Consider the following 72,089-nt stretch of genomic DNA (forward strand, 5'->3'; position numbering starts at 1 on the left):
TTTTTACACCCAGGTACTTAGTTGAATTGACAGCCTTGAGAATTGTACTATTTATCGAGTAATCGAATTCCAACGGATTTATTTTGGAACTCATGTGGATCACCTCACACTTTTCGTTATTTAGCGTCAACTGCCACCTGCCACACCATACAGCAATCTTTTCTAAATCGCTTTGCAATTGATACTGGTCTTCGGATGACCTTACTAGACGGTAAATTACAGCATCATCTGCGAACAACCTAAGAGAACTGCTCAGATTGTCACCCAGGTCATTTATATAGATCAGGAACAGCAGAGGTCCTAGGACGCTTCCCTGGGGAACACCTGATATCACTTCAGTTTTACTCGATGATTTGCCATCTATTACTACGAGCTGCGACCTTCCTGACAGGAAATCACGAATCCAGTCGCACAACTGAGACGATAACCCATAGGCCCGCAGCTTGATTGGAAGTTGCTTGTGAGGAACGGTGTCAAAAGCTTTCCGGAAATCTAGAAATACGGAATCAACTTGAGATCCCCTGCCGATAGTGGCCATTACTTCGTGCGAGTAAAGAGCTAGCTACGTTGCACAAGAACGATGTTTTCTGAAACCATGCTGATTACGTATCAATAGATCGTTCCCTTCGAGGTGATTCATAATATTTGAATACAGTATATGCTCCAAAACCCTACTGCAAACCGACGTCAATGATATAGGTCTGTAGTTAGATGGATTACTCCTACTACCCTTCTTAAACACTGGTGCAACCTGCGCGATTTTCCAGTCTGTAGGTACAGATCTATCGTTGAGCGAGCGGTTGTATATGAGTGCTAAGTAGGGAGCTATTGTATCAGCGTAATCTGAAAGGAACCTAATCGGTATACAATCTGGACCTGAAGACTTGCCCATATCGAGCGATTTGAGTTGCTTCGCAACCCCTAAGGTATCTACTTCTAAGAAACTCATGGTAGCAGCTGTTCGTGTTTCAAATTCTGGAATATTCCATTCATCTTCCCTGGTGAAGGAATTTCGGAAAACTGCGTTCAATAACTCCGCTTTAGCGGCACAGTCGTCGGTAACAGTACCATCGGCACTGCGCAGCTAAGGTATTGACTGCGTCTTGCCGCTTGTGTACTTTACATACGACCAGAATTTCTTCGGATTTTCTACCAAATTTCGAGACAATGTTTCGTTGTGGAACCTATTAAAGGCATCTTGCATTGAAGTCCGTGCCAAATTTCGCGCGTCTGTAAATTTTAGCCAATCTTCGGGATTTCGCGTTCTTTTGAACTTGCCTCTGCAACAGAGTTCGGACCTGTTTTGTGTACCACGGGGGATCAGTTCCATCTCTTGCCAATTTATGAGGTATGAATCTCTCAATTGCTGTTGCTACTATATCTTTGAATTTGAGCCACATCTCGTCTACATTTGCATAGTCAGTTCGGAAGGAATGGAGATTGTCTCTTAGGAAGGCTTCTAGTGACACTTTATCCGCTTTTTTAAATAAAATAATTTTGCGTTTGTTTCTGGTGGATTTGGAAGAAACGGTTGTCGGGGAATGAAGACTCCTACGCCATCTGTTGGTGTTCTGTAAAGTCTGTACATTGTGCTGCCCTCTGCAGCGGATATATTTCTACGATAACTGTAAAATGGACGTGTGAGAATAAAGGTGCGTGTGAGCAGAAGTTTTACTGTGTCCTTGATTTCACTAGTGTGTAGCAACATTTTGGTGCCGAAACCCGGGAGAACATGAAGAGAGAGAGTGCTACTACACATTAAAGAGGACTCGACGCCGGCGGAGCAGGTTTTGAGCGACTTCAATCTCAAAATCCGGTCACGTCACGCCACGTTCAGCTCACACAGATAAGTTGCGGCATTGCTCTGAAACTGTAGCAAAGGACACTGCGGGGCGATTGATTTGTATGTGATGTTACTTGGTGCATGTTTGTTGGTGGCAGTGCAATAGAGGGCAGTTGGCGTATTATTTGCAAAGCACAAAGGGGACTTGCTGAAGTATTGGTGGACTGCAGCGCCATCTGTTAGCAACAGCGACCACTACTAAAGGTCGCGGAGGTTGAAAACTGCATGGCCGCGCCATCTCTTGAGAACTACAAACATCACTAGGGGCTGCTAACGGTTCACACTCCAGGACAGCGCCATCCCTTAGCGATAGCATCCAACTGACGGGGTGTCTTGACCTTGAACGCACTCTCGCGACAGAAAGCAAAACCACCAACTCACCATGGCAGAAGCAGTAGCTACGAACTTGGGGAGGCTGCGCCGGAAGCGGACGACCTTGCGATCGAATGCGACGCGTTTCCTCAGCCAAATAAACGCCTTCGATGGTTCTACAGCTGCAGAAGAAGTAGAACACTTCCAGGAACGCCTACAAGAAACATTAGAAGAGTTGACCAGACTCAACGATACAATACAGGACTTGCTGGATGACTCTGAATACGAAGCCGACACGGAAGCTTGTGAGGAATATACTGATAAATGCAAACGCGCCCTCCGAAAGGCGAAAGGCCTTCTAGGAGGAGCGCTCTCAGGAGACAGAAACGTGACGTCAGCGGCTCAACAACACGCCTGTATGGACATAAAATTGCCTACTATCAAACTGCATGCATTCTCAGGGGATATAGAACCTTGGCCTCGATTTTGGGAGCAATTCACAGCTTCCATAGACGAGAATCCGATAGTGTCAACAATGAACAAGCATGTATTCCTCCGTGGTTACCTTGATGGGGCACCTAAGGACTTGGTCGATGGCATTGCTGTTACAGCTGATACATATGAGCAGACTAAGCAAATTTTGAAATCCAAATATGGGGATAAGAACAGAATTATCCAAAGTCACCTGGATTTCTTGGAGAATCTTAACACTTCGACTTCAGGCAGTCCAGAGGCTCTCAATTCCACCTACATTGAGTGCCATAAGCGCATCCAAGCACTACGAGCACTAGGAGAAAATGTCGATTCTTATGGGAGAGTGCTTGCACCCAAACTTCTTCGAGCCTTTCCTGAAGAAATTTGCAAAAATTGGCTTGTTCATGCCCGAAGGCAAAAGATTGAGGAAGGGAACCTCACCCACCTTATGGAGTTCTTAAATGAAGAGGTGGAAGGAGCTATCAACACACGCAAAATTCGTGGAGATACTGTACCACACGAAAATTACGTACCAACAGCATCTGCCTTCCATGTAAAGGTTAAAACGAAGAGGGACAAGAAGAAACAACAGAATTCAGAGCCCTTCTGTGTTTATTGCGGCGAAAGAGGGCACTGGGGCCAAGACTGCCAAAAGATTGCAAGCTTGCGGGCAAGAATCGACGCCCTCAAGACAATGAACCGTTGCTTTCTATGCCTGAGACGTGGCCACAACAGAAATCAGTGTTTCAAACGGGGAAAGGCGTCCTGTGCGAAATGTAAGGGGGAGCATCACATTTCTATCTGCAGTAGCCATACCACAACAGTAAATAAAATTGAAACTATGACTTCTAACTTCACATACCTGCAGACTGCTCGTGTGAGTATCACAGGACCCACTGGTAAGAGCAAACAGACACGTGCCATCCTGGACACAGGGAGTCAATCGAGTTTCATTCACCATTCACTGATCGAATCTCTCCAACTAAGTGTCATTGGAACCACTACTGGACATTGCAAGGTTTAGTTCATATTGGCGAGTACTGCATATAACTGCCTTTGTATTTCGATTTATCAGCACAACAAGAAACAAAAATAGAATCTCTGGCAGTTTTAGTGCTTTGGAATTACAAAATGCCCGGACCTACTGGATCAGAAGAGTTCAAGAGGAACTATTCACTAGTGAACTGTCTGCATTGCGTAAGGGAGAACAATTGCCCATGGAATCAAAGATTGCTCGATACAATCCCTTTATATCGGATGGCATCCTTCGTCTTGGTGGTAGGCTGCAATGTGCTGCACTGTCACACTCAGAGAAGCATCCAGTTATATTGGATGGACGTCACCATTTCACTGAGCTTCTCATCAGACACACACATGTAAGACTGCATCATCTCGGTGTGCGGATTGTGTTAGGGGAACTGCGAGAAGAATTTTGGATTCTGCGAGGACGACAAGCTGTTCGGAGAGTTCTTCACTCTTGCCTGCCATGCAAGATAATACACAGTCGCCGGTATGAAGAGATGGAGGCCCCACTACCACTGGACAGGGTTCAGCCTTCAAGACCATTTGCAGTAACAGGTATTGATTTTGCCGGACCATTATATGTCAAATCTGGACATCAAACAAAAAGGTCCTACATGGTCCTATTCACATGTGCAACAACACGGGCCATTCATATTGAACTTGCAACTGACATGTCCACTGACAGATTTTTGATGGCCATGCAACGCTTTGCAGGACGTAGGAGCCTACCAGTCACTGTCTACTCAGACAATGCTACAACATTCCATGCAGCCAACTCAGAACTGGCAGAGCTTTTCAAAACCATGCAGCATACTGACGTACAGCTCTACTGTGCCCACCATGGAATCACTTGGAAATTCATACCACCACGTGCGGCTTGGTGGGGAGGCTGGTGGGAACGCATGATAGGCTCAGTCAAGCGCTGCCTGAGGAAAGTCCTTGGTCGCTCCCAGGTGGATGAAGAGAGCTTAAACACCACCTTGATCAGCATAGAAGCCGCAATTAACTCACGACCCACCAGTCAAGGAGAGAGCGACACTGCATTGACGCCAGCTCACTTTCTGAATGGTGGGAAATTAGTAACAATTCCATGTGGGCCAGAGCCAGCAACTAGAAAGGATCTTGCCAAGGAGTTCCGACTCAGACAAAAGGTCAATGACGACATCTGGCGCAGGTGGAAGACAGAATACCTCCTGCTGCTAAGACAATATCATGAGGTGAAGGGATACCCTTCGCAAAGGAAACCGAGAATTGGAGAGGTTGTTCTGCTCCAAGAAGACAGCAAACCACGGCACTTGTGGAAGAGGGCTGTGGTAGAAGAAGTGCGGCATGGCAGAGACAGTAAAATACGATGCATCATCCTCCGCCAGCCAGATGGTATGAAGATCTGTCGACCAGTTCAGCTGGTCATCCCCCTCGAGATGGACCAGGGTGGGGAGGATGTCGGGGAATGAAGACTCCTACGCCATCTGTTGGTGTTCTGTAAAGTCTGTACATTGTGCTGCCCTCTGCAGCGGATATATTTCTACGATAACTGTAAAATGGACATGTGAGAATAAAGGTGCGTGTGAGCAGAAGTTTTACTGTGTCCTTGATTTCACTAGTGTGTAGCAACAACGGTATTGAGCCTAGCTACAACGACCTTGTGATCACTAATCCCTGTATCAGTCATGATGCTCTCTATCAGCTCTGGATTGTTTGTGGCTAAGAGGTCAAGTGTGTTTTCGCAACCATTTACAATTCGCGTGGGTTCGTGGACTAACTGCTCGAAATATTTTTCGGAGAAAGCATTTAGGACAATCTCGGAAGATGTTTTCTGCCTACCACCGGTTTTGAACAAGTATTTTTGCCAACATATCGAGGGAAGGTTGAAGTCCCCACCAACTATAACCGTATTAGTGGGGTATTTATTTGTTACGAGACTCAAATTTTCTCTGAACTGTTCAGCAACTATATTATCGGAGTCTGGGGGTCGGTAGAAGGAGCCAATTATTAACTTAGTTCGGCTGTTAAGTATAACCTCCACCCATACCAATTCGCACGGAGTATCTACTTCGACTTCACTACAAGATAAACCACTACTGACAGACACAAACACTCCACCACCAATTCTGCCTAATCTATCTTTCCTGAACACCGTCTGAGACTTCGTAAAAATTTCTTCAGAACTTATTTCAGGCTTCAGCCAGCTTTCTGTACCTATAACGATTTCAGCTTCTGTGCTTTCTATTAGCGCTTGAAGCTCAGGGACTTTCCCAGCACAACTACAACAATTTACAACTACAATTCCGACTGTTCCTTGATCCAAGCACGTCCTGTATTTGCCATGCACCCTTTGAGATTGCAGCCCACCCCGTACTTTCCTGATGCCTTCTAACCTAAAAAACCGCACAGTCCACGCCACGCAGCCTCCGCTAGCCGTGTAGCCGCCAGCTGAGTGTAGTGAACTCCTGACCTATTCAGCGGAACCCGAAACACCACCACCCTATGGCGCAAGTCAAGGAATCTGCAGCCAACACGGTCGCAAAACCGTCTGAGCCTCTGATTCAGACCCTCCACCCGGCTCTGCACCAAAGGTCCGCAGTCGGTTCTGTCAACGATGCTGCAGATGGTGAGCTCTGCCTTCATCTCGTAAGCAAGACCGGCAGCCTTCACCAAATCAGATAGCCGCTGGAATCCAGAGAGAATTTCCTCAGATCCAAAGCGACACACGTCAGTAGTGCCGACATGTGCCACCACCTGCAGCTGGCTGCACCCTGTGCTCTTCATGGCATCCGGAAGGACCCTTTCCACATCAGGAATGACTCCAGCCGGAATGCACATGGAGTGCACACTGGATTTCTTCCCCTCCTTAGCCGCCATGCCCCTAAGGGGCCCCATTACGCGCCTAACATTGGAGCTACCAATAAGCCCACCCTCTGTGATTGCCCGGACCTTGAAGGTTGAGAATCATCCTCTGAAACAGGGCAGGCAGCTGCATCTGGCTCAGCCAGAGACAGTGCCTGAAACCCGTTTGTCAGACGCACCGGCGAGGCTTTCTGATCAGCCTCCGGGGACGTCTTTCGCTGCCGGCCACGCCTTGGAACGACCTCCCAATCAACCACAGGCGAGGGCTCAGCCCCACTGCGGGCAGCAACCGGGGCAACCACAGCGGCAGACCGATCTGGGGACAGACGGGACGAGGTTGACATCCTCGTGATACCCAAGTCCGGCTCCCCACAGTGGTGGCCATTGGCAACAGCCTCAAGCTGCGCGACCGAAGTCAGCGCCGCTTGCAGCTGTGAGCGAAGGGATGCCAACTCAGCCCTCATCCGAACACAGCAATCACAGTCCCTGTCCATTCTAATCGATGTTGAACAACAGTTACTGAAACACGAGTCCGTGCCTAGATAACGCAATGGAAACACGCAAAGAATTTATTAACTAACCTGTACAAATGCCTAACGACTGCGCTACAATCTCCCTGAATTTACGATTACAGTAACTAAAACACGAAATTACACCTCCTATACGAAACTCACACGCAATTTAAGTAAGAATCTACGAAGTAAACACTAAAGTGCGATGCTACAACTCTCAAATACTATAATACGCCCGAAATTTATGAATTAAACAATACAAGTACCCAAAACCACGCAAAGAAATTAAGAATTAAACTATGTAACAAATAAGTAAGCTAGGGGTATACGACTTGCTGCTGCAGCTGCTTATCCAACGGCGGCAGGGAGCACACTGTAGATGAGCAGATGATTTAATAATTCCAAGTGCAAGGTTCATACTTTTGAAGAAGGTAAGTCCGCCGGATGTACCTGTACAACTGAGCCTTAACACCTTTGCATTTTTGTTTCAGGAACTACCCATGAAGTGAATGGAGGAGAGAGAGACCGCTGCAACAATGTTGGAGTAACGTCAGTTCCTGAAGCAGATGTGAATTGCCTGCAGAACTTTGGGTAGAATGATAACATCAACAACCAGTTTAGCGTATGCCTACCACTTAAAATGCTTTGTGGATTCTTCGAGTAGAACAAGTGGGCCCTCCTGATTATGAAGCAAGAGCTCATATTAACATGTAGTGCAACAGACAATAATTCGTACATTCTGGCCCATGCAGCAGATGACCACAAAAAAGTATTGGGTAAGCTGGTGTGGAAAATGCCATACATTATTTTTAGCAGAATCTATATATTTCAGGTGATGGGATCTATTCGAATACCAAATGCTGCCTGCGACCAACACTGAAAGATGGTCCGTTAAAAACATTTATTCTGCATGAGGCACCTCGATTTATTATTCTGGCCATCCATACGGATCATAGAGGGAATTGTCCTGAAAATTTAATTTCTTGTCTACTGAACTTTGACTTCTGGAGGCTGGCTATCACTCTCGCCTGTGAAAATTTATATAATGTTCTATCCATTAAATCAAGACGTTTCTCCCATGTAGCAGTAGAAATTAAGATGTCAGATACAAACAGTATCGGTGCTAGAACTATATCTAGAGCAGTGATGAACACTCCAGAACTTACATTGAGTCCAATGGGTAATATGAGAAAATTGAAGCTTCTACCAGCATGAAGAAAAAAAGAAAATATAATTTCCAGATTCTTTGGGCATTAAGACCAGCCAGGAGCAATATCTAACACCTGTGATAATTAAAAATTGCACACCGTGGTATTTTTGCAACAACTCGTCTAAACTTTCAGGCTGTGTGTGAACTGGCACAATTATTTTGTTAATGGCATTTACGTCCATGACTAAACGAATTTGGCCATTAGGTGTATTTACTGCTAATAGTGGACTGCAGCCTGGGGATATTACAACAAAGCATTCGTTTTATTTCTTAGACAGAAGCCTCTTATTTCGCCGAGGAGATGTAGTACGATTTTTGACGAAATGTGTCATTGGGCATCATGTCCAAGTGCTACATACGCATATTTATTAAATCTGGATTCTCGTTCAAAATCAAATGGCTCTGAGCATTATGGGACTTAACATCTATGGTCATCAGTCTGGATTCTTGTCAAATACATGTAAGTACCTCATATTTCTCAATTTTTGTTGTTGTTCTGTATTGAGATAGGTACATTCTGTTACTTTGTCATTGATGTAAGCTCTATTATCCTCAGTCTTTCCATAGAGACTTGAAAAATTATTCACAGATACAGTATGTTTTCAGAAATTTTATTTTACTATACTGATGGTATATCCTGGGGAAGTGCAGTCAGTCTACAAAGGAGACTGCTTACAAAACACTTGTACAACCTGTTCTAGAATACTGCTCAAGTGCGTGGGACCCATACCAAATACTACTATTGAACGTATACGGAGAAGGGCAGCATGAATAGTCACAGTTCATTTTTATTCGTGGGAGAGTGCCACTGAGACACATAAGGAACTGAACTGGCAGACTCTTGAAGGTAGACATAAACTACTCCGAGAAAGTCTTAACAAAGTTTCAAGAACCGGCTTTAAATGATGGCCCTAGGAATATACTACAAGCCCCTATGTATCGTTCACATAGGAATTGTGAGGATAAGATCAAAATAATTACTGCTTGTGCAAAGGCATTCAAACAATCATTCTTTTCACACGCCTTATGTGAATGGAATGGGAAGAAACCCAATAGGATATACACTCTGTCATGCACCTCATGGTGATTTGCAGAGTAGAGATAATGATGGCAGCAGCAGTGGTAGCCGATCAACAGCATCAAGAATAATTTGAATTAACGGCATTATTACTTTCATCCATAAAGCCTAATATTATGAATATCTGCAAAAATAAGAATCAGTACCATTCAGCCCACTAAAATTTAAATTTGTAAGTCCTGTTCAATGATGTTATTTTAAATTTAAGTTACCTTAAAAACTTTTGGGTTAATTTTGAAATAACATTCTTTAGAAAAAAATATTATTTGAAATAATTGTCAGCACTGTTGCAAATATTCCACTAGAGAATTTGGGACTAAGCAAGCTGGGCTAATTTTAATTCCCCTCTTGTTTTGCCATCTGCCTACTTAATCTTTTTTTAACTTAAACTATGTATGTGAGTATAATCGGTATTTACAGGGTGTATACAAACCGGGACAACCGGTAAATCCGGAAGTAAACCGGGAAAAACCCGGAATTTTTTTAGCATTCCGGGAATTTTTCATTGTTTTTGTTTTCAGTTAAATTTTTGTAACTTTGACTGGTAGAAACCAATACTCTAACAAAGAATATTACTGTATTTCGTTACTGCAGAATAATACTGCAGCAATAAAAAACGAACGTGAGAAAAAAACGAAAATAAAACTTAAGTTGCAAAGGAAATGCACAAATACAACAACAAAACACGCCGATAGCAAAATGTGTCAAAGGCTTTAGGAAGCTATGCAATGTAGAATAACAACAAATTGCCTCCGATGAGCATGACGTCACAACTGTTTACATTAGATTAGTTTGAGCGGTTGCGAGTGAGCTTATGCGCATGTGCATGCGCAGTTGAGTCGCGTATGAGTAGTACCTTCTCCCGCTTCTGGCTACGGAAGTGTGGCAGTTGGCTGTATAAGCAATAGCAGCAAGCACCCACATGATATCCAGAAAAAATTTACTGGTGCACCTAAGCTGCCAGATTCACATATGCGCAAAAGGCCCGGAACTAAGGGGCGGGAGCAAACCGTGGTATCTGCCCCGGGCGGCAGTTTCAGAGGAGGGGGGCAAATTCATGTTATCGAGGAAAAAGACCTTTCTTCACAAAGCTCCTGACATCCAACGCAATTTGGTCTATCAATTACTCATATTATTTTGAACGCATCCCTGTTGGTTTTTGAACATTTTTAACAAATTCTAAGTTAATTTCTGAATGAATCATGAGGTGATTTTTTGAACGCGTGCATAGTGTACGTGATGTTTCTGGCAGGGGAATCCCCGTCGCATCTAGAACTAAACTTTCCTGCAGACAAAAGGGCACTGGTCTATAGGAGCTGAGCGGAATAAAGTCGAACGGGTGAATGCCAATCGCTTTTTATGCAGTTGACAGGGTTTGTCAATTATCAGCGTTGTTATAATTACTAGCGAATTCCATAGAGTCAGACTACCAGAGTCGAAATAAACGACTAACAGGAATAACAGGCAACAAAGATTACGTACTGTCTTCTCCGTGTATTCAAGAAAGTGAAATTTTGACAGAAAATTTTTGGTCAGACCTCTACACTACTAAGGGCCAGTTATACAGGTCCTGAATAGCAGCTGCTAAAGTTCTATTCTGGGAGTAGCACGGAAAACACGTTGTACGAACACGTAATAACGCCTAACCGGAGAATAAGTGCGGTGATTGTGGCAGGGTTAGTGAAGTTAACCAGAGAATAAGTTTTGACACTGGCAGGAATAGTTACAGAATTAGTGATGACAAGATTGTTTGTTAGAACGAGGAAGGAGGAGAAACGGGGACATCACACAAATTACGGAAGAATATGACGATTCCAAATTTATATAAAAATTTCATACTCCTACTTTTCGATCTCATGCTTCAGAAGCTAGAGAATATGAATGAAATGTGCAACTATTTCCTAACATAAAACTTTTTGATTTTAGTAGGCCTAATAGGCATTCGATATTGGTACTTGAATTATATTCCGTCATGTTATAAAACGACCGTTTGTGTCAAAACAGTCTCGTTTATTTGGTGTGTGACAATTGCTGCAATATTAGGTGGGTCTATTTCGTTTTATCAAGCAGACAGTGACAAAATACACGTAATCAGATCGAGGAACCACACCAGTCTTGGGTACAATTTGTATTAACAGCTTTTCTAGCATTAGACAACGAGATTACATTTTTTCATGTAGCAAAACGTTGACGAACTTCGATGAGCTAGTAGAGTCTTTCCCAGAAAAGACATAACGTGGTGGGAAGATTACATAGAAGAAAAAGCTAGGACTTGCTTCTCTCTTGTCTTTACTCGTTTTATGTATCCTATATTTAATTTAATGTCACACAGAACAGCAAGTTACTAGCTAATAGGCAGTAACGACTGCAAATTTTCTGAAGAGTTCTTGTTCTGCCGGTTACAAATAACCCCATCCAGTATTAATTGCTAGATTCTTTCTAAGAGGGGCAGGGTCAAACCACCGAACTGCGAGCAGGAGAGGCACCACAGGACATTTTAATTTCCACTGGCCGGAATATGGTTTGATGGCACCCATTACAAAATATTACACGTTTGAATTCCACAGAGCGAAATAAAGAGACGTATGATGGGAGAACGCTGCGTGAAGAGGCGTGACACTGCACTTTGGCACACATAAGACCAAATAACATGTGTTACGTTCACTCTAACATATATGTTTTATGTATCAGACTCTTCAGCAAGATGTGAGCTACAAAATGAAGGTATTTTTTAAAATGTTTGACGTCCTACCACAAACGCTCGATAGAGGGGGAGTGCCACTATCTAATATTGGCCCGGTTCGGAAATATCGTAGATCCGGACCTGCAGTCCGAGTTGTTGTTGGGAGGTGGTAGTCTCCACGTGACCTGTGTTTACGGTAAATGATATTGCTGTTTCCTCTTCGTTTATTGCTCTCACGTCAAATGAAAACAAAAAGGATTACTGTGGCCGGGAGCCATCAAGTGAATTAAAATACATTCACATAATTACGGAAGGCTGAAATATGTTATTAGTTTCATATTTTATTTTGTTGCCATCTTCCTGACAGTCAAGTGTTAATCGCCTTGCAGAACAATGAAGTTATTGTTGTCGGCATGTTAAATAAATTTGACTTATATTAAGCTTTTCTGCAGAGGAAGTCAATTTATTTGAAACGATGTGTTTAATTCCATACTACTGGCTACTTTCAACTGTTCGCTGCATTTCAAGTTCACGTTTTCATCTTCTAGCACGTATGGCATTATGCCATAGTTAAGAACCAAACATGAAATAATACAGTACTGGTACTCCAAGAAATTTTACATCCGAATGTGCACTTTAAGCCGAATTATCCATTTTAGTATGGTTCACAAAATGCCATGCTCTTGGAGCATCCTCTAATGTCTTGTTTTATTTATGACATAATGTAAGATATTTTAATGTTTTTCACGTACGAACGTACGGGCTTCCTGCGTCATCGTAGCTGCGCAAGCGCGGCGACGCCTGTTACCTGGAACTCTCTGGCAACTGCTGAAACGAATCTATTTCTAACAGGTCGTGGGAAAATATTCCGAATGGTTGTTTGGAAAGTGCTACTCTCAAAGAAAATTTCCTATTACGCAAGATGAACTCTGTGCGCGAATGTCCGATGAATTTCTTAAATCGCAGAGCGTTTGACTCTCATTCGAAAATCAAATCATTGAGGACAAAGTGTAACACGCGCAAAAAAGATCAACATTATGTGTGAAAGCTTAGCTTCTCTTGCAGCTTATTAATCTTAGAGACCAATATTATACGTGTAAGCTTTTCTTTTCTTGTAGCAACACTAAGTATAGCAATTTAAACAATTCCTTTTCCTATTTGCGTATTCGCGCTACTAAACAGTGATGTTAACATCCGGTGTCTGGTGGAATTAGAATTTATACTTTCGCGTAATAGGAAAATATGCAGTGTACATGTTGCTGCACACCAGACACCTTTCCAAAACGTGTTTTTTCCTCTGAGTTTTTGTTTTCTAAAGTTTCTGCGCCGGTGTATAAAACCACATACATTGAAAGGATTGATAAGTTTTACAGTTACGAGGAAAAGTATACTGTTACTTACCACGGAACAAGTGTATTTTCATCCGGGAGAAAATGTATTTTTAAGCGGGAAATTTTTTTTCCTCGTCCACGTATACACCCTGTATTTTCATAATAGAGAAAGATTGACTCTTAGTTTTAAAGAATGTAACACCATATCTAATTTTGTGCTTAGTTTTATGTATGTAATTGATTTTCTAATTCATTGTAACTATTCCTAGTTACTATCTTTCATTATAGGGTGAAATCGGTGATTGTTTCGTAACTTAAATTCTACTGTTGACTTATAAAGCAAATTCAAATTCTGTAATAATTGTAAACATTTGGAAGAAGAAATGTTAGAAATCTTAAAGTATCTATTTGGTTCTAGTCAGAAACATGTTAGCAAAACCAGCCCTTAATCAATTCCAAAGTAATTAACAGTTTAATCAAAAGTATTGTTTGCGTAACTATATATGTTAATTTCATCATTTAAACAAATAATTCGGCCTAAACCTTGCAGTAGAAGAAACTGTTAAAAAGACAGAATTTTTCTATGTAGTCAGTTAATTTAATGAGTTAAGTTTTAATTATAATTTTTGTAAATTTAACTTCGAACAATATGTAGTTCCAGTACCTATTATTGTGAGTATATATAAGGGCCCCAATTTTTGGCATGAGGTCAGTCAGTCTACGGCCGAGTTTCAGACGAGAAACCTGTGTTAGTTAGAACAACAATGCTTCAACGTAACAATGGAGTAAGTGTTAAATAATTAGGCCATGTGTAAAAACAATGCCTGTCTGCTCCATACGTACCTGATAATTCTTCACGAACTGTGAACTTTGTGGTTAGGTTTTACTGCTTGTAGATGTTCAACAGTAAACTATTGTAGCAGTATGTGGAGGTTCATCTGCTAACTATTAATGAGGTTTATGGAAAGTTAAACAATAGTGCACTGGCCATATTAAATGCGTATATGGGAGGTTGTGAAAAGTGAAAGTAAAAGACAGTGAAACGCAACCGAGCATCTGTCTGCTAAATCATTTAAAGTAGTCCGTGTTTGACTTCTACACCCCATTTTTCAGCCAGTACGTTGACACTGAGGACAACAAATGAAGAAAATAAAAACAGGTGGAACTGCTACAAATTGTGCTTTAAAAACATACTACAGAAATGAACTAGTGGTTAGACGATTAAGAGGAATATTAAACGGGTTCAGTTTACTGAAAATATTGGAACACTACCCTACCTGCTTATCCTGTCAAGTCTCCACAGACTTGTAGTTCGAAGTCTTGGTGAATCAGCTGAAAACTGTTTTCAAGGATTGTGCAAATGACGTACACTACTTAGTGTTTTCAGTTAAGTGGCTCTTTACACATTTATTAGCACTGTGAATGACCCAATGACCAGGTCCATTTTCACATTAATACATCTTATACAGGTGGAGACGTCCATAATACTATTTCCAGACATGACTTAAGTAAAATCACACTGTGGCATGCTAATCAGTGAACACGATAATGACATAATATACTGGTAGAATAATAAAAAGAACATTGCTCACAATAATGTGGCATCAATGAAAGAATCAACTGGTACACTTATAGCTGTACAAATCCAAATGTTAAGTAGTAACTATAAATACACACATTCACATGGCAAGTTTGCACTTAGTTGTTCATGAGTGATTACTAAGAGCATACTCAAAAAGATGTTGCTCGTTTACTCACTTAACCAGGAATGGGGACTGAGTTTCTCACTGATGTTAAATGGTTACATGCTGGCCACAGACTGACTAATTTATGTGGTGTCTGACTATTTAAAGACTGGTGATGAACAAGTTTTATTATTTTAGAAACTGCTAGGTAAGATTCTGTTTCACAGGGTGGACTACATGTACGAGGGTTGGAACTTAAATAGTGGCAACTATTTATTCACAACCGATACAAAAGAGTTACATGTTTGCACCTGTTACTGTCCTTCAAAGTAGTCACCAGCGTTGTGTAGAACCCATTGCCAGCAGTGTGGAAGGCGTAGTATACCGTTAGCAGAGCCTGTTCTGTTGATGGTGCGAATGGAGCGGTCTACTGCCTGTCGAATCTCTGGAACAGTTCTGAAGCAAATGCCACAAAGTGGTTCCTTCAACTATGAAATCAAATCAAAGTCACAAGAACTTAAGTCCAGGGAGTATGGTGGATGGTACAAAACTTCCCAGTCCCATTGACTGAACAGAGCAGCCACAGTTTGCGCTGTATGCGCCAGCACATTGTCGTGCAAAATGATGGGTGGGTTGCGCAGAAAGTGTCGGCGCTTCTTTCGCAAAGCTGGTTGAAAATGATTCTACAAAAATGAACAGTAATACTGTGCATTGACGGTCTGCCATGGAGGGACGTAATGTGTTAGGATAACACCATCACAGTCGTACACGAGAATCATCATAACTTCCACCATACTTTGGCTCTGTTACATTTTCAACTTTCATGGCAACCCATATTGACGCTATTTGTTGGATTGGCGTTTCAGTTTTGGCTCGCACGATGTGGCCCATGTCTTATCCAGTGTTATGATACGGTGTAAGAAACCTTCTCCTTCGCGGTCACAGTGCTCTAAGTGCATCTGAGCAGCATTGTAAAATGGTTCAAACGGCTCTGAGCACTATGGGTCTTAACATCTGAGGTCATCAGTCCCCTAGAACTACTTAAACCTAATTAACCTAAGGACATCAGACACATCCATCCCAAGGCAGGATTCGAACCTGCAACCGTAGCAGTCACGCGGTTCCAGGCTGAAGCGCCTAGAACCACTCAATCACAGCAGCCAGCGCGCAGCGTTGTAACGCATCTATTTCTGCATTTCCGTCAAGACACGCGCAACCCATCATGATGCAATTTTTCGCATGGCCAGACCTTCGTTCAGGATGTGAAGCACAGTCATATGCGCTAATCCAGTTTCGTGGGTGAGCTCACAAATCGTACAGTGTTGATCGCTGTGGAGACACTATGCAATTGAATCTACTATTGTCGCCCGTTCCACGTTACCGGCGTGCGCACAATCGAGGGAAAAACAGTCACTTGTGAGCGACCAGTCTAACATAGTGGTGTCACTATGTTTTCAAAACAGGAACAATGGAGTTGGATCAAGATTGAATGTGTGCATTGGGTAAAAGCCTTCAACGAAGGTCGGCAAACTGTGGCAGACACGCATTGGCAGGTCATCCTAGCATCTCTGAAGAAGTAGTGCTTGCTGTTGCCGCGTTAGTGGACAGTGATCAACACTGTACAATTTGTGAGCTCACCCAATGCACACATTCAATCTTGATCCAACTCCATTGTTCCTGTTTTGAAAACATAGTGACACCACTATGTTAGACTGCTCGCTCACAAGTGACTGTTTTTCCCTCGATTGTGTGCTCGCCGGTAACGTGGAACGGGCGACAATAGTAGATTCAATTGCATAGTGTCTCCACAGCATTGTTGCCACTATTTAAGTTCAAACCTACATATTAACCATATATTTGCTTATGAAGTAAGTGATGACCTAGGAATTCAGAAAAGTTTGTAAAATTATTTTACATATCTGTATTGGAAATTATTTTTGGAAATTTGTGGTAAGGTCTTATGGGACCAAACTGCTGAGGTCATCGGTCCCTGAGCTTACGCACTACTTAATCTAACTAAAACTAATTTACGTTAAGGACAACACACACCCCTGGCCCGCGGGAGGACTCGAACATCCGATGGAGGGAGCCGCGCGGACCGTGACAAGATGGTTCCGACCGCGCACCTCTGTGTTCAGAATACACTGTCTATGAGGACAAATGTCATATTGAAAATTACAGTAAATTATGCAAAATTCGTAATTAATGGTTCAATCAACCAGTGAAGTATGTCAAGTTGTGCATAAAAATCAGGTGATCAAAAGTGTAATGGAAAAGGTCATATTCTGACAAGCACAGAGATAATACCAGCGATGGAAAACTACTTCTGAATGCAACTGTTAATAAGGTCAAAAGTCAATTAGTTTCACCCAGAATCTGAGTTGCTTACTGAAAAGTCAGAATGACAGACTATCTGATGAGAGGTGGCACTAAGCCCATAAATACGCATTAGCTCACACGATATTTGCTAAGTTGTACCCACAGTAAAAAGATCAGTTACCCATACCTTTTTGTTAGCAATACTTTCATGAAACTAAAACATTAGAAAAATCATCACATCAACAATCTGAACAATAAGTACAACTTAAACTCGGCCAAGATAATGCTTTGAAATATCTTACACGTAAATTATATAAGTAACTGTATCCAGGTAGGATAAAAAAAAAAAAAAAAAAAAAAAGAAGAATTAGTTACACAACGTGTCCAAGCCCGTTAGCACTCCAAACAGTAATGCCATCTCATGGCGAGTTGCGGCGTTATGTTACTTGAGGTTTCAGCAACAGCCATGTAGAGAGTCAAAGCAATATGTAACGTTAAGCATATGTGAGCAAGATAATTGGTCACCTACACTTGGTACAAGCTAAGGTGGAATCGATTGCGAAGCTGTGCGGCCCATGGATCAGGAGGGCATCATGGCCAGGCAGGTCGCTGCGGCTGTTCCACGGGAGCCAGGTGCTTCAGCAGAGGACTGGATAAGGGTAAATCCCAAAGCTGAAAATTTGGACAGATGTCGCTTGCATGGCCTTTTTGCAGGAGGAAAGACAATGTTCCAAGAAATGGCAGTGTCAGACAATCTTAAAGGTGGCTAAGTTACAGATCTTTGAACTCTGACAATAAATCAGTTACATACTAAAGCGAATGTGAATACATTTGGGATTTCACAAAAACGAGGCACTTCCACTGGCACAACAATAATTTAATGTCTTTAAAACTAGAAAAGTTAATACGAGGGTGAGTCAAATGAAAACCTTAAATGTTTTTTTAAATATTATTTATTGTGCAGAAGTGGTACAAAGCTTTTCAACATAATCTTCCCCACACTCAGTGCAAGTCCTCCAGCGTTTACAAAGTGCATAAATTCCTTTAGAAAAACATTCTTTTGGTAGTCGGCCTTCATCAGAACGGAACTTCTTTCCTCCCATTGCGTCTTTGAGTGGTCCAAGCATATGGAAATCACTTGGGGCAAGGTCTGGTGAGTATGGTGGATGAGGAAGACACTCAAAATGCAAGTCTGTGATTGTTGCAACAGTACAGGCAGTGTGAGGCCTTGCATTGTCATGTTGCAAAAGGACACCTGCTGACAGCAATCTACGTCGCTTTGGTTTGACTGCAGGCTGCAGATGATTTTTTTAGGAGTTCTGTGTATGATGTACTGGTGACAGTGGTCCCTCTAGGCATGTAATGCTCCAAAATAATGCCTTTTCATCCCAAAAGAGAGACAGCATAACCTTCGGGACCGATGACCTTTGCAGTTTGGTCCCTCTAATCTTTAAACCAACCAACAGCATAACCTTCCCTGCTGATGGTTCTGTTCGAAACTTCTTTGGTTTTGGGGATGAGGAATGGCGCCATTCCTTGCTCACTCTCTTCATTTCCAGTTGGTGGAAGTGAACCCAGGTTTCGTCCCCAGTAATGATTCTTGCAAGGAAGCCATCACTTTCTCGTTCAAAGTGTCGAAGAAGTTCTTCACAAGCATCAACCCGTCATTCTCTCATTTCAGGAGTCAGCTGCCGTGGCACCCATCTTGCAGACACTTCGTGAAACTGGAGCACATCATGCACAATGTGGTGTGTTGACCCATGACTAATCTGTAAACATGCTGCAATATCATTCAGTGTCACTCGTAGGTTTTCCTTCACTATGACTTCAACTGCTGCAATGTTCTGTGGAGTCACAACTCGTTGTGCCTGACCTGGGCGAGAAGCATCTTCCACTGAAGTCACACTATTTGCCAACTTCTTACTCCATTCGTAGACTTGCTGCTGTGACAAACATGCGTCACCATACTGGACCTTCATTCGTCGATGAATTTCAATAGGTTTCAGACCTTCACTACGTAAAAACTGAATAACAGAATGCTGTTCTTCCCTGGTGCAAGTCGCAAGTGGGGCGGCTGTCTTCATACCGATACTGCAACGGTATGTGTGCATCTGCACTATGCTGCCACCTACAGCCCATTCTGCACGCTGTTTGTAGCACACTTACCAACTTATAGGATAATGGCGTGAAATTTCGATTTGTTATTACAAATTTAAGGTTTTCATTTGATCCACCCTCGTATTTCACAATGAATAAACATGTACACAATAAACCTCTGAATTAACAACATTTCATCACTTCATGTGATTTCAACAAACAATATCTCAGATGATAGCATTGCTCTATAGCCATTATCTCTGAAAACTATGTACCTGTATCTATTTTATTTCTTGAGTAATTATGTCATTTATATCCTTTCCATTACACAAATGTTTGCCGGAACATCATATTCTCCACATGTGCAAAGCATCAATACTTCATATTTTGTCATACTTGTGTATTTATTTAATGAATTACATTGCATTATATATTTTGACTGTAACTTTATTCAAATGTTGACTGCAAGTGCTACCAAAAAACTGTGCAAATTTAAAAGTGGTCAACAGCATATGTTAGCAGACCCCATGATTGAGAAGAGAACCAAAAGACACTTCTGTCAAGACGGTATAAATAACTGTTTAAACAAATTTAAAGACAAAATTTTGTCACTTAATGAGAGCATACTTGTGTAAGAATACTAATTTATTTATTTATGAACAAACCTTTATTTGCAGTTATTGTGAATGATCTGAGTGTGACTGAATATTTATAACATTTCTTTATTTAAATACTGTTGTGATATATCATGGAAGTTTAGTTTGGGAAGTAGTCATAATAGGTCAAATCACATTTGTAAAAATAAGAATAATGTATTTATGGTGTGGATGGTCTTCAGCCAATGAAGAAGTAGTCAGTAGCAGAACACTATGGGAGTCAAGTGGAGACAGACTTTTTGAGTGAAGAGCTCAAGGGAGTGATTTTGGGACACACTGTGTCGAGTGCTGGAAGAATGCAGACCTACCCATGGTAATGTGCGATTCAGTCATATGGATGACTGATTCTGGGCTGTGAATGGCTGCTACAATACTCCTAACTTTCGAAGGAGAGATCTGACTGTGCTCCAGAGTATGACTCTAATTTCTTCTTGCTTGTATTATGAAACAGAGGACAGTGCATGAGTTACTGTTCTTTGTATTGTGTGTGATAATTTCATCACGTTGAACTCTGAACTATTTTGAACTGGTGAATATTTTGTGTATTGTGATTACGAAATGGACTTAGTTTTGCTACCTTAAATGACTATTTAATATGGGGATGTTGCTAACACACTTTTAATGCTCTCAACATAACTTTACTGCATTTGAGAAGGGTATTTTCTGTCTGTATTTTAATGGATATATTGTAGGACTACTTCTCATTTATCTGAGATGTCCTTTCCATAATAAAAATTATTCAAAACACCTATCTATTGTCGACATCAATTACAGATATTAGAACAGAACGCTTGTTGCTAAATTATTCTTTTAACATTTATTTTGTGCTTCTGTATGTTTTATTAAGTTGTAATTCTTGGCAATATATATACTATTTGACTGCAGTATCACAGCTACATGATATTTATTGTAGTGAACTGGCTGCGGGGTATGAAAGCAGACATGTGCGGGTCAATGTTATGTCTACATCAAGCTATTCTTTTTAAACAGAGCTGTGCATAGCCCAAAATACACATAACCACATGTTAAGACGCAACTTGTTTGCCCATATGAGATGCTATTTAGAAGCTCAACTACTCCAGCAATAACCGTAAGGTACAGTTGCAACTAGCATCGCTGCAGCAGGTGTCCTGGCAACAGATGTAACAACACATGCCTGACACTCACCGGAAAAAGGCGATTGAACAACAAGGCAACATCAAGTTTTGTGTTTGTGAATGATAATTCCACCCCAACCTACAGAGCAAAGACTGTGTGTGAGTGTTTTCGCTGATATCACAGTTCTGGATCACCCACCAGATTTGGACCCAGCTGATTTCTGGTTGTTTCCCAAATTCAGTGTGGTGTGTGTGTGTGTGTGTGTGTGTGTGTGTGTGTGTGTGTGTGTGTGTGAATTCCTAAGGGATCAAACTGTGAAGGTCATCGGTCCCTAGACTTACACACTACTTAAACTTAGTTATGCTAAGAACAACATACACACACACACACAAACACACACACACACACACACACACAGAGGGAGGACTCGAAACCTCCGGCGGGAGGGGCCACGCAGTCCATGACATAGCGTCTCAAACCGTGTGGCAACTCTGCGCGGCTTCCCCAGATTGAAGTTGGCAATAAAAAGGACATTGTTACAAAGCAATTAAGGAAATCCAAGAAAATTGTCCTGTAGCATTGAACGCAATTCCAAAGAAAGGACTATAGTGGCTGTTTCAAAATACTTTTATAATGATTTCAGCTGTTTACTGACTCAGGAGGAAACTATTTTGAATAAATACAGTGATTTTGTGAATATAATCCACAATTTTTATTTTTAACAGACAGAGCCCTAACAGACCTATCAGGAGTTGAAATCGTAACAGATGAAATAATTCCAAATTGCTTGTCTCAAGTAAAGAAAGTAGAAAATTATGCAATAGGAACTAATTATGCTTTTAAATCCTAAATATCCTGGTGCGGATATCTTTTTTAGAGACCTACAGCTTCTCAGTACATAAATTCCTCAATGAAATCTGTTGTAAATAACGTAATGTAAATTTCAGTACACAAAAGTCGCAGTGGCAATAAGAATTAACTATGTAAATGCTTAAATGCACTTAGTTTTGATTCAGCACTTGTAATAACTGGCCAGCGATCACAAAAAAGTTTAGCTGCTACTAATGAAGTACAACTTGAGAGGAGACCGAGAACTTAGCGACTGCCAAACTTGCTCCATTATCAAAAATTTTTTTTAGCAGAACAACTGATGTATATTATCATCATCATCATCATATACTGTGTATTATACATAATATTTAACCTATGCACATTTCAACTTTGCGTAAACATTGTAATGCATTTTCGTTTGATGATCCTCGCACACAAGACTGCACAAATTATTTAATGCCCTTCAGTATGTATGATGTTGTTGTGGTCTTCAGTCCAGAAACTGGTTTGATGCAGTTCTCTATGCTACTGTATTCTGTGCAAGCTGCTTCATCTCTGAGTAACTACTGCAACCTACTTCCTCCAAATTTCGAAGGCTTCTATTCTCTTCTTGTCTAAACTAGTTATCATCCATGTTTCACTTCCGTACATGACTACACTCCATACATACTTTCAGAAAAGGCTTCCAGACACTTAAATCTATACTTGATGTTAACAAATTTCACCTCTTCAGAAATGCTTTCCTTACCATAGCCAGTCTACATTTTATATCCTCCCCACTTCAAGTCATCAGTTATTTTGCTTCCCAAATAACTTATTTATTACCTTAAGTGTCTCATTTCCTAATATAATTCCCTCAGCATCACCCAATTTAATTAGACTACATTCCATTATCCTCAATTTGCTTTTGTTGGTGTTCACCTTATACCCTCCTTTCAAGACATTGTCCATTCCAGTCAACTGCTCTTCCAGGCTCTTTGCTGTCTCTGACAAAATTACAATGTCATCGGCAAACCTTGAAGTTTTTATTTCTTCTCCATGGATTTGAATTCCTACTCCAAATTTTTCTTTTGTTTCCTTTACTGCTTGCTCAATATACAGACTGAATAACATTGTTGATAGGCTACAACGCTGTCTCACTCCATTCTCAACCACTGCTTCCCTTTCACGCCCCTCAATTCTTATAACTGCCATCTGGTTTCTGCACAAATTGTAAATAGCCTTTTGCTCCCTATATTTTACGCCTCCCACCTTCAGAATTTGAAAAGAGTATTCCAGTCAACATTGTCAAAAGCTTTCTCTAGGTCTACAAATGCTAGAGATGTAGGTTTGCCTTTCCTTAATCTATCTTCTAAGATAAGTTGTAGGATCAGTATTGCCTCGCGTGTTCCAACATTTCTACGGAATCCAAACTGTATGTCTCATATGTCTTCCTCACCATATCGTAGAGTTTTGTCATGGTTGGCTCTTGATAGGCTATCAGTAGTTCTAATACAGTATGTATCTATATTCTTTTGGAATTTTATGAAACCTACTGTCTCCATTAGGAAATAAAACCGATTTTTAATACTATCTTTTGCAAACACTTAGAAGCACTTCACTGGACTGTGGAATGAATATATAATCTAAATACATTAATTCACATGTAAAATATTTATTTTAGATTGGTCTTTGATGATGATATGGTTTGGTTTACGGGGCGTTCAACTAAACGGTCATCAGTACCCGTACAAAGTCCAAACTGTTTCCAGTCCAATGTTTTTCACAGTCCATTCGAGCCACTATGAAGGATGATGATGAAATGATGAAGACAATACAAACTAAACGGTCATCAGTACCCGTACAAAGTCCAAACTGTTTCCAGTCCAATGTTTTTCACAGTCCATTCGAGCCACTATGAAGGATGATGATGAAATGATGAAGACAATACAAACACCCAGCCCCAGGCACAGAAAATCCCCAATCCAATCGGGAATTAAACCTGGGACCCAGTGATCCAGAGGTAGCAACGCTAGCCACTAGACCACGAGCTGCAGACTTAAGGTCGACTGTAGGGGGGGGGGAAGGAAAAAAAAAAAACAACTTCGGTTTATTGGGAGAATTCTAGGAAAAGTACAGATCATCTATAACAGAGACCAGGTATAGAACACTTCTGCAACCTATTCTTAAATACTGAACAGGTGAATGGGATCCCAACAAGGCTGGATTAAAGGAATACAAGTACATAATTTAGAGGTCTGTTGCTAGATGTGTTACCAGTAGGTTCAGTTAACGTATGAATTTTACGGAAATGCTCCATGAACTCAAATGTGAATCTCTGGAATGAAAAAGCCTTCTTTTTGCAAAACAATATTGAAAAAGTAGGGAATTGGCATTTGTAATGGACTGTACAATGATTTTACTGCCACCAGCATAAAGAGAATGAATGGCTCGTATGGAGGAGGAATATTGACAGTCATTCTTCCATCACTTCATTTGCGAATGTAACAACAGGAAAGGCAATGACCATCACTTGTACACAGTATCGTAAGGATTTTGTGGCTAGCAGAATACGTATGTAAATCTAGAATGGATCTATGGAAATCAATATACAGGATGTATCACAATTAATGGCGTAAATGCATACGGTTGGAAGTACACGATACTAGAAGCAAAAAAGTCTCAGCAAACATAGGGTCAAAAGTGGATACCTTAAGAGCTATGAGCAACTTTTCATCTTTGATACTGCGAAGCAAATCTCTTCTACTGCCAGCTCTTTCTTTTCATATTTTGGGAAGTGGCAGTATGGACAAAAACAAGAAAAAATGACCAGTAAACATTTGCTCTAAAATGCATACGTTAAGAGCTATGAGCACTTTTTCATCTTCACCACTTTTAAACTCTTCTAATGAACAAATCCTTATAACTTTTAAGGTGTGCATTTTAGAGCACATGTTTACTGGACATTTTTTTCTTGTTTTGATCCATACTGCCACTTTCCAAAATATGAAAGCAAAGAGCTTGCAGTAGAAGAGATTTGTTTCACAGTATCAAAGATGAAAAATTTCTCATAGCTTTCAAGGTATGCATTTTCGACACTATGTTTACTGAGACTTCTTTGCTTCTAGTATAGTGTACTTTCAACTGTATGTGTTTATGCAATTAATTATGATACACCCTCTATATAATTTAAGCTTGAAGGTTGTACTGGATTTCAGAATGGTATCTTCCCATGCTGGACATCAGCATCAAAAAGAAAGAAACTTCTCAATAGCAAATATGTTAGTATTTCTGAACTTCCACATTTTCTTTCTTCTCTCAAGGCAGGACAATCACTGCCTAAGTACATAAATTTAGATTATTGTTGGTGTACAACGCATTATAATTAATCAAAGTGTCCATATTTCTGATAGTTCTCTCAGGGAATGTAACTATTGCTTCTTCCTGTTGCAACATTTTGCTTCCAGTGCAGTATTAAACAATGTCCTTATAAGACGGGTGTTGTTTTAATGAACTTAATAATCCCAATTGGCAAAAGTGGCCTTCAGGAGACAGCCATTGCACAAGTGCAGATTACTTTAGTCTCAAAAATGTTTTAATTGCTTATAAAACAGCAAACAGCATATGGAAAGCAACTAGTAATATTAAACTGATGAAATTAATGGTAGAGAACATCTTTCTTTTTGTGCTTGCTCTCACATGTTTATACCCTTTCCCACCTCCAAGAATTCTTTGCAGTTTATCAACATGGCCATTTTACATAATGGAAGAAGAGAAAGAGCAGATAAATGTAGTGCATTTTTCAGTGCTTGAAACTAAAATAAATTACAGCTGTGTGTCAGAGAACCAAAAATACTTTAATAATATTTTCAAATTTTACAACTCTTTAATATTAAAGTCATTTTCTGTATTGAGAAAATATAAATATCGATTTACAATGTATATACACTCCAAAAGTCTGGTTGCTGTGTGTGTGTGTGTGTGTGTGTGTGTGTGTGTGTGTGTGTTTTAATGCAGAGCAGAATAAGGCAAGGTGGCAAATAATACTAAAAGGTAAAGATCAGTAGGATGAGAAAAAGGAGTGGGTCACTGGGAATAATAGGGAGTCACAGAGAAGGAAATAAGGAACATGAGGATATGGCCATTAAAGTATACATGGGCAGAATTCTTTAATTTCTAGCTGGTGGAGCATCTTCTACAACAAGTGTTCTGCAAATTATGTCATATCCAGTTCTGTTGTGCCTAAAAAGAAAGAGCACAAAGCACACTGGAAACAAGACAGCTAAAATCAAATTTTTTATTAAAGACCTGGCAAAAGCCCAAAACATGCCTGGATCAGTGCCTGGTGTAACCAAAACAACATCAGGACGACCCTCAACATCTGTTACCCTTTCACACAAAACCACACGAATTCCTAGCACAGCCTTTCCTGGAGTTGCACCTCCCATACGGAGTCCTACGCCTCTCCTTATCCAAAAGGCCTATAAAACAAAGAGAGAAATTACATTTCTGTATAAGGGTAAGACATTTATAAATACAATTAATTTCCGACCCTTTCATTAATTTTTGATGATGACATTTTTAGCCATATTTCTAAGTAAACTGATGACATGAAACACAAATAATTAACTATGTGATATTTACCTCAAAAAGACAGACCACAAGTCTGTGTATCATTTCAAGCAGTAAGATTTCAGATGTCATTTCAACAGCAACTTTGTAGTCCATTTTAACATTTCTGTTCAGTAGATCAAAGTCGTACTTCTCGAGGTCTCTGGAAAAATTGTAATAATTAACAGGTTAGTTATTTTTACATAAATCAACAATGGTTCACATTGACACTGACTACTGTAAGCCAAAGGAACAAGAAGTGACAAAATGGAATCAACACCACCTTATAAGTATGAGAGAGAGACACGAAGATCAGGCTACAAGCTAAAGTATAAGTAAGGATTCTTCCATTTGCACTTCATAAAGTGAGTAGCCTGCCCAGAAGATATTCAGTGGTTATAGTCCACTGGCTGATTGCTATCCCTTCAAAAGCCAATCTACAAAAGAGATTGCTTGTAAAACTGTTGTGCATTTCATCCTGCAGTGCTGTTCAAGGGTTTGGGATACACCAAACAGGACCAACAGGGTATACTGAACATACAGCACAGAAGTCAACAGCTTTTTGACTAATGGGATAGCATTAAGGAAATGCTCAGAAAATTGACCTGGCAAATGCTTCAAGATACAGGCTACGTTCCTGCAAAAGCCTGCTAACAAACTTCCACGAACACAATTAAATGAAGAGTTAAGGAACATACTATGGTCTTGCCCATTTGTTCTCGTAGCATGCAGAGACATGTAAGCATTCATTCTTCCCACACTCCATATGTGAATGGGATGGAAAGAGATCCTAATACATGGTACTGCAGGAAGTATCCTGTCATGCACTTCACATTGGTTTGCAGAGTGCAGATACAGATGTACGAATATGGACGCAGATGTAGACAGATAAATGACGCTTTCGATTTGGGGAACACGAAAAATTCCAAGGGACACAAGCGTGGCAAGTAAGATGGCTAATAACTGCTGTACAAGAAAGGCAGTGTGTGGCTGGGATTTGTTATAGAACAGGGCCCAGTTACTTTGTTTGGTATATTGGGTGCGTATCCATTCAATGTGTCTCACGACAAATTCCTACTTCTGTGCTATTATTCGCAGTGTCACATGACAATCCTGGGAGAAATATTCCTTCACTTTGCATATGTTATTCAGAATGCAAGCAGTTGCAGACCACCCAGTTTGGGGAGGAGTCTCCCATGGCATCCCATCTTTGTAGGAAATGTTTAAACCGCTTGTAAACACACTTCAAAGGACTCTCTTTCAGCATATTCAAAATGGAATTTTTACTCTGCAGCAGTTTCTGCACTGATATGAAACTTCTTGGCAGATTAAAACTGTGTGCCAGACTTCCAAACTGCGTTCCGACTTCAAATTTCGGTCACCACACAGTTTTAATCTCCCAGGAAGTTTCAACAGCATATTCGTTAACTGATCTATTTTGAATATTGACCACATGCACTATCTTTTCATTCTGCAATGTACTGTTTACACACAAAATGCACACTCGCAGTGGCTATGCTCAGGAACTTAATAAGACTTGTCCAGCATGGGATCTGGTGGTGGCACACCTTTAAGACTGTGAGCACTGTGACATCTTTCACTGACAGAGGTTTTATGCCTAAACCTCATGCACTTAAATCATTTAGTACATGAAAGAAAACTGGGTTTGACATGACACCTATAAATCATGACCTTAACTTCCTTGGGTAAAAGATTTCAATCACAGGTGAGGCTGAAAGGTCCAATGTCAATCCTATTATCCTCAGGCCCTATTGGAGTACAACAAACAAAATACACTTCATACTGCTCTCGGTTGGGATGCAGTTCATCTGTTAATAGCATTAAGTCTCAATAGAAGATGAGACTTTGATTTCTGTTGTGTTTGTTATGAGGCAAAATGGTAACTGGTATATCCCCAACCTTGTCCTCAGTCTTCAAGTCAAGTGCCTGTGTCTGATTACCATTCACAGTTTTGATCAACAGATATCTAGTTCTCATGTTCTCTATTACAGCTGTTTTTCCAATCCATGGACCGTATCAAGAAGTAGATGAACTATCTACCTCGATTTCTTCTTGCCTGGCTCCCATCTTGTGTTATGGCCTACGATGGAAATACCATGGCGTTTTGAGTCTCTTTCTACCTGCTGAGCCAGCATGTAGGCTCAGCCACCTGTAAGGGTAAGTTTATCAGTTTCATTGCAGATCACCTACTCTACTGCCACTCACTCTGATCAGAGGCCCTCCCAGTAGCACCCTGACCATAGCAAAGGCTACCTGGCATAGTAGCCTTTGCTCGGAGTTCTGATGCACCAGATCTGATGAGACACCTACTCCTCAGTATACACTGATATGCCAAAACATTGTAACCACTGCCTGAGACACTGGATGCTGCCCGGTGGTGTTGTGGGCACATGGCGCAGTAAGAAAAGGATGATAGCAGAGCAGACACAGATGGGGAATCACCCTAGCAAAGATATGGGTTGCAAATGGGGAAATCCATTGAGATAAGCGATTTTGACAAAGGGCAGATTATTATCACACAGAGCTTGTGAATGAGTATCTCAAAAATGGTGATGTTGGTTGAATGCTCATGTGCTAACGGCGTGAGCATCTACGGAAAGAGGTAGAAGGACAATGAAACTACAACTAGGAGCTCAATGGCTGGACGGCCACGACTCTTCACAGAACATGGGGTTCTGAGGCTTGTCTGCTCCGTAGAATAGGATAGATGGTGATATCTGGCATCTGCACCAAAGAGCACAATGCTGATGCACGCACTAGTGTTTTGGAGCATACCGTTCATTGTACATTGTTGAACATGCAGCTCCGCAGCAGACCTCCTCTGTGTGTTCGAATGTTGACCCAACAACATTGTCAATTATGACTGCAGTTGGCACGGGACCATCAAGATTCAAGTGTTGATCAGTGAAAACATGTCAGCTCTTTGAGTGTATCACATTTTTCGTATACTAGGCTGCTGGTTGTCTCCACAAATGCTGTCACTGAGGTGAATGGCAGCTCAAAATGCGCAGCGCATCACAGGTGCATGCTGGTGGAATCAGTGTTATGCTATGGGACACATTCTCCTGTGCTTGTGTAAGACTCGTGGTAGCAATTGAAGACACGCTGACAGCTGCGAACCATCTGTATTTCTTCATGCTTGATGTCTTTCCCAACAGTAATGTCATCTTTCTGCAGTATAACTGTCTATGTCTTAGAGCCAGATCAAGGAACATTTTAGTGAGCTCATATTGATACCTCAACAAATGAATTCACCTGATTTAAAGCCATCTGGGTCCTATTAGACATATGCAAATCAGCGGCCTGTTATATACGTGAATTGCATGACCTGTGCATAGACATCTAATGCCACATATCTTCACAAACCTTCCAACCAACTGTTGCATCCCTGATACACAGAATCCATGCTGTATTTCGTTCCAAAGATGGATAAACAAGTTATTAAGCAGGTGGTCATAATGTTTTGGTTCATTAGTGTACATGAGGACTTCACAACTCAGGCATCACTGCATTGTCAGTGAGAGATAACCATTATGGTAAATGATGAGCCCCCTATGACAGATTGTCTACTACACTAAATTTTGAGTGTGAACATATATCCACTCTCATAACAGGTGCAGGGGATCACAACACATGACAGATAGATTATACATCATGTAAGATATCCTTCCCAAAAGGGGCTGAACTTCTGTGATATTTAGACAAGTGGAACAAAAAAAGTTGGACATGTCGTGATGTGAGTTAAAACTGACAGTTTTCCTGATAACAGCTAACTTGTCAATGTGAGGTTGACTAGGTATAAGACTTCTTTTAGTCACCTCTTAAAACAGGCAGGAGTTACATGGGTTTATTCTAGCCTCTGGAACCACAGGACAATAGATGAAATTTCCATTTTGGATACCAGTACTCCTAGTCTAAATTCTACTTTCCAACATTCTTTTACAAAAAAAATAAATATTGAGAGGGAGAGAGAAAACAAGAAAAATTTAGTGAATCTATAAATATGTATGTTCCAGAACGTTCAGCAAAATGATCCATTGCAACTTGGTAACATTTCTCAAAGTGAAATACTTCCACACATCAATCACATTTTTTAAAAATATTTAAGGATATAATTTTTTTCTCTTTTCTCCAGAACAAAGTGATTTCTTGTTGTCTTGTCTGACTGATCCACCAATTTACTTGTACAGGTTATTTCAAATGCTTTGGCAGTCAGAACTGTCACAACAGACAGTGGTTCCAGTAATGCGAACAATGAGTGTTGTGATCAGCTTAAACAGTAAGTCTCCCACTTCATTGGTTTCCAGAAAGTATATATTTTCAAGTACATATGAATGACATCATTAATTTGACTATTTCTATACCACATCCAGCAAGAAAATCTTCTTAATGCCTGAAAAGGTGTTTCTTAACTTATTCATCCCACTTTACGAATTTATTATGACAAAGCATTTGCATATGGATTCTTTTTTTTTAACATTAAGGAAAGGGACCAACATATTGTTCTTCACAGTGTTTTAACTTAAAGAAATTACAAGAAATTTATACTAATGGGACATCTGGATCAGTCACAAAGCACCTGAAGTATCCCATATCTCTTTTTAAGCTTTCCGCATTCTGTTCAAAATATCTTGGTGCATAGTATTAGTTGACGAGGCAGCACTACCTAAGTACTACAAGTTGTTGACAAACTCTCTGTCTTCATTTCCAGTTTTTAGATGGACTGATGAAGAATTTCTATTCAACACAAATCTTACTGTCTTGGTTTTCTGATTTTGAGATCACTGCCATACATTCTTCATTCCAGAGATCTAGTTTAGCATGTTTTGACCCCATATCATTCTAGCATCAGTGATGACTAGATTCCTGGGAATTGCACTCTCTCTTCTGACGGCTTTTCGAATTTCATCCATTACTAATGTATGAGTGGTGACAGACAATTTCCTTGTTAGAACTTACTCTTCATTTCAAACCAATCTGATCTCCTCTGGATCAGTATACCACCCTTGGTCTCATCACAGCATTGTCGTACTCTTGTAATGATACTCTCAGACACTTTCTTATGCTTTTCAGTATATAAGGTTGGTACATAAATTTATAGCATTTTTGTTTTGCATGTCGGTATTTTAGTTGCTACCAGATACTGGAGTTCACATATCGTCATTTTGTCATTTGGAGATAATGAGTGGAGCTGTGGACACTAGAAAATGGAGTGTCAAGTGTATAAATCAGAACATTTCTGACATATTCTTTTGTTTGAGTTCAATAGAGGGGTGAAAGCAGTGGAGCCACCCACAAAATGGAGATAATGCCATTGGACAGTGAATGGTAAGAAAATGGTTTTCTCATTTTAAGGAGGATTGTTTTGACATCAATGACTCTCCATGTTTAGGAAGACACTTGAGGTTTGATAAAGATTGTTTAAACACATTAATCCACAATAATCCGTGTCTGTGTACTTGAGGACAGGCAAATGTGGTGAACTGTGATCATTCTACCACCGTGGAATATTTGCATCCAACGAGGAAGGTTAAAAAAATCTGATGCAAGTGAACTGCATGCTCTAAGCCAAAATCATAAAAATCAGCAAGTGGTCATATGTGCATCTCTGCAAGCTCTTCATCATCAATTGGCTCATGGACAACACCGACCATTTCTATGCTGTATTGTTACTAGTGACGAGAAATGCTGGCTTTATGGTAGCATAAGGGAAAGAAATGAATGGTTGATCCCCAAAAAAAGCAGCAACTCCCCATCCCAAGACCTGCACGCATAACACCGACACAAAAGATGTTTCGCAGGTTAGAATGGCGACGGTGTGTGTACCGCGAATTGCTTCTCTGAGGTGTAACCATCACTGATGACATTTATTGTTACCAAGTGAGACATCTTGCAGACGCAATCCAAGGATAACAACCAGGACACCTGCATTCAGTGATGCTACTTCATGATAATACCTGCCCACATAGTGCTAGACTGACAAAAAACACTACACAGGAGTTGAGTTGGGTAATCATTCTGTACCCACCTTATTCATCTTATCTTGTGACCTCAGATTTTCACCTTTTCTCCTCTCTCCCACACAACCTTCAAGCAGCTTCCTTTCCAGATGAAAATTCACTCCAAACATGGCTTGACAAGTTCACCGCCTCAAATCCATGTGACTTCTACAGTAGAAAGTTGCCCCAGCACTGACAGACTGTTCTAAGCAGTGCAGGAGAATATATTATGGTTGACTGAAGTCTCTGTTAGCATTTGTTGTATTTACTAAAATTGTGGAAATACGCTATGAACTTATGCATCAACCTAATATTTTCACGAGGAACATGGTTACATGCCTTTTTAGTATCCACAAAGACAGTTATGAGTTAGCTGAATTTTCTGTCTGTGCTTGGCGGAACATGATAACAATATTAAATTGGAAGCATTTCCTCATATTCTTTGAAACTATGTTTATGTGATCACGAACTGGCTTCCGCCTTCTAGATCACCTTCAGTGGCAACTGAATGTCACAAGCTCAGTTAAAATTACATGTGACTTACACAGATATTATTTACACAGAAGTGACATGTAGAGTGTTTACGTAGGAAAACATCACTTTTTGCCACGCAGAAATAATTCCATTAATTAAAAGAGGAAACAAAGTTTTTTGCGTGAAGATACATGTAACAACTGATAAAAAATAATGGTGATTTTATACCTTTAATCTAATACTTATAATTAAAACTTACTTTAACAGCAAGGAAAAAGGAAATCTGAGTTTGGCCATTTAATACTAAGCCGACATTCTGTGTCATATGCTTGTTGAATTCCAGCATTTCCAGTAGTGTCATCTTTTTGCTTTTCACAAGAGAATAAAAAATTTCAAATTTAGATTAAAATTGTAAATTCAACTTTATTCTTGCTCATTTGTTACATGTATCTCTACAAAAAAATTTATTTCCTTTTGAGTTAATGCAACTATTTCTGTGTGACAAAAAATGTAATTTTTTCCAAAACACTCTACATGCAATTTTTGTTTCTTCTGTAAAAATAATATCTGTGTAAAGTGCACATTATCTTATCTGCGTTTGCGACATTCAGTTGTCGTCTGAAGGTGGCTTAAGAAGCTGAAACCTGGGTCAAGATCAAATAAATATACTTTTTCCAACATTAGGAAGCGTTTCCTACTTATTATTAAAATATAAGCATTTTATTTTTCTTCCATTATTCCTCATAAAGCATAATTGTGGTAAATATGATGTCATGAGGTCTAAAACTATGCTGTCTTTCCTCAAGCATAAGTTCAATAGACCTCAAGCATAAGTTAAACAGGTTTTTCCTACTCTGTCCTCACATGGAGGCAAAGTTACACCTTTGTGGTTGAGTGTATCTTCCTATCACCCTCTTGAATAGTGAGATGAAGATTCCCTGTTTTCAATCATTGCTTATTGCATTTTATTTCCACACAGACATTGCCGGCCAATGCTTCCAAGTGCCTTGATTGGGTACACACTGCAAGCTGCCTTGTTCTCCAGCTTATTACTGTCTTTTCCACTCAAACTGCCTGTCTTTATACCCTCACATTCATGCAGCCTACCAAAAAGTTATTATGCCCTTTACAGTTCAATAGATTGTTCAAGCATGTTTGAAACTAATTTACTATCAGGGTCTCTCTTCTTGTCGCTTCACCATTAGGAATTCTACTAATGGGATACATTTTTTATTAATTCTTCTTTCCATAAAGTTGCTCCCCTGTTTTACATGAGATCCTTTCCTTCTGGTTTGACATACGACCCTCCCTACACAGGTGCTCTTCATGCCACTCATTCCACAAGGCTGTTACTTCAGATTTTTGTGTTTGGCTCTGTTGCTCATATACTTTATCCTCAGTGGATACTATAGTCACTTTCACAGTTTTCTGTTCTTCATATAACAATTGCAACTCTTCTCTCAGCAACAATTTGTGGGCCTCTTCTCTGATTTTTTTTTTTTGCTTTATGCTTGGTTCAGTGATGGCCTTACACACAGGCTCAGTAAATGTTTTCATTCTGCATTTCTGTTTCCCATTCCATAAAAACCAAATCTACGTTCATACCCCGTCAGTCTGCATCAACTGTTATAATACTCTCTTCCAAGTCATTTCAGGATGGGCTTTTTCGTTATTTTAGCATCTTAGTTAAGGGACAAATACTAGGACATTCACGTTCACTGTAGACCCATCTACATCTACATTTATACTCAGCGAGCCACCCAACGGTGTGTGGCCACTTTACGTGCCACTGTCATTACCTCCCTTTCCTGTTCCAGTCGCGTATGGTTCACGGGAAGAACGACTGCCTGACAGCCTCCGTGCGCGCTCTAATCTCTCTAATTTTACATTCGTGATCTCCTTGGGAGGTATAAGTAGGGGGAAGCAATATATTCGATACCTCATCCAGAAACGCACCCTCTTGAAACCTGGCGAGCAAGCTACACCGCGATGCAGAGCGCCTCTCTTGCAGAGTCTGCCACTTGAGTTTGTTAAACATCTCCGTAACGCTATCACGGTTACCAAATAACCCTGTGACGAAACGTGCCGCTCTTCTTTGGATCTTCTCTATCTCCTCCGTCAACCTGATCTGGTACGGATCCCACACTGATGAGCAATACTCAAGTATAGGTCGAACGAGTGTTTTGTAAGGCACCTCCTTTGTTGATGGACTACATTTTCTAAGGACTCTCCCAATGAATCTCAACCTGGTACCCACCTTACCAACAATTAATTTTATATGATCATTCCACTTCAAATCGTTCCGCACACATACTCCCATATATTTTACAGAATTATCTGCTACCAGTGTTTGTTCCGCTATCATATAATCATACAATAAAGGATCCTTCTTTCTATGTATTCGCAATACATTACATTTGTCTATGTTAAGGGTCAGTTGCCACTCCCTGCACCAAGTGCCTATCCGCTGCAGATCTTCCTGCATTTCGCTACAATTTTCTAATACTGCAACTTCTCTGTATACTACAGCATCATCCGCGAAAAGCCGCATGGAACTTCCGACACTATCTACTAAGTCATTTATATATATTGTGAAAAGCAATGGTCCCATAACACTCCCCTGTGGCACGCCAGAGGTTACTTTAACGTCTGTAGACGTCTCTCCATTGATAACAACATGCTGTGTTCTGTTTGCTAAAAACTCTTCAATCCAGCCACACAGCTGGTCTGCTATTCCGTAGGCTCTTACTTTGTTTATCAGGCGACAGTGCGGAACTGTATCTAACGCCTTCCGGAAGTCAAGAAAAATAGCATCTACCTGGGAGCCTGTATCTAATATTTTCTGGGTCTCATGAACAAATAAAGCGAGTTGGGTCTCACACGATCGCTGTTTCCAGAATCCATGTTGATTCCTACATAGTAGATTCTGGGTTTCCAAAAATGACATGATACTCGAGCAAAAAACATGTTCTAAAATTCTACAACAGATCGACGTCTAGTTCCTCTGAAGTCCATGAATAAATTGGTTATCCTTTTACTAACAAATTCAAACCTATGGAGTAAAAATACCACCCTGTTCTTCAATAATGGTTGGTTTGCAGACCAACAAAGCCCATAGTCCAACCAGAAACTTAAATTTACTGATTTTCTTCCATTATGTTTCGCTTAACTACAAAATCAGAGTTTCGCAACTAAATTACGTGTAAAGGAGACAATTCACCAGAAAGCTAAAGCATAGGGACATCGACAGGCACAAAAAAGAATGAAGACTTTGCTAGCTTTCAGATAAATCATTTAATGAGCTGGAGTACACGTGCCCGCATGCATGCACGGGCACACACACACACACACACACACACACACACACACACACGCACACACACGCACACACACACACACACACACACACACACACACACGGTAAATTATAGCGAACAGGTTTGAGTGTGTGTGTGGGGGGGGGGGGGGGGGGGAGGAGGGAGGAGGAGGGGAGTGCATGCACATCTGCGTATCTGCGTACTCTAACTCATGGCAGAACTTATCCGAAAGCTAGCAAAATTGTCATTCTTTTCTTGTGCTGTCAATGACTTAATGCTTCTGCTAACCAGTGAATGTGTTCTTTACATTTAAATTATTTACATTCAGCTAGAACTTTCCTTATATTTAGCTCAAACTTTTCTTTGTTACAAGAGTCAACCAATACTTAAGTTTTGTGTCTTATTTAATGTTCCCGGCCTCAATTTTAGTCACTTTTAAATCTTGTGGTTGGTATTGCATTAAGCTGTTGACCATCATTCAGATCATTTTTTGTGTGTGTGTGTGTGTGTACTTTTATTTCTTAATTTTTACATTCAATGTTTTTTTTTTTTTGTGTTGAAAGTCCATTTTTATCCACACACTATTGGGTGGAGACCCGATCAATGGGTACCATATAGTGCTTAGTTGCTACTTTTCATCTTTTAACAGCTGAAGTGCAACACAAAAAGCTTGAACCCACTATCACAATGGTATTGCTAGAAAAACACTAGCAACACATTACTGCACATCATAACAAAATTATTGTGCCCTACTGCACACTAAAATTGTTTGGAAGGAGAGCCAAGAGAAGTCTAACAAGTAAAGGCAGAAACTCACCTTATTGTTGAGTCATTGATAGACACACAGTAAGGTCGAAAAATGTTGCTATCCTTCAGGTATAACAGAACATACACACAGATCCATAGATAAATTGTACCAGTCAACTATATTGTGCTGACACTGCTGCTGAAATGCAATCACAGCACAATTTAGTCTGCTAGGACTACAGAGCTGTGCACATGTGTGTGTGTTCTGTTATCTTTGAAAAAGGATTCGTCTGAATGTTCAGCAAAATTTAATATGGTATGGAAAGTTCTGGCAGGATATAAACAATTTAGGAGAAAAGGCAACAACTTGAATTAGAGGCATTGGGTCGTTGGTACGCAAAACCCCTTTCTCTCCCCAGACACACATATAGCTACAGTGAGCCGGTTGCATACACAATGGTGGAAATGCAATTCAGCAGGCTAATTGTGGCGAGGGGTTGTTTTGGGTGAATTGGGTGAGGAGAGAAAAGAGAGGGAAGATGGAGGGTTGGGGAAGTGTGGGTGAGGACTTGGAGGGAGACAGAAAGTCTATAACATGGAATATGGAAGGGAGAGGCTGCAGGTACATGGGCTCAGAATGTAACATAGGAGCACTGCAGAAGATGACGACATGAGGGAGGGGCTAGTGAGGGATGACAGAGCAGAGGCAAGGGAGACTGTGGGACAGAGGAATGGGGTGCAGGGGCTGAGCAGCGACGGAGGCCAGGAGGACTACGAAATGAAGAACATGTTGCAAAGTAACTCCCACCATACATGCAGTTCATAAAGGCTGATAGTGTGGGGAGGAGACGGATCCAGGTGAGACGGTTTGTGGAACAGCCATTGAACTCCAGCATGTTGTGCTCGGCACTAAGCAATGTATTTTATCACTGGATGCACAACTCTGCTCTCGGCTGCATTCTAACAATGGCCATTCATTATGGTGTATAGCTAGTTGGTGGTCATGCTCACATATAATGCTGCAAAGAAATTGCAGCAGAGCTGGTATATGACATGGTTGGTTGGTTTATTTCAACTTTGGCACTGTCTCTTATGGGATAGGAAAGGCCTGTGACAAGAGTAGAGTAGGATGTGGCGTGTGAGTGAATCAGAAAGATGTTGTAACTGTGCTTTAAACAGGGATATGTGACAAAGGGTTAGGAGAGGGACTGGCATAGGCATGGACCAGAATATTGTGTAGGCTGAATCGACAGTGGAATACCACTATAGGAAGAATGGGAAGGATTAATGGTAGAATGTCCCTCGTTTCACATCGCCAAAATTATCATTCTTGTTTATGTACCTATTTATGACTTAATGCACAGCTACATGGCGAGTTGTTACCTTTAATCAGCTTATTAGTTATATTCCACCGAGGAAGTTTCTTTACCATATTTTCAGCCTCATAACCTTGAAAAATGTCAATGTTTACAGAGAATAATCATTCATGGACATGTGTAATCCATTACAGTATTAATGCACTGATACCACTGACATCTCAGTGATTCAACACACATAGTGCCTGATTAACTTTTTAAATGACCATGATGTAATACTGGTATTTCACTTTCATTACTTGGCCTTGATTAAACAAAGCTTCTACGTGAATGAACCAGTGTGTTCCTCCTTAGCACATGATATTCACATTGCATGGACAACATGTCTTTTTTAACGTACACTGAGTGGAGATACTAATAGGGGTTTGACGAAACTTCACATCTGATATTGTTCACAAGATATCTCATCCTACAGAACAATCCTCCCTAGGCCATCCATAATCAGGGGCTTTCATTACAAATTACATCAACAATAGAATTCATTTGACAGCACCATTACAACTTTGTGTTACTGCACCAAAATGATCTCCATGAAATGAATTTGTCAGAGTTATGGACAGTTCACAGGATCCCAAGAGACACTGCCAAAAAGGTTCATCACAAAATTTGTACTGTATTCATTAGGAGTACCCACACAATAAAAAATATACTAGAACATACTCTTTGAGTTTTGACACATTTGTGAGATTGAAAATACAGGATGGGGCAAATAAAAGTGACTTGGACAAGTCTATACGACTGAATGTGAATGTATGCATATAACCGCAACTTGTGACGTGCACAACATGTGTGTGCCCGCCATGTGATCCACACCGGTTCAGAGTGCAGTGTGGGCTGTGTCAGTGAGAGTGGAACAGTGCAAAGGGGACGCAGATACTCACATGGAGCAGCAGGTGTTCATTGTGGAAAGTTACTTGACAACAATGTCATGGAATTAGTGTGGACAGTTGTTTGCTGAGAAGTTTAAATGTGTCAAAGTGTCAGCAAAGAGTGCCATGCAACGCTTAGTCCAAAAATGGAGCCAGGCAGGATCTGTTTTGAAAAGTCAAAAAACATTTCGAAACATGTCTGCAAACCAGAAAATGTAGCTGCAGTTCACCAGAAAATGGTTCAGAGTCTTACTAAATCAACCCGCCACCTATCACAAGGGACCAGCCCATCACATTGATCAGGATGAATACTCCACCTGAACTTGCATGTGCATCCCTACTGAGTGTCTGTAGTTCATACATTAAAATCAGCAGATGCTCCACAGCACCTCCAGTTTTGTGAGTGGCTGTTTACTGAGCTAACAATGAATGGCTTTGACATGGATCTGTTTGTTACATTTAATAAAGCCTGGTTCCACCTGAGAGGTTATGTCAACTCACAGAATCACAGGTCCTGAGCAACAGAGAATCTGCGTAATTTCCACAATACACTAATGCATGATCAGAAGCTTTGGTTTGGTGCGCAACACCTGCATGTCACATTGCTGGACCCATCTTCTTTATTGGACCCTTCCTTTATTGGACCCTTCTTCTTTCATCAGATGCTGACTTCGGGTCATTACATTGCCAATATTTTGAAACCATTTGTGGTTAATGCAGGTGGAAAAGACCTACAGTTATTTCCAACAAAGTGGAGCAACTGCCAACACAGCCAGCCAAACTATGGAGCACATTTACACACTCTTCACAAGTGATACAACTGTTAGCAGAGGTCAGCCTTAGCTGGCCACCCAGGTCACCTGATCTGTCAGTATGTGATTACTTTGTGCGGGGAGCCCTCAAGTTTAAGGTGTATCGCAACATCACTCACAGACTTGAAGAACTGCAGCTGGCCTTTTTGGATGAGACTGCAATAATTCCAGCAGTCAAGCTTTGATATACCTTCAGCAACTTGCTGACCAGGGCCCAAAAGTGCCAAGAGATGAATGGTGGTCACTTTCAACATCTGCTTTAGTCAGGTGAGTACTGCATTTCCTTTTCTCTGCTATATTTCTTTGTACTCTAGAATCCTGTTCTCCAAGCCACTTTTATTTGCCCCACCCAATGTTTTACAGTACCCTTGAATTCTAAGAAAAGATATATTTGTGCATGGAGAGGAGCAAACAGAAGTTATTCCTCTTTCTCACTGCTTTTGCTCATGGGGTTGGTGAGGGTCATAGGAACACAGTTGCCATGTGACAGCATGAAAGCTTACACCTACGTAATTCTGGAAGGCATAAAATCTGCTGGAACACATGGTGTACAGTACTATGGTACATATGTATACTTTGACCAAAACAGCCTTCTAGTAAACAATAATATATTCTCCAGAAGGAATTTTCACTCTGCAGCAGAGTGGCATTTATTGGAAACTTACTGGCTGATTAGAACTGTGAGCTGGACCAGGACTCAAACCTGGTAGCTTTGTTTTGATGGGCAAGTGTTTTACAGACTGAGCTATCCAAGCACGATTCTTGATCCACCTTCACAGACTCACTTTCACCAGTACCTCATCTCCTACCTTCCAAACTTTACACAAGTCCTACTGCATATTTTGCAGGAGTAACACTCCTGGAAGAAAAGGTATTGCAGAGATGCTGCTTCGAAACAGTCTAGGACCCTGCTGAGAACTTGTCTGCAGAAGGAAAAGGTCCCAGGTTTAAGTCTCGGTCCAATACACAGTTTTGCCAGGGAGTATCAGTAAAATTGCCTGTTTTAAACAAGAATGGGTACTGTGTTTTAAGTTGAGTGCGAGAATCAAATACTGGTACTATTTGTAATTAATAAGAAGCACATACCAGTCACCCACAGACAGGAAAAGACCAACTAATACAAAGAAGACACAAAGTGTAAGAAACAACCCAAAATTCAAAATGGACGAACATTCAAGTTCCTTCATACTAATGAGGTAGATGAAGACCAAAAAATGCTGACTAGATGGAAAAAATTAGTTTAGTCACAAATTTTTGTACAGTGGTAGGGTGGAGTGTCATGAACAGCGTACTAAAAGTCCTGAACAGTGTGGTGCGCATGTCGGGGTGTGGTGGCGGGCATTTAAAGGTCTTGTTTTTATTTCTTCTTGCTATCATGAAAACCGCAGCTCCTAACGAAAATGTTTCTCAATACAAAATTAAGGCGCATTAAATTTCCTATAAAAATATCCTTTTCATTTTTCCTTTTGGTCTAATAGCTTCCACACCGCGGGGGATGGAAAAATTGCAGATTATTAAAGATAGTGAACATTTCATTGGTACAAAATTAATGTACATTCAAAATTGTCAAGGCTTTTGTGGCATTCTGTCTTGTTTCCTTCAGGCAATATTCGTTTCATGATTTTTGTGGCATTTAGCCAGCAGGAGTGGCTGGCTTTGTCAAAGCTGCACCCTACATTGCTGGTAGCGGCCTGGTGCTAAGCCCGCAGCTGTTGATTGTAGGTACCTGGTGTGCCAATACCTGAGAATTTTCCTGTGGTCATTACTGCTGTGGTTCTCTCTTGCAGGATCTGTTCATCTTCAGGCTTCCCTCATTCTTGTTAAAGCTACTGTCATGTTTGTGGATTTCTATAGCTTCCCTGAACAAGCAGATGTGATTGCTGTTCTCTACAGTAAGAACTTCTGTGTCAGCAAATTTTATTGTGTGGTTGGTCTCACACACTGTGTGCTCCACCATGGCTGATATCTCCACAGGTCCCAACCTGCAATCCCACTTATGTTCTGTGATCCTGGTCTTGACTGATTGTCCAGTCATTCCAACATAGAGTTTTCCACCAGTACAATGTATGCTGTATATTCATGACATTATAAGTGGGTCCCTTTTCTCCGTTGCTGTCGGTTTATACATAGTCTCTACACCATGTCTGTGCAATGTACAGCACAGAAAAGGTCTCAGCGCCAGCAATGGAGGGTGAAACTTTGACAATGTCAGCACTCACGCTGATGAAGTGTTAGAAAAATCATCAAACAAATGGCAGCCAAGGAGGCCGAGAGAGTGAGCAGGCAATTTGTTAAATATGTAGTTAAATAACACTGGTTAAGTACAAATATTACATGCTTATACCACATGTAAGTGCAGTAGAACTGTATTAAGGGGTAATGTGTTACTGAGTGTAACAGGGCATAAAGGTGGGGGTGGAGGTTGGAAGCATGAGGGAAGGTGTGTTGCCAGGTTGTGATCATGCACTTCCCTGCTTTAGATAACTGCAAAATGAAGAGCGAGCAGGCAATTCTCCAATCTGTCTTCTGCACGATGACACAAAAAGCACCAACAGGCTGCTCCGCAAAGTTATACCAACCCTTCCGCAGCTTGCCTTACGAATCGCTGGTAACGCAGTGAACAGACATGCCTGGGATGTTTACTTTCACAAAGTGGATTAACACTAGATGAAATACAGATATGAATTACTAATAATACAAACACAAGAAAAGCATATAGCCAGATTCTACATAAAGCTCTGCACTGCTCTATACTGCTGCAGGGGAAATCCATTCTTAGTCATCCTGTACGGCAGTTTCCTGCCAAGAAAAGGTGACTTCCTAGACCATGAGCACTTTAGAAATGGACTATATTCCCCAGCATTTCTGTCCACTTCTCTTATGTAAGTATTCAACATAATTTCACTGAGCTCGTGTTTATGTAGTAGAGATATTGTCAGTTTATTAAGTGAATACTTACAGTTGTTAAGGGAGCTTTTATGTAAAATACATTCCTATAAGCAATGAGTGAGAAGTACTTAACTTGCAAGTGTGATGTTGGCAGTGACTTATGTAGTGTTTGTGGGATAGAGACTGGAAAGGTAGATGTGGCACCTTGCTGCTGTGTGTCATTAATAGCATACTATACAGTCATGTAGTTACTTGGTGATGAATTAATGAATGACCAAAATGTTACAGCACTTCTCTCACTATTCATTATGTTACTGGTAGACTGCATAAATCTGTTCCACTCAGGAATTGCTGGTATTTATCGAGTGGGTTGCACTGAGTGCATGCATAGTATACCTTGCAAGGCATGCATCAATATGTCTGATGGGATAGGACTACCATTTTCAAATCTAGAAAAGTAATCTGCTGTAATGCATTCTTGACTATTGTTGAAATATCAGAAATTCAATAACACCTGCATGTCCTACTTCTGTTGCAAAGGGGGCCCACTTAAACCCTCACACTGTTAAAAAGTATTCCAGACAGTGGTATTGGAAACAGTAAACCCACCACTGTCGAATATATATTACACATGTTACACACGGGACAGGCTCTTCAGTGTGGTAGACAGTTTACAGCTCCAGCCATTGAGCTTTCACAAGTGCTCCAGCCGTGAGCTTTTATACATAACAGCAACTGCATACTCACTGAATAGCCTAAAAATAACTCCACTGCACAAACATGAGCTCTGTGCAGTTATTTTGCCTGCTCACATTAAATAACTGGACAGAAAATGCTGGGGAGGTATAGTCAGTCTGTAAACTGAAAAGTGAGCAGCACTCCGGATGTCTTTCCTGGAAGAATGCTACAGCTGCTTTACAGCTTGAATAAGAATCAGTTTACCTCTAACACTGTAGAACAGTGTGTAGGAATTTATGTAGATTCTGTCCATATGATTTTCTCGCATCTTAGTATTACTAATAATTCACATCTGGACTCCATGTAGTGTTAATGTGCTTTGGGGAAAATAAACATCTCTTATGCATGTCTGCACACAGCATCAACAGTGAACTATAAGGTAAGCTGCAGAAGGGCTGGCATAACTTCGTGAAACATCCTATAGTTGCCTTTTGTGAAATCGTGCAGTAGAGAGAATGGGGAATTGTCTGCTTGTTCTTTGTTTTGCAGATCTGTGAAGGGAGTAACTGCATGACCACAATCCAGTGACTTACCTTCCCTCACACCTCTAACTTCCACCCCTGCCTTTCCACCGTGTTACACCAGAACACAATTTACCCCTTAATATGGCCCTACTGCACTTTGATATGATACAAACATTTAATATTTGTTCTTAACTCACAGTATTTAACAACATACATTAATTTTATACTGCTGAAACACTATCTTTAATAATTCGTGAGTTTCCCATCCCCTAAGATGCTGAAAGTATTAGTCCTGGAGGAAAAATGGATAGGACATTTTTGTAGCAAATTTAATGTAGCTGAATTTTATAACAGGAAACATTTTTGCTAGAAGCCACAGTTTTCAAGATATTTAAGAAAGACAAATAAATGTGACCCCCCGCCCACATATACCACTGGTCAGGATTTTTAGTAGGTTAGTCAATAAACCCCCAACCCCACCTCCCCACCACTCCTATTTTCCTTTCATTGACTGGACTATAACTGACAGGTCATGATGACACTTTAATTGGAAAGAAATCAGAGTGTAAGAAGAGTCAAGAGATAAATGAGACACGAGAAAGATAAAATAAGCGTGAATGTTGAGGGAGATATAATATGATAAACAAAGCTGAATCATGAATGATATACTAAGAGATAAAAGAAAGATAGACTGGGACAAGGAAGGGCACTTGGAATATTTAAAAGGAAAGCTGAATCATGATCAAGATATCAACACAGAATGCACTTGGAGAAGCGAAGGAATGAATGTTAATGAAGAAAATGGAGAACATAAAAGTTTATGCATTAAAACATTGTATATTGTGAGAGCAAAATATTTGCTGGAGAGCAATAATGCACATCTGGACTTCAGAAATCTGTGTTTAGGTCAAAACACACTTTGTCCAACATTTTTCCAGTGAGCAGATTCCATCCCTGAAGCAATGCTCTCAAAAGTCTGCAGAATATCTACCTACAGCTGCCAAAATACTGTAATCAAAACATTTTCTAGCCACAGATTTGGGAATTGGGGGAAGTCAGAGTGTGCCAAATCTTGCAAACAGAATGGATATTCAATTCATATTTAAATCCCTTGGTTTCCCCATTGAAAAATACTTTTATAGACTACACAAATTATTTTTTCCATCCACTCCCCTTCTCACATGGGTCACCAAGTTTGTCCACAACACTTTACCAGTATTCATTACTCATTGCTTTAAACTCTCAAAAAAGTCTTGTCAGAATATTTGTTTCAGGTGTTATCAACTTAACTTCTTTGTACAGTGCCACAAATTGCTTTGTTTGCTATTGTGTTACTTGTATGAAGTGGTAGACCCATCCATAACCCATGCTTACACATTATAACACCACTAAAGTCATCGTCTTTCTTAATGGTTCAAACACGGCGGGAATTATGTTTTCACATTTGCTCGCACGTAAGACTAACTACGCCATTCTCTGTCAATCTGATCAATCTCAATTTGTAAAATAATTATTTTACTTTTGGAGGGCAGGTAACATTCAGATGCAATTGTGACAGAGTCTAGCAAACAGGTGCACAGAAAAACTAAACTGAGAAGACACAAAATAAGTTTAAGGAAATAGACCCCCCTCTTATGACTTGTATTAAACTGTTCCTTCAAAAACAGGAAGAAGGTTATGTATATAGTGACAAATAAAAAACATTTTCTGTCTCCTACCACAACTCTACGTCTATTGTGGTCAGAAATGAATAATGCAGCTACTACAAGATGTGTACAGTCATGGTACTGCTTCCAAATAATGGAATAGGATGTAAATTGGCCATACTTCTGCTGACTGTTGAGAGGAATGTCATATAGTAACTGTGTGTGCCTGGTATCTTGATACTAAGAAAAAAGCACAGCACAAGGAGGTAATATGAAACTTTTCCTTGGCTCAGAGAATTCCCTGTCTCATGTTACATTATAGTGTTTGACACCATTATAGCATTACAAAATAATGATTCAGTCACATTTAGCTCCTCGATAAAGGATGTACCAATAAGTGGGTTAGTTTTCCAATTGACATTAAACTTCATAAAAATGTCTTACTGTTCTTAGCTGCTATTTGCTTGCCTGTGACACTTACATCGATGTATGCTTATTTTAGCTTACAAAATAGCACATCACAAATTTATATGCATTTTAGTTCTCACTCACATAATGTCAAAATCCACAGCAACAAAAGTAATAGCTAATCTTACAAATAATAGTATGACAAAGTCCAAGAGCTCAGCAATTATCCTCTTCCACACAGCAGGTATTTTGTACACGATTCCTGAAAAAAGAAAGTGCAAATTACTTCCACTTTCACAGAGTAAACAACAATGTCGTCCATTGGGTAAGCTTTGTTTCACAGTTCCTGCCTGATTTTTATGAAATCATATTCTTCTTAAACAAAGAAATTAACACAAACATAAAATAGAGACATACCAATATCAGTCAGAAAATATATATATATATATATATATATATATATATATATATATATATATATATATATATATATATATATATATATATATATATAAAAAAACAAAGATGAGGTGACTTACCGAACAAAAGCGCAGGCAGGTTGATAGACCTGCCTGCGCTTTTGTTCGGTAAATCACCTCATCTTTGTTTTTATATATAATTTTTCCCACGTGGAATGTTTCCTTCCATTATATATATATATATATATATACACGAATACGTCTGCTTGTGTCTGTATATGTGTGGATGGATATGTGTGTGTGTGCGCGAGTGTATACCCGTCCTTTTTTCCTTTTTTCCCCCCTAAGGTAAGTCTTTCCGCTCCCGGGATTGGAATGACTCCTTACCCTCTCCCTTAAAACCCACATCCTTTCGTCTTTCCCCTCTCCTTCCCTCTTTCCTGATGAGGCAACAGTTTGTTGCGAAAGCTTGAATTTTGTGTGTATGTTTATGTGTCTGTCGACCTGCCAGCACTTTCATTTGGTAAGTCACATCATCTGCGCATGCACACAGTGTCTGGAACGAAGGCAGTGCTATTTTGTATTTTGCAAAGCAATGTCGGCAGTTCTCACTATCCTAAACGGTTAGTCAATGGCTAGTTTTAAGTATGTAGTACAAGAGCAGCAGACAGACTACGTGTTTCATGGCAATAAGATGAAGTAACTGTGGCACAACTGATGCGAATACTGCCTCCGAATGCACAATGTAATCAGGAACACAAAACCATTATTCAGTAAATGTAACAAAATTTTTCTTACATCAGTAACTATATAGCTGAGCTTTCTCTAATTACATCATAACTCTAACATAGCCTTATCTCATAAGATGGCATATGATTGCTCTTCCAGCTCACAAAGAGCCTATCAGCTTTCACCCCAACCTGAAACTACATATCAGTCAGTCAGCATAACTTTCATCCCAAAAATAATCACCTGGCATGTCATAACTTTTTATCACATCACATTATTCATTGGCTTTGCTAACTCACAACCAAATACCTTCTACCCTAACCTACACTTCAGTCTGTGCTAAACATCAGTCTGGCACCATAACCCTCCTATGAAAATAGTTGAGAAAAAATATGGAACCTGTGGAGTTTAAGGAAAGCTTTCAAGATCAAACATGACCCTGGATAATCTGGCACAAATATTGACTGATTCTCATTTTGGAACTTTTATTGCTTTCCAAGACAACTAAACCCTATTTTTCCACTAGCAACAGATTAATATTCACTATATCATTCTCAAAGAAACTAATTGGTGAGAACACATTAAGTGATAAAATTATGTACACAGTTCCAATCTAAATACAGTATGTGTAATGAATCAGTATTTGTACAAATAATGCCATGACAAAATTTTTGCTAAAGAGAAAATATATTAAAATAGTAACAGAAGGCCTTTTCTGACTTGTCAACTCCCTCTCTACAAATAATCTTCTCATGTCTACAAACCTAATATGTCGCTTGGCTTTCACAGTTATTCTCTGGAGACGACATTAATATGATGCTTTTAAAAGTGAAAAGGCAAGGCCTAGATTTTAAAACATTTTCATCCTCAATCAAAAAAGATAGATAGGTTAGGGAAAGTTGGGAAGAGTGAGCAGGCACCCAGACCCGATGTTGCGAAGGTAAATTCAAGCACATTCTCCTTTTGATGTGGGCTATTTCCTTCTCATTTCAACTTGCTGTGCCTTTGTTGTTCTGGGCTTCTAGAAACTTTCCAAATATTTTTGTGTTTCACCTGTTTCCCTCTGATCTTTAATCTTTCTTTTCTGGATGAAAGAAAAATTGGTTCCAACAGTTTCTATGTGTGTCAGTCTTGGGTGCAACTTCATAATTCACAAACAAGTTGTGATGTCTTTTTGGTGACTTTTCCCTTTCAGATGTGTAAATATATGTTATGAGAATGGAAAAAGCAATCAATTATGCAACTGTTCTTATTGATTACAAGGGTAGATTAGAGGATTTTTTAAATTATATTCATTGTGGATGACAAACTGCGACTGTGATTTAAATTGGCAATTTATCTGATAATAAATACACAACTGGTCACTTTTTTTTACGATTTATTCAACCATGAACATGTTTTCGAGCAACTGCAGGCTCATCATCATATGGACATGTTACAAGAACATTATACTGTGGACCAAGTGTAGCCAGATGTTGTGCTGGTGCTGCTGGCCAGATTCCTGACATGAAAAATGTGCTTGTTTTTGGTTCGCAGAATTTGTCACATATACATGGGGTGGACAAAAATATGAAAACATCATGGAAATACAGCACATTACCATGAATAATGTGGTGTAAGAAACTTGTTGCCATTCAAAACAGCTTTCAGTCATCTCAGAATTGATAAATACACGCTGTTTGTGGTTTTCAAGTGAGTCTTATGTCATTCTACCTATGAAAATTGGAAAGTTCAGGAAATGATGGTGGAGGTGGGTAGCACTCACACACCCTTCTATCGAAAGTATACCACAAAGGCTCAGTAATACTTAGATCCAGTAACTGTGGAGAATGGGGGAGATGAGACAATTCAACCTCGTGCTCACAAAACCAGTTCTGGAAGATTTCAACCTATGTGAACATCAGACCCGTCTTCTTTGAACGACGCGTCATCATTGGGGATCAAACAGAGTAGCATGGGATGGACACGATCAACCAAACTGGCCACATAATCTTTGGCAGTATTGCAAGATTGCAGAGTAACCATGGGGAACAAACAATACCATGATACGGCTACCAACATCATCACTGAAATCCTGCCCAAGTTTCACTCTTGGGACATAAGCTCTGCCAGAAGTTTGAAGCTTACACAAGACCCGTGTGACCAAGTGACTTTCATCTGTTGCTGTGTGGTCCACGTTTAATGGCTTTGGCACGTGGTTTCCCACTACAGACATTATTGACAAGTGGTTTTGGAATTCCAGATTGCCCTACCAATTCCCAGCTTATGGGTTTCTCTTTGTGTTGCTTTGTTGCTGACAGGGTTTGTGGATAAAACATTCATTTCTCGGGTGACGTACCCAGCTACTGTCCTCTTACTTTTTGCCAAAATCCTCTTCAATGATTGTTCATTGCACTCACTCAACACACACTTTTATCTGCACTGTGATGTAGTGGATGATGTTTTTCGGCTCTACCTGTATGTGGTATTAAATCTTCAATATGGTGGCTCTTAAAACACCAAATGCTTCAGCTAACGTGACTATGGAAATACTCACCACTTGAGCACCAACGATTTACCCAAATTCGAGTTCATTCTCAATACACAGAACACTGTTCTTGTGCTTGCAACATACTGAGGGCATTGCACAGGTGCTGTTCATTGCCAAATACAACAACTCAAGCTGCATACTTGGCTAGTGTCTGCATTTACATTCAAGCATGCATTTCTCATGATGCTTCCATATTTTTGTCCAACACCTGTAGTGTATCTATTATCTTATATATTTTTCATAAGATCCCAAGTGTTAAAATTTACAGTCTGTTGCAGTGCTAAGCATACTGTCTCGCCAATGTCGTATCACTGTGCTTTGGCTATAGTAGAACAGATTTTGGTGATTCCATGACGCTATTCTTTAAATATATTGAAGGCGAGCAGTAACATTTACAGAAAGTGATTCCTGAGATATAATCACTGCATTATAAACTTCTTAAAAATGTTTTATATCACCTAGGCTACATATTTCTCAACACGTATGGATCTAGATTAAGGGGAGCAGGGAGTGAAAGAATAGCCTAAGAAATTACAAAATACACTACTGAAAAATGAAAAACTAATACCTTGATGCAAGTGACTAAGGCATGTCACATTGGTACTGGACATTACGAGAGAGCAATTAATGCAATGGTCAAATGTGCACCAGTGCAAACAAACCAGGAACTGTGTTATCAGCCATGGAATGTCACAAGCTCTACAGCAGTTGTTCACCTCTAAGAGCCAGCATCAGCCAGTTTGCCATGGCATATGGAGCTCTGTCTGTGTCTGCAGCATTGTTACTATGCCGTGACAGTGAGGACGCGAACCACTTGTGCAACTGACGTAGTTTGAGAGACAGCATATAGTGGTTCTGCAGAAGGTTGGGTGGTCATAGCATAGTCCTGCGTTACACGTGAGACGAGAGGTCCGCACGGCTCATTGATATTGTCGCCAGTGATTAGCAGAAGGTGCACATGCCTGTCCGCCTGGACCTGGACTGTGGCAATGCACAGATGCATGCCACGACTGTTGACTTATTACAAAGCATCGTATGAGACTGCACCACAACTCCATAACAAATTAGGGACACTGTTGCTCAAGCAGTATCTGTGAGTAACATTTGCAATCAGCTCTGTGAAGCAGGGCTACAGTCCTGCGATGCTATTAGGTGGGTCTCCCACTCACACCCCAACACTGTGCAGTCTGCCTCCAGTAGTGTTGCAATAGGCACTTATGGAAGCATGAATGGGAACTTGTCATCTTCAGTGATAAAAGTCGCTTCTGCTTCAGTGTCAGTGATGGTCGTATGTGTGCGTGATGTTATGCAGGTGAGCACCAACATCCGGAGTGTATATGACAGAGGCATTCATGGTCAACACTAGTGACACAATGTAGGGAGCCATATCTTACGATGGCCACTCTCCTCTGGTGGTCACACAGAGGGTACATTAAACAGTACACAGTACACCTAAAACATCATTCAACCCTTCATCCTACTGTTAGTGCGCCAACAAGGCTATGTGCTTTTTCAATGCGACAATACATGTCTACATGTAACCCATGCCACCCAACTTGCTATCAAGTAACCTGGCCAGCATGATCCCAAATCTGTTCCCACTGAGTAAGTTTGGGATTGGATGAAACGTTACTTTGCGCGGTCTGCAAGACTGGCAGGAAATCTGGCCCAGCTGAGGCACCAACTGGAAATTGCAAGGCAGACCATTCCGTAAGACTACATCTGTCACCTCTACGATGATCTCCATGACAGATTTGCAGCTTGCATTTCTGCAAAAGGAGGGTGTGCAAAGTACCAGTGCTGACAAAGTTGTTTGTACTCAGACACATATTGTTCTTACAGTGTTATCATTTGTTGTATATGCCCTCACGACAATGTCAACAAAATTTTCCTCTACTGGGTCAATGAATTCATGGTATTCCTTTTCCATTTGAGTAACTTTACTGTGGGGGTGGGGGGGAATTAAATAAAAGGATCTGTTCGAAATATCACCCCTGCAAAATTAAAACCAGTTGCTCGGTAAATTTCATTAATGATGCTCCACCCCATGCACTGTAACATGCTTGTTGATCTCCTCAGCACAGAGTCCCAAAGGTGGCCGAGGTGTTGCTGCTCAACCCTCCCCGCACTTTGACATTAGTCCTCCCTGTGTCATATATTACATCAGGAGGATTTCTGCAATAATGCAATGCAAGTTTCAAATGGTCCCAGGAAATCTCAACAGATTTTGTATAACCAATTACCGCAGGTCAATCCATTTACCTGATTCCCGCATCCCGAAGAAAGGTATTCATGAGTTGCAAAGTGTGCTCATACATTATTGCCTTGAAAATTGCTAAAATGTTGACTGTAGAGCTGAACAATAGTTTGGCAGACCCTGTCCCAATACTGCAACAGCCTTTGAGCTTGAAATAGCAATGAGAGGCGCCCTACATTTGTACATGATACCAGTCGCAAGCATGACTGACCCCCATCCTTGCTAAGTTCCTGGGACTGAATGCTTGACATGTGTGTCAGCATCTGATCACATCTACACTCTTCTATAAAGATAATCAGTCTTCAGATAAATGCTGCACAATTCACTAAAGAGAATCCAATGCTACAGATCCATGTTCCACGTGTTCCTTAGCACACTTTTGGGACTAGTGTAGCAGGGCATACAACCCGTCGGCTTTGGACAATGACGTCACAAGTCGCCAAACGAGAAGCGATTCTTCTTAGTGTTGTAGCTCCCTTCAGTAGCTGATTAGTGTTTTTTGGCTTAAAAAAAAAAAACACCTCACGAGATAGAATAAACAGATCCACTTTATATTAAGCAATCAGTAAAAAAACGAAACTGAAACATAACAGCAAAAGCGAAAATGGTAAACTGCTCTCTAGCGACGTCATTGTCCAAAGCCGACGGGTTGTATCCCCTGCTACACTAGACCCATACTTCCTTCATGTACCATGGCGGGTAGAGGGTGATGAATTTTTGTTCGTAATAGACACTGATAGGGCAAAACGATCTTTGATGATGGTCAACACAAGCTTCCCAGTTGCCTCCACAGACACCACAGTTCTAGTATTAATTCTAGTTTCCAATTCCTACACGCAGCTTTGAGCCACACCATCATGTGATATCGTAAGTTTACAATGAGAAAGATATGTGGCCTGTTATTAAATGTTACCTGAGGCTACCTTCGTAACTAATGTAAACTAGGCTATATTGTTTATTTTGAACATGCTGTGATTTCTGGTGGTGTGGTTAGGGAGGAACTTAACAGCAAAGCTTAAATTGCTGCAAGTGCTAGGAGTAGTATCCATATTTATAACACTGGTTCCCACAAACATCTGGCTTTTTTTTTTTTCCAAATGTGGCACGATTTCTGGTGGTGGGGTTAGATAGGAACCTAAAAGTACAGATGACACTGCTACAAGTGAAAAAAGCAGCAATCACATTTATAAACTTGGTTCTGACAAATTTTTGACTTCTTTTTCTGAATTTCTTTTATGATAATTTTTGGTATCACTATTGTCTAGTTTAGCTATACAACTCAATTCTATCAGTTGAGTCCAACTTAAGTCATTTTTCAGAATTTCCCATTAGATGCGCAGTGCGATTTGTTTTAAGACAATAAAACAGTCTATGTACTTGAACTATATAGCTCAAATCCAGTTGTCAGTTCCATGGTTTCTCCCCCTCCAGATTTTTCATTAGGCGTGCAGTGCAATTTCTTTTAGGAATTTAATTTCTTTAGTATCAGCAACATGTCATCTTTAATCACCAGCCTCACTTCTGTGTTGGAGGCAACACCCACCAGGTCCGGGTCTGGAGGCGCACTGATGAGTGTCAAGAAGAGCTGTTTGTGGTATCTCTGCGCGCTTCCAGCCAATATGGTGTGATGGTGAGTGGAACAATATCCCATTGCATCTGTTTACCATTAGTGTTCCTTAAGGGCACTGTGACGCCCGTATGGAACATCAAGATATTGCAACTGGTGGCTCTGCCATTCATGATGACCTGCACCCTATTTCAACAGGGCAATGCTCGTACTTATATTGCTGTCACCTCCCGAGTGTGCCTTGTAGCTGTGGATATTCTGCCTCGGACAACTTCAACAATCATGGAATGGGATGTCACAGGACCACATCCAATACCTATACAACTCCACGCTTGCCACCTTGTCACTTGTATTCACAACCATGACTATCGGAGACCATATTAATAGATGTTTTGTGGTCGGGTAGCACAACAAATTTTGATTCTTCGAAGCTGAAAGTGTAACCACTTCATATGTGTGGTATCATCAACGTGCCTGCCAACAATGATTGCAATTTGCTGTGTTTCTCTATGTGCAGAAATACAGATAAAACAAATACATTGAATTAAGTCACATTTTAACAAGAAAAGAAGCTCATGTATCTGACTAACAACAAGCAACAAAAATCTCAGAACAACTCCGACGAACTGAAGAACACACTGACATACAACCAAGAGTGTCTGGCACGGTATTAATTCTCTATAACGCACGCTCCCAATTTAAAAAAAAAAAATAAATAAAGGGAAAAGAGGGAGAGAAAATGCAAATTATCAGATCATGCAAACAACTGATGCATTAACTCTAATCTTCACAACAAATCTTACATGGAACTTACGGAAAATCTTTTCATTATGTATATTATCCTGCTTTTCATTCTTGATGTTTACAATACTAACAAAACAATCAGCAAATAACAGTAATCCAACACACACCTGGCTGTTTCTTCAAATGATAGCTTCGAGTGTACTTCGGTGATTTGCTTAGTGTCAGAAGTACAGTAAAGGAATAGTGTCTTATGTCAACAGTGCCAAACCAATACAAATTGTATTAACACATTTCATTTTAAATACTCAGATTCTGTCAAACTAGAAATGAATATATTAACTTGGCTTCAGCTAATTATGAACATAACATAAAAATACGCACAAAGCACCAGGAAGTAATACATATATTTTTTTACAGGGGTAAACCATGACAAACTTCCGAAATTTTGGACAAGGCGAAAGCGGTCTAAATAACAGGGTAGGCACCGGCCATAATAATAGGACTGTTGGAAGGAAATGCATGTGATGAATTGTGTCACCATCGTCTTACAGTAATATTGGACATTAAGGAGGCATTAAAATGACACTCTTAGCATAATACTACGGAAAACAGAACTGAAAATTTAACGACTAAGGCATAGTCTTTAATGTCATAGGTAAATTGTAAAGACGTAAAATCTTACCTTCTTGAAGATTGGCCTGTTCCCTTCGTTGACTCTGTACATTTGGGCCAAATCGATGTCTGACGCCTTCATTCGCTTGCTGCCCTTGCAGATAGGGGGGAGGAGTAATAAACTGAAACACTCCTGCCCCTGGTATACCAGTGGCGGTATTAACACTTGATGTCAGATTATTCGTGGCTGCATTTGGCATTAACTGATTACACATTAAAATATACGGAAATGAAGCCGCGAAACTCTGCATCACATATACGTCTTGGAGCCATTTTTCTAAAGCTGCAAAATATTCCTCACGTGTTTTACACACTATCCCTTTCCCTAGCATTTGGTTTGTTGCGCTGTCATTTGGTTTATCACTGGATGAATTTGAGTTTTCCACCATTTTCGTAATTTATTTGCACTTGTTTACATTCACTTCTAATCAACAAAGAACTTGACATGTCTCAACTTTCAATCTTTCAGATAGTGACTACATTCAGCATGTTTTGCAATCGTTTTTATCTTTGGCGTCGTAAGGTCGATCGACACTACACAGAATGAAACGAGACAGCAGGAAACATCAAAACATTCCACAGCGCATTTCAGCTGGCGGCATTTTGTTAATGAACAGAAGAAAGGCCAGAAGCACATAATCCGCTATTGCAATAAGAGTGAGCGCGAGAAGAATAGTTTAACTTCCAATGTTAGGAGACGACGATATAATTATACGTCATAGTTATACGCCTTACGTCATAATTTTCTTCCCGAGGAACACAGCCGATTGTGTAAAGTCGGCTGTGCCGAAAAAACTTTTAGCAGGACCATTAAAGAAGAAAAATGCAGTTGTTTTTGACACCGTTGATAGCACTTAGGAAACGAAAATACAACGGATGAGGTAAACAGGCTCTATGCATTGCATTATAAATGTCGCTTGATGTGCTTGTTTGTGTGTATGTTCGCTAGCAAACGAATGGTGTTATTCTGAAATGGTTGATCGACACTTTTGCTGTTGCTTCATTTCTCCACAGCTCACCAAAGAAACTTTATCAAGACCTGCATTATGAAACTGCTTTGGTAATTAATAAATATTATCATTGCTAGTTGCTTTACTACATACTACAAGGGGCGTTCAATAATTAACGCAAAACTTTTTTCTCAACCAATTTCGGTTGAGAAATGTGGAATTTGTTGTGTTACATAATGGAATATTCCCAATTCAGCTCCTATGGTTTCTTGAAGTTGCGATAAGTGGCGGCACTATACGTAACCTTCAAAATGGCATCTCTAATCGATGGGCGTTCCAAGCAGAGATCTGTCATTGGGATTCTTTTGGCCACAAACCAGAGCATTGCAGATAGGCTATTCATAGGCGCTTGCTGAACGTCTATGGAGACCTACCACTGAATCCAAGTATGATGAGTCGTTGAGCGAGACATTTATCATAATCACAAGGTCGCTCAAATTTGTCTGATCTCCAGCCGACAGCACACAGTCGTGCTACCCTCAGGAAACTGCAGAAACGACTTCAGCGTGTTCATTGCTAGAAAAATGCAAACGAACTTCACCTTCTCCACGACACTGCAAGGCTGTACACCTGGGAAAGAGCTCACAAAACTGCACTGGATTTTCTTCCTTACCCACCCTACAGCCTGAATCTCGCACCTTTCGACTTCCATCCGTGGGGCCCAGTGAAGGTTGCACTCTGCGGGAAGCAGTACTTCGATGACGAGGTTACTGAAGCAGCAAGACATTGGCTCTGACATCATCTGGTAGAGTAATACCATATAGACGTACAGGCCATCCCAGTAAGGTGGCGTAAGGCAGTCACATTTAATGGAGGTCATGTTGAAAAATAAAGTTTTGTAGCCAAAAGAATGGGGAATAATATAGTGTATTGAATCCTGTATAAAACCAACCAACTTCTAGAAGAAAAAAGTGTTGCATTACTTATTGAACTCACCTTGTATATTCTGAATTTCTGTGTCATGGAAGCAGTGAACTCAATACTAAACTGGAGAGTCTGCTCAACATCTATTGCATCTCAAGGTGGCCAACGAACTGGGTTTGCTGACTAGCCAACGTTCATGGCGTCACATTCCTAGTGTTCATGACATCGCTCTCTCACTCACACCAGTCCAGATCACTGCTAGTTTTTGAAACACAGCTGTTCTTGAAACGAAGTCATTGTTTCCTTGTCTGTTCTATGGTTATGGCTGGTTTGAGCAAGTGAAGGCCGGGTATCTTCATTACTAAACAGCTAACCAATTACTAAATGGCTAACCTGGTGAACACACCAGTTGCAGAATGCCCACCTAAAGGCTTCCATGCTCAACAAAAATTTAACTTTCCATATTTCACAGAGTTATTGACCAAATTAAAAAAAGTTAAAAATCTGATATGATCTATTCATTAGAAGCTGTAATGTTTAACACAATAAGCCAAATATTACAGTTAGATACTGTGTATGTGTCTCAAATCAGGAAAAGCTGGTTTCCACAACCTACTAAAGTGACGCCACAAATTTCATGGTAACTGATAAGGCAGTGGCGCTATGTGTTCCTGTTTCCACACACTCCTGTCAAAATTCTAATTGCATGGCTTTCAATACTGCGTCAACTGAGATTATTCGGACAGACAATGGCGTTGTCATTCAGGTTATGACATTAGAATGGAGGAATGCCAGCCTATTACTCCTCAAGAACCGAAACCAGAGAAGGTAATGATGTTGAACACTGGAGTCTGGAACGATGTCGACATTCTAACTCATCCCAACAGCATTCCATTCAGGTCGGAACTTTGGGATGGGCAGGCCAATTCGTTTCAGAAATTTTATTGTCCACAGACCATTACCTCACAAATGCTGTCTTAAGACACAGTGCATTGACATGCTGATACAAACTGTAACTGTCTTTAAACTGTTCCTCTTCTGTACGCAGTACAGAGCCCAGGCTCCTTGCCGCTAACGAAGTGATTACTTTTGGTGACATCCTTTGCAATAGCGACTGCGCGAATTGACGGTACCTCGTACGGAAAGGAAGAGTATATTTGATGCTACTGAGGACTCGGCCGCGAGCATTTCCGACGACTTCTTGGGTTCTTATTCGTGATGGCATTCAGACAGGCAAGGGTGCTGTCGATTGTTGCATACGAATGCGAAATACCTGCATTGTGCGTTTCCGCAAAGTGATTTTTACGCCAAAGTTGCGATCGTCCTACAAGTTGTGTCAGATGTGGAGCACAGAGCGTAGCAGTTTCCGTGGTGTAGCGGTTATCACGTCTGCCTAACACATTTAATATTTTCTTAAGTGCGAAAGGGGACCACACACTAAACAGGAAAACCATCCCCATACTGTAGCACCACCTCCTCTGTTCTTCACTGTTGGGATTGCACATAATGGCAGATAATGTTCTCCAGGCATTCGCCATACCCAGACAATTCCAGCTGATTGACACAGAGTATAGAGTGTTCCATAACTCCAAATCACACGTTTACAGTCATCCACAATACAGTGGCGTCGGTCTTTACATCGCCTTAAGCGTCACTTAGTTCTGACTACAGAAATGTGTTGCTTATGAGTTGCAGCTCGACCAGTGTATCCCATTCTTTTCAATTCCCTCACCCAACCATTGTGCTAGTTGGACTGCTGGTAGCATTTTCGAACTCACAAATGATTCCTTTCACTAATTTCATGCGATTTTTTACAAAGGCCTTCCACAATGCTTGATGATCCCTGTCTGTCAACACATGAGGTCTGCCTGGTCTTGTTTTAGCTGTGGGTGTTCCTTCGCATTTCCACTTCACAAACCCATCACCAACAACAGCTGTGGAAGGGTTTAAATGTCTCTGACGGATTTGTTACTCAGGTCGTGTGACAAGGGCCTCCCGTCGGGTAGACCGTTCGCCGAGTGCAAGTCTTTCGATTTGACGCCACTTCAGAGACTTGCGCGTCGATGGGGATGAAATGATGGTGATTAGGACAACACAACACCCAGTCCCTAATCGGAGAAAATCTACGACCCAGCCGGGAATCGAACCTGGGCCCTTGGGATTGACATTCTGTCGCGCTGACCACTCAACTACCGGGGGCGGACGTTACTCAGGTAACATTCAGTGACGAATTCACGTTAAAAAAACATTGAGCTCTTGTAACCGACTCATTCTGCTGTTACTGTTTCTCTCCTGACAACTCCATATTCGCAACCTCAGTTTATATTGTTGGGACCACCTTTCGATATCTGGTGGTCAGTTCAGCAATACATAGGGTTAGCCACGCGGTCTAGGACGTCTTGTCATGGTCCGCATGGCTCCCTCTGTCGAAGGTTTGAGAGCTCCCTCGGGCATGGGTGTGTTTATGTGTCGTCCTTGGCATAAGTTAGTTTAACTTAGATTAAATAGTGTGTAAGCTTAGGGACCGATGACCTCAGCAGTTTGGATCCATAAGACCTTACCACAAATTTCCGTAGGGTTAATCCAGATGCCTTAGATCACACAGGGCAGCCACAGTCTAATAAAATGTTGCACTGTGGTGTAACATAATGTTGTGTCTGTTATCTTCGATTCGTCAACAATAGCGTGTATGTTCCGCCAAAAATCGAATGGCGCTGTATTATCAGATTTGCTCATTGTCTCCCAACGTTCAGAGTAGTCTCAGTGCTTCTTAGTAGCATGTGCTTGTGATCTCGGTAATTGTGGTAGTGCAGATTCGTGTTCTGAAGACAGCAGGGGTCGTTTGTTTTCACTTTTAGTTTGTAGGTTTTGCAATATAGCTTTGTGCTGCCTTCAGTGCCACATTCATGTAGTTTTAAATGTAATTATTTATTGTTGATGTATGGGTCCAATAGGACCATGTAAGTTACACTCCATCAATGTCACTTTTGATGGTTGGCTTTCCTTTGTGTCCAAATTTGTTTCATCCTTTCAGAATTAAGTCTCTTTCTTTCATCAGACCATGCTGTTCCAGTCCGTTTTCTATTTTCCCTCTGAGTAACTTTCCAAGCAAATGTCTTTTGCCTGAATCTCTAACATCTGACTGAGCTATACTGGCTACTTTAAGATCCTCCTTAATTGCAGTGATCCATTTAATAGGCTCGGTTTTGGCCTTACTTCTGTTTTCGTAGAATTATATTTGTTGTGTCAACCTAGTGGGGCCATTCTTTTAATGTGCCCATATAATTTAAGTCTTCATTTTCTCATGTCAACATGTATGTTTGTGTACTCTTGTATTTCCCTATTACTTCTCAGCCTTTAAGTTTCTCCATCAGTAATTTTGGGGCCTAGTATTTTCCTAATAATCTTTCTTTCTGTCTTTCTTTTGAATTTCTTCAATATCTCTCTTTCTATTTAAAATTAAAGTTTCTACACCACAAATACATTCAGGTTTGATTACAGCGCTGTTATGCATAAGTTTACTGAATTTAGAAAGTGATTTTTTATTACAAACATTGTGTGCTATTCTGAAAGCAGTTGCATTATTTACAACACCTCACTTCCCACTGTTGCCAAATTTATTCAAGAGGCGGCGATAGATATGGCATCATCGCAATGACATCATGGCGGAAAATTAAAATTTTAGTGGGGAAGTAGGTCAATTAAGCTACCTCCACTAACTTAAACCCCTCCCCTCTCCCAGAAAATGGCGGGAAGTTAAAATTTGGGCTACATATACTTGGGCTACATACACTAACCTAAGAAAATTGCGGGGAAATAGGTCACTTGGGCCACCTCCACTAACCTAAGTCATCCAACCGTCACCTCTTCCTTGGAATTGGCGGAAAAAGGACTCAGCCTGCACTGGGTTGCTGGATAGGATCGCTGTAAGCCTATATTTTGAAGGCAGTCTCTTTTTAAACAATTTGAGGCAGTAGCTCCATCCAGTGTGTTCACCATGAGGTCTGGAGACCAACTGACGTAGCACACAGTACTGCCACCAGTGGGCGCTGTTGTCCCTCCTGTGACGTAATCCAAGCTGGCGGCTTGGGGGGAGGGGACGGCGGGAAAAGAAATCAGCCAGTGCTGGGCTGCTGGAGAGAGAATGGAGTGTACTTAATTTATTTTTGGGACAATTTATTTAGGAACAGGTTTCACATAGTTTATTTATTAAATTGATCCAAAACACTCTTCCTGACATGCTTGGGGTCACAATACACAGCATACAGACCTGCAAACTACTCGTAATTCACCGAAATAATGCATATATAAAGGTCTGCCAACATGCTCACAACGCTTAAACAGCCGAAAATAATGTAGTGCACAAACACTCGTTGCACGTAAAATACGCTTTTGAACTATTGTCGTCTGCAATGTATCGAAGGTTCCAACTAGAGCACATGGCGATGCTGTCGACACCACACAGGCGTTTTGCAGCCCGCAGGTGAAAGTCGTATCTATTTTCAGGTATGCAGTTAGAGTTCTTCGAGTGTTATACTGATGTCACATGTCCATGTAAATAAGAGCCAAGTCACTCTCTCGGCTGTGCACATGTATTCACCTAACCACTGTCACTGAGGCATACCTACTGGTCCAGAGCTGAGAGAGATGTTCGCATAGTGGCTCACCCTCGCAGATGCAGCTAAAAGGTCCCAATGTTATACTGTCGTCACAGGTCGCACTATAGAAATCAGTTCCAGTGCTTCCCAGAAAAGCACAGGGTGCATTGTTCCTAGTAATCTAACGGGACATGTGAAATGCCTCAGGTCGTGTATGTGTTTACTCAGTCACCACGCGTACCTGCCGGTCCCGCACAGGCCTAATTGCCAAGTGCGAAATGTTTGAATAGATGGAAATTCTGGCCCTAACAGGACATGTTCAAGAAAATAGCCCAGAATAACACAGATTACTTTCTTCCTGATGGTCCTAACGATGCATCACCTGTTACCCTTCCCGGAAATCGTAATATCCTGCTTTCAACATATGTCTCAGAAACGGTAAAATTCTCACTGCTAAAATCCTCCTTCATCATGTATGTGCACACTTGCGAAGACACCGTTAATCATAAAAGAATTCTTATTACTTGGAGACAGAGAGAGAGAGAGAGAGAGAGAGAGACGATGGTCGCATCAAGCCCTTCCAGAAATAGTGACGTTCCATAAAAGCTTCTCATTGGCTGTACATTCAAATGAAGCTCTCTAATTGGTCGCCTCGGTCCATATGTAAACCCACAAGCAGCCTCCATTGCCTTCAGTCCGCTGCTGTCCACCTTGTTGTGCGTTCCATCGTCTCTGTGTGTACTTGTCGTATTCTCTTCGCAAGATGAAGAGATGTAGCTGCAGCAACACTTCAGAGTGTAGCAGCAAGAGGCATAGAGTTCTGGAGACAGGATTACCAAGTGACTAAATAATTTCTATTTTGAGTGTAAATTTTCGTTTGTATGTTAAAATCGCCAATTTTATCTTGGTGTGTGAGGAGAGACAGGAGGGGGCTGGACCATGGCAGACTCTCGAAGTCCAGCTTCCTATGGTGGGTTCACAGCCAGAATTGGCATGTGAGTATAATTTTCATTGTAATTTGTTCTTGTATAGTAGCTATTAAAATTTTTCTTGTTTCATACTTGTTTTTTTCCCTCTGGTTTACTTGATGCAAATGCAAACTGAGCTGGAGGCAGAGCTGGGGGCTGAAAAGAACCATCCACTGCAGCAGCAGCAACGTTACGTGGAACAGACTCCAGCTGTGGATAACCAACAACAACATTCACGTAAGTATAAAAAAAATCCATGTGTGATCTTTCTGTGTAACTCGACATTCAAAATAAATAAAATTACGTCACGTTCTCTTACAGGAATAGCTCTAGAGGAGGAGTCCGATTTGTTGGACAAGCAGCTGGAGGCTTTTCATCAGCAGATGCAGGAACAGCATCCAGCAAATAATGAGATGCTCGAGCAGCTTACTTGTAAGTTGAAAAAAAAGATTACGTTTGTATATGCCTCTAGTAGTAGTGCTAGTAGAAGAGGAAGTTTTTTTCTGCAAGAAATTGGTTTATATATACTGGTAAATTGAACCTGTTACCAAAAATGGTTCAAATGGCTCTGAGCACTATGGGACGTAACATCTGAGGTCATCAGTCCGTTAGAACTTAGAACTACTTAAACCTAACTAACCTAAGGACATCACACACACCCATGCCCAATGCAGGATTCGAACCTGCGACCGTAGCGGTCGTGCGGTTCCAGACTGTAGCGTCTAGAACCGCTCGGCCACACTGGCCGGCGAACCTGTTACCCATCCACAGGTTATTTGCCTTTGCATTCCTATGGATACATTGGAAAAATCCTCCACAGATCCCTCGCTCAAAGAAAAGAGACATATTAGCATCGGTCAATAATTCAATGCTGCACTCCATTTTCTTAAGCATTGCTTCCCAAGACAACCCAGGTGCCATGTAATAAAAAGCAGGCACCAGAGAATATGTGGCCATGCATAGACTCCGCAATTTCTCGCAAACGTTTGCAAGCAAGCACATGCATGTAAAGCCATGCATACTCTCATAAAGTTGAGATGTTTAATTCCCACTAGACATTCATGGCATGCTCATACTCTGCATCAGTTATAGCATCTACTGCAAGGTTGCTGGAGAATGCAGTTATGCCAGGTAGCCTGGTTTCGTTGAGTTTCGCCATACTATCCACATACTCACATGGGAAAACCCCCTTCCTAGTCTCAAGTTGAAACTATTCTGGGAAATGCAGCTCGAGTGATATGCATATCCTTCCTAGGTAGAGTTTCAACGAGTCTCTGGAGTGGCGCCTGCATAAAACGTAGCATATCTCGGAAGTGGAGCGTAATTCTTGGCATCACTCGTTCGGATAATAAAATGTATTTCTCGACATTCTCAGGTAGGACACATACCTGATCTTTCTCCAAGTGCTCAACTAGAAAGTGAGCATCATACCCACTTAAATTATTGAAGAAAACGAGTATGTGTCTTAGTAGCTGGCACTTCAAATTGCATGCATTGTGAGCTGCACCACAGAACTTCCCTGTAAGATGACAGTGGTCACTATGAGGAGTTTCCGCCTCTACGTCTAATGGCAGCGCACACAGACCACAGATATGACAATCAACCACGTTATTGTACAAATCTACATTCTCCTTCGATTTGGTCATGGGAATGTTGTTGCTGTATAGTCTGTCAACTTTCATCTTGCGGAGTGAAGACAACAACTACACACAGAAATGATGGAACGCACAACAAGGTGGACAGCAGCGGACTGAGGACAATGGAGGTTGCTTGTGGGTTAGTATATAGGCCGAGGCGACCAATTAGAGAGCTTCATTTGAATGTGCAGCTAATGATAAGCTATATGGAAAATCACCACTTCTGGAAGGGCTTGATGCGACCATAATCTCTTCCTGTTTCTCTTCAAGTAACAAGAATACTTTTAAGATTAATGGTGTTTTCGCAAGTGTGCACATACATGATGAAGGCTTTTAGCAGTGAGAAGTTTACCGCTTCTGAGACATATGTTGAAAGCAGGACACTGCGATTTCCAGGAAGGGTAACAGGTGATGCATCGTTAGGACCATCAGGAAGAATGCAATCTGTGTTATTCTGGGTTATTTTCGTGAACAGGTCCTGTTAGGGCCAAAATTTCCATCCATCCAAACATTTCGCAATTAGGCCTGCGTGGGACTGGCAGGTACGCGTGGTGGCTGAGTAAACACATACGTGGCCAGAGGCATCTCAAATGTCCCATAAGGATCGCTAGAAACAATGCACCCTGTGCTATTCTGAGAAGCACTGGAACTGATTTCTATAGTGCGACCTGTGACGACAGTATAACATTGGGACCTTTTAGCTGGATCTGCGAGGGTGAGCCACTATGCGAACATCTCTCTCAGCTCTGGACTGTCAGGTACACCTCAGCCATGGTGGTTAGGTGAACAGGTGTGCACAGCCCAGAGGGTGACTCGACTCTTATTTACACGGACATGTGATGTCAGTATAACACTCGAAGAACTCTAACTGCATACCTGAAAATAGATACGACTTTCACCTGCGGGCTGCAAAGCGCCTGTGTGGTGTCGGCAGCTTCGCCGTGTGCTCCAGTTGGAAGCTTTGATACGTTGCGGTCGACAATAGTTCAAAAGCGTTTTTTACGTGCAACGAGTGTTTGCGCACTACATTATTTTCGGCTGTTTAAGCGTTGTGAGCATGTTGGCAGAGCTTTATATATGCATTATTTCGGTGAATTACGAGTAGTTTGCAGGTCTGTATGCTGTGTATTGTGACCCCAAGCCAGGAAGAGTGTTTTGTATCAATTTAATAAATAAACTACGTGAAATCTGCCCCTAAATAAATTGTTCCAAAAATAAATTAAGTACACTCCATTCTCTCTCCAGCGGCCCAGCATTGACTGATTTCTTTTCCCGCCATTTCCCCTCTCCCCCCCCCCAAACCGCCATCTTGGATCACGTCACAGGAGGGACAACAGCGCCCACTGGTGGTAGTACTGTGTGCTAGGTCAGTTGGGCTCCGGACCCTCATAGTGAACACACTGGATGGAGCTACTGCCTCAAATTGTTTAAATAAAGACTGCCTGCAAAATAAAGGCTTACATCGATCCTATTCAGCAGCCAAACACAGGCTGAGCTCTTTTCCCGCCAGTTCCAAGGAAGAGGTGGCGGCCGGATGACTTAGGTTAGTGGATGTGGCCCAAGTGACCTATTTTCCCACCAAAATTTGAATTTCCCACCATGACATCATTGCAACATTGCCATATTTATCGCCGCCATCTTGAATAAATTTGGCAACAATGGAGAGTGGTGTGTTGTGCAGGTTATCCCACTACTCATATTTGGTGTTCAAAAACTTTTACACTCGCCATTTTGTAATTACCTTTTCCAAAACACAGTTAAACAGTAATGGGGAGTCCATATCCCCGTCAAACAACAATATTTATATCAAATGGTTTAGAAATCTCTCTCATGAATCTAAATTTAGAGCTAGTGTCAGTTAGTGTTCTACTAATCAGTGTTAGAGTTTTATTATCTAGCACTTGCTGCTTAAGTTTGGAAAAGAGATTCACAATCAACTGAGTCATAGAACTTTTAAAAATCCATAAATTGTCATACAGTATTGTTATCAGAAATCCTTTGGTGCCCAAGGATTAGTTTTAAATTAAGAATTTGTTCTGGACAGAATCTGTTTGGTTTAAAGCCTGCTTGGTATTCGTCAATTTTATGTTCTAACTCTTCTTTGGCTCACTCAAGTAAACAACGTGAAATAAGTTTGTATGTGACCATCTAACAACCCTACCACAACAAAGGTCAAAATTTAATAATGATTGTGGTGTTGCTCACGCTGCTAAATACTGCATTTTCGGGCAACAACAAAGTTATTATGTGGCAGGTGTCATTAGAGCACAGTTATTAAAGTCATTTCATGCAATAATGAATAAACTAGGCACTCATCTCTTCTTGTTTCCCACGCTGGTCTCGTCATAAAATCATGGCTCAATCATCGAAAATCTAGGTGGTTATGATTCCAAGTTCAGATGCAAAGAGGCCTAGGTTTTATTCTGCTATATTCAAAAGTTTTGTAGATGCACTTCACAAACCATTCTTGAAGATTAAACCTTTCAAAGTTAGCACAATAGTGATGTAAAAAAAAAAAAATAATCAGCACTCCGAATTTAAGTTACACTTCTTTTTTATTGCTTTTGTTGCGGTAGCACGTAACACACAAAACATCATTTCACAATACAAAACATGCTTGACAACATCTTCCTCACTGTTAAAGTTCACATTTTATAAGCTGACTACAATATGTGTCTTTCCAACATGACGTCCAAGACTTGACTTTTTCAAGGTCCAACTCTCTAACAACTAACTAATAATCACTTACACGCCTAAAAATCAGAGTTACAAGTACGGCAAAGATCATAGTGACAAAAAGAAAGAATGCACATAAGAATAATATCATTGCAACATAAACATATCAATGCATCAAAGTATCTCTACATTAATGGAATCAAATCTGAATGTTGTCTCAGAAATATGTCAACTACTCTGCAGAAACACAGTAGAATATTACTGGTATGGAGAGGTTCAGGTGAGGTGCCGTAATGGTTACGTAATTCAAGTACCATTGCAACCGAGAGGAAAGAGATATTGCTCCAGTAATTATTAACATCGGCTCTATCCACTTTTTTATGCAATGGATGAATGAGGGCAGATTTCCAGTCCTCAGGTATTTCCTCACTTTGGCAGATATGTCCAATTACTTGAGTGATCTCTTTTATAGTGTTAGGGCCAGCTGATTTCAGTAGTTCTGCAATTACACCATCTTATCCAGATGCTTTGTTGTTTTTAAGTCTCTTAATTTGTTTAATTATTTATTATTAATTTGCTTTGGTTGGAATTTAATCGGTGGTTCTGGGTGGTCTAATACTTTTCCAAAATAATTAGCAAGTACTCATAATTTTCCTGGTTTTTAAGAGCTAAACAGCCATTTCATTTTTGAACCAAAAACTTTGTGGTTGGTATCCAATTAGTTTTGTTTTGAATGGTTGATAAAAGTTTCTAGCCCCTTCCTTAACTTGGACATCTAAAATTTCTTTGTTGTTAGAGTATGAAAATGCTACATGATCGATTTGAAATTCCCCAATAAATACAGGGTGATCAAAAAGTCAGTATAAATTTGAAAACTGAATAAATCACGGAATAATGTAGATAGTCAGGTACAAATTGACACACATGCTTGGAATGACATGGGGTTTTATTAGAACCGAAAAAATACAAAAGTTCAAAAAATGTCTGGCAGATGGCACTTCATCTGATCAAAATAACAATAATTAGTATAACGAAGTAAGACAAAGCAAAGATGATGTTCTTAACTGGAAATGATCAATATGTCCACCATCATTCCTCAAAAATAGCTGTAGTTGAGGAATAATGTTGTGAACAGCACTGTAAAGCATGTCCAGAGTTATGGTGAGGCATGTTGTCTTTCAGCATCCCTAGAGATGTCGGTCGATCACGATACAGTTGCGACTTCAGGTAACCCCAAAGCCAATAATCGCACGTACTGAGGTCTGGGGACCTGGGAGGCCAAGCATGACGAAAGTGGCGGCTGAGCACGCGATCATCACCAAACAATGCGCGCAATAGATCTTTCGTGCATCTAGCAATATGGGGTGGAGCGCCATTTTGCACAAACATCATACGTTCCAGCAGGTGTTTATCAGCCAGGCTCGGGAAGATGTGATTATGTAACGTATCGGCGTATCTCTCGCCCCTCATGGTAGCAGTTTTGCTGTCGAGCGCGATGTGTCGGACATTTTGTGAACTTTTTTTTTGTTCTAATAAAACCCCATGTCATTCCAAGCATGTATGTCAATTTTTACCTCTCCATCTACATTTCATTAAGTTTTCAAATTTATACTGACTTTTTGATCACCCGGTATATTGGGAGCCCACCAAATTTTTTGGTTTGGAAGGGTTCTTTTTAAAATGTGTTGATATCTTTTTAACATTAAAATTTTTGCATGTTTCAACAAATCTTTGGCGATTTTGGTTTGTCAATTTATGCCCAGGAAATCCACCCAAGCTTTTCTACTATTTTTTTCTCTTTACCTAATTTAGCATTAAAATCACCCATTAAAATTTTAACATGGTTTGAGGAAGTTTTTGAGATAATGCTTTCAAACATTTCTAAAGCTTCATAAGCTTCTTCAGATTTTTGACGTTTGTCATCATTGACTCGCATATGGGCATTAATTAAAGTGTATGCCTTATTTATGCATTTAAGAAAAATTGTCATTAGTATATTATTAATGGGTGTTACCTCTATTCCTGAATTTAAAATATTTTTGGAGACTGTAAAAGCAACTGCCAGATGTGGTGTATTCTTTTATCAGTTTTACTTTTAAAAATACGATTATTACCGAAATCCATGGTGTTATTGTGCATCATTTGTGTTTCTTGACGTGCCAAAATTTGAATCTTCTGTTCTTGTAGTGTATCTCCCAATTTATGTAGTTTACCTGGTTGCAAAAGTGTTTGTATGTTAAGCGTTGCAAAAAATGTATTTGTTTTGGTTTTAAGTTGGCCAGAGGACTCTGACTTACATTGTTGAATCACACTCCATTTTAACCTGGCCACTCCATAATCCGAAAGATCAGTCGTGTCAGTATTATTGGCAGTGGATTGCCCACCAGCGGTAATATTTTGATCATCAAAATGCCCCATGATTATTGTACCTGGAATCAGGTAGGGTTAAGTAGATTTACTGACTGAACTCAAGAGTGTTAGGACTGGAATTTCAGCTGCAACACTGTTGAACAGACACTGACCGCTTTGGCACTTGCAACAAGACAGACACAAAGTGGATATGGTTTTATTTTGCCTTGGTCCGAGACTACTTATTCTGTATTTGCAGCTGTCCATCATATCTGGTGGAACATTCACTATGTGCCACTTGTGGCCCATCCAGTACCCTAGGCAAGGTCAACTTCTTAGCCTTTTAGTTACGAAGTCTTGAAGCCTGGATTTAAATGTAATAATATAACAGTCACATTTCCATGTCAGATGCCAGCCTCCGTTAATGGATTGCAAGGAGAGTAGATTTCTCTTGGTCTGCCAATCTGAAGGGAACTAATGCCAGTAACAGACTTAGTCTTCCCTAGTGACTTATGTTTGAGTTTTTAACGAGTTCAGCAGTCCAAATCGTTGTCTAAAAAATAGTAGGGTTCGTTTTTATCTTTTTAAGTACCTATTCTTTTCATTACGCATTTTAGCAGTAGGATAGACAGGGAGTGTGCGTGCTGGGCAGGGACACAGAAGCAGTTGGCCACAGGTTGCAACTGCTGAGAAAGCTATTGGCCGCTATCAGCTGTCTGCTGCCCTGGCCTGTAGTGGTGGCAAAGAAACTAACACATCAGTAGTGGGATAACCTTCGTTCTGGGGAATTTTGTTGGTGCAGTTTGCCTACATCAGGGGAAGCATACCTCCAGAAGCAAACCAATTGTTTTCTTTTGATTGACAGGTCCTCAACCTATTGTTATGCTAAGTGGATTATGACCCCCTGGAATTAACCCAATCTTCAGAGAAACCTCCCACCCCTCCTCCCCCACACCAGTAGGAACGCCCTTTGCCAATGCAAGCACACTTTTGATATGAAATGAGTTGACTAATTTTTCAAATCTATTAAGTAACAAACCCTTCCCCCTCCTGGGAAATACCCCCCCCCCCCTCCAGCCCTCCCACTGCAACCACCTGTAAATTGGTGGGTCTCTTCAGGAGAGGAAGGATCTCATGATAAGAACTTCAATTACTTAGCAAAGGATATACTATCTATTTATAAAATTCAGTTTTCAGAAGCTGGATCTCTCTCTTATTTGGCGGGAAAAGCTCACATCCAGCAACTACATGGCCTAATTACGTAATTACATTGCTGTATAATACAGTTGTAGTCTTGTCGGCAATTTAGGTGTGCGCACTCACTTGGTATGCAGGGATTGACTGAGCTAGCACACAGTGCCACCACCAGAGGACATCCCGCCTCCCCAACGCCTTGCTCCCTCCCTCCCCACCCTCCAAGAAAAACTGACAGGGAAAAATTCACTCTGTGCTTGAGAGGAATGATCTAACAACTGCAAATTCAAATCAAAGTCAATAATATATTGATATATATTCTTTATTTAATCAGTTTGCAGAGACAGGGCTCCCCCACTTGGGTAGAGCTCCTGTCTGCACCCCCCATCCCCACTTCCCATGATGTAATAACTATAATCACTGAGGAATGGAATGAAATGAAATGCATTACAGTTTTTAACATGGATAAAGTCTGCTACTCTTCTGTACATCTATAGAATCACAATTTATTTATTTATTTATTTATTTTATTTATTTATTTATTTTTTTTTAATTTTTTTTTGCGGAGTGACAGTAATATAGTAGTTGTAATCGCGTTTTTAATAGCGCAGTCCTTACACGAAATTTATATTCCCAGCAGTAGAATCCTTCTGCGGTCGGGTTCAAATGCTGGTTCCTCAGAAAGAATATCGTCTTCCCTCCGTGGATTCTCATTTCAGCTACCTGGTGTGTGTACTCCAACTCCAGAACAAAAATACTCGCCATGTAAAGTGACTATAATGATCAATTAATTAATTAGTCTATAAATTTGATATCAATGACGTCTCCCCTGGTGGGTGGATGCGATAGTTAGGGTACCACAGATATAATTTGGGAGTGGGAGAGGTAATTAGGGGTTTGTCCTATGGGTGATAGCTTTCAACGAAATTTCAATCTACACAGGGAGAGACGACCATCGTAATAAAATAGGTGTAGTACTGAATTTATAAAGTGATATGTAATATAAGTCTGATATTTACAACTTCTCTCTGCTGTTACCTTAAGAGACTCAATATGTGGCGAAGCCTTTAGTTACTTTAACAGAGATTGAAAGCGAGGAGGCATCCTGTGGCTCCTGTGACTCTCCATCATTAGCCAGAAGTGACTTTAATATGCTAGTCTTGTGATGCAGGCGGTAAAAGATATTAATCTGATTAGAACAAATTTTTTTTCCTGGTGAGAGAAAATATAGCCTATGCCATGCTATTACAGGATTTTCACAAGTAACAATTTGAAAATGCATGGATGTCCCGATCTCTTCTGTCTTCGAAAGTATAAAATGGAGAAATCTATATTTCGTGTGAGAAATTCAAGGTGTCTGGTCAACAATATCGCTCTCTTGGCTTGGGTAAAACGGATTTTTTAAACTGGAGGGGTCTATGTCGGTGTGGAATTGGTTAGAACTACTGTATACATCTAAGCTACAACTGTTTGTTTCGCAGTGCATCGCGGCTGGCGGCAAGAGTGATCATTAGGCTTCAGTGATC

At 40.6% G+C, this 72,089-nt stretch overlaps 1 protein-coding gene across 1 annotated transcript; it reads right to left on the reverse strand.

Moving 5' to 3' along the window:
- Positions 1–25,814: 25,814 nt before the first annotated feature.
- Positions 25,815–55,774, reverse strand: LOC124622667 (protein FAM8A1). The gene is made up of 4 exons (XM_047148463.1): positions 55,278–55,774; positions 46,494–46,611; positions 26,623–26,752; positions 25,815–26,459 (listed from the first exon to the last, which is right to left on the reverse strand). Exons 1-4 carry the CDS (start codon positions 55,654–55,656, stop codon positions 26,148–26,150), a joined length of 939 nt encoding a protein of 312 aa, XP_047004419.1. The 5' UTR covers positions 55,657–55,774; the 3' UTR covers positions 25,815–26,147.
- Positions 55,775–72,089: the final 16,315 nt, after the last annotated feature.

The sequence above is a fragment of the Schistocerca americana genome, chromosome 1 (genome assembly GCF_021461395.2).
Source record: "Schistocerca americana isolate TAMUIC-IGC-003095 chromosome 1, iqSchAmer2.1, whole genome shotgun sequence".
NCBI lineage: Eukaryota > Metazoa > Arthropoda > Insecta > Orthoptera > Acrididae > Schistocerca > Schistocerca americana.

Bases quoted from the DNA above. Each gene is read 5' to 3' on its own strand.
- LOC124622667 (XM_047148463.1), bottom strand. From the start codon at position 55,656: ATGGTGGAAAACTCAAATTCATCCAGTGATAAACCAAATGACAGCGCA. The intron at 46,612-55,277 runs GTAAGATTTTAC...TTCTTTTTTCAG, and splicing joins ACAGGCCAATCTTCAAGAAG to GAATCGTGTACAAAATACCT. The intron at 26,460-26,622 runs GTAAATATCACA...TTTGTTTTATAG, and splicing joins TTGTGGTCTGTCTTTTTGAG to GCCTTTTGGATAAGGAGAGG.